The sequence below is a fragment of the Apteryx mantelli genome, chromosome 3 (genome assembly GCF_036417845.1).
Source record: "Apteryx mantelli isolate bAptMan1 chromosome 3, bAptMan1.hap1, whole genome shotgun sequence".
Classification (NCBI taxonomy): domain Eukaryota; kingdom Metazoa; phylum Chordata; class Aves; order Apterygiformes; family Apterygidae; genus Apteryx; species Apteryx mantelli.
This window is the reverse complement of record NC_089980.1, coordinates 85,419,603-85,491,691: the sequence shown is the minus strand read 5'-3', so window position 1 is coordinate 85,491,691 and position 72,089 is coordinate 85,419,603. Positions and strand designations below refer to the sequence as shown.

At 38.7% G+C, this 72,089-nt stretch overlaps 1 protein-coding gene across 1 annotated transcript; it reads right to left on the bottom strand.

Moving 5' to 3' along the window:
* Positions 1-32,107: 32,107 nt before the first annotated feature.
* Positions 32,108-57,531, bottom strand: HDAC2 (histone deacetylase 2). The gene is made up of 14 exons (XM_067293824.1): positions 57,299-57,531; positions 50,025-50,137; positions 49,378-49,495; positions 48,317-48,391; positions 47,856-47,994; positions 45,440-45,581; positions 41,682-41,774; positions 41,469-41,577; positions 39,969-40,109; positions 38,011-38,119; positions 34,858-34,988; positions 33,750-33,905; positions 32,715-32,772; positions 32,108-32,486 (listed from the first exon to the last, which is right to left on the bottom strand). The coding sequence occupies exons 1-14, from the start codon at positions 57,348-57,350 to the stop codon at positions 32,456-32,458; spliced, it is 1,467 nt and encodes a 488-aa protein (XP_067149925.1). The 5' UTR covers positions 57,351-57,531; the 3' UTR covers positions 32,108-32,455.
* Between the last annotated feature and the right edge of the window lie 14,558 nt (positions 57,532-72,089).

The following is a 72,089-nucleotide window of genomic DNA, read 5'->3' as shown; positions in this document are numbered from 1 at the left end:
TAGCACAAGAACAGTGAGTTCAGTCTACATAGATGCCTTGCACATATAGATTGCCTGAATCCTGCCTATCAGACTCATTGCTATTCCTAGAAGTGTTTTGTCCAGGAAAACTGGATGAAAATAGCCATAAATCCCAAATAGTTAGCTAGAGTTCTTAAAATCCACTACCTACTACCTGGAAAGAAATTTTCCTTTTTTTATTTTTTATTTTTTGGAAGTATAGTAGTAGTTCCATTACAGATTTTAAAACAGAAGCTTATTGAAAAGCAAAAAAGTGATCATATATACCTATTTCCAACTTTTCAGCTTATTAGTATTTTTTTCTACATTAATTTACAGTTCTGCCTAACTTGAAGACTCCTCCAAGCAACCCACTATTACAAGACTGCTTCTGTTACACCTGTTTTCTAAGTAACCATTTGGCCAGAGCTGGGGAAGGGAATTAAACCTTTAAATAATTCTTTTCAGCTGGTGAGAAGATCCTATCTTTGTGCTCCAAAATGCAGTAAAACAGCAACTAACTAAATCTGCTTTTCAAGAGAGAAGACGACTACACTCTCACGGCAACTGCTCAAAGTCTCCATGAGATATAAGAAGTCTAAGAAATAAGGTCCTGCATAAGAACATTGGTGTTCATCTGTAGTATAAAAACTCACAGGTGTGTAGCACAGTTTGTATAAAGTGTCTGTGGTCCATAGGAAGGCCTTCTCATATGAAGCTGTGTCTGAGACACATTTTAAGGGCCAGGTGTAATACTCTACAAAGAAGAAAACACACATGTAAATCTCCTAAAGCAATTTGTTAGGCCCAAGGAGATCCAGAAAATCACTTTTGTAGGGTCTGCTGCCATGTGCAGGTGAGAAATGGACTCTTCTCCTGCCTGCTTCCTCTCAGGCAGCTGGAAGAAGTCTCCTTTCCTCATGGGGATGCACTTGCTGGGCTGGTTTCCAGCTTGTCTCCTTATGAGCATAACACATCTGTTGGGTGTGAGTCTCTGTATGAGTGCTGGGAATGATGATTTGAGGTAGGCTGTCATGTATTCCCTGTGCAATTGTTATGCTAGAAGTTTTAACACAAAGCTCAGGAAAGAAGAGGGCAGCTCTCTGCTGTGTTTACTGCACAGTGTTAACATAGGTGGGAATGATGTTCTAATTAGTTTCTGTTGCTTAACTAACACCTGCAGACAGAACAAATCCTTCCTGTGTGGATACCCTGCTCTCAAGTATAGCCCATTAGTCCGTACAATTCAAATGGGTAGTTCACCTTTCCTTACTGTCACTGAGTCTGGGCTACCTAACTTTCTGTCTTTTGAAATAGTTTACTTTGTAGGCTTGGATGTTCCTCAGGAAGTATTGTTGTTGGAGCACCTAAATTCCCTTGATTTCAGTGACTGTGCCTTGCCTCTTAGGTTAGCCCTGCACAGGATTAAAGGTTATTTGTGCTATTCAATGCTAACATAAGATGCAAATACAAGCAAAAGCTTAATAAAGACTCCTGTGTGTTCAAGGTTGCCTGCTCGTAATGCTCTCTCTTTCCACTGATACTATTTTCATTTCTACAAGCGCTGCTGTTGGGTGTTTGTTTCTGCTGAAACAGATCTTTCCAAATCTGGGAGCAAAAAGGCTGAATTTGCTGATATTCATGTAACCCAGGAAGATGGTCCAGACTGAAATTATTCCTCCGCTGGCTCTGTGCTGCCAAGCCACTGCATTCCATGCCTGGGAGCCAAGAGAGCTCCAAGCCTGTGTCTTGGACAAGATTACTAAATTCTCACTGGGAACATAATATTGTTTGGTAACTCTCCATCAAGGAGAACCTGAGCCCTAAGAGCGTGAGAGAGACTAAAAGATTTCCCTCATGCTTAGCCTTAGATGTGTTTTTTAATTATTATTTCACTCGCATAACACTTATATTGAGATTGAATAGATGCAACCCAGATCAAATTTGGTTATTATATTTATGGAGCTAAGGGAGACAGAGCTTGTGGTCCCAGAGGATTGAGAGCGGATGGTCATGGAAACAAAAGAGTAAAAGCTGGGCCATAAAATAGCCCAAAGAATTTATTTATTTTTTCCTGAGTCATTCAAAGACAGGGGGATCATATACATAAAGAATAAGGGATTGAGACCTAGCTGAAAGAGGGAGGGCATTTAGTCCATCCGGCAACTTGAACCTATTATCCTGGGAGCTATCTTCATTAGAAAGGTATCTAATATAAGACTTTTGATGAAAGTGTTTTCAAAACTTGCTATGACAAATTCCATCTCTGTATAACTACAGATGAAGATTTCTCAATTTAGGCTAAATTTTCTCTACTGCAGCTTTAACCTCATTATTTCTGTTTTGTCATTAACTAATGAGAAAAATTTGCTTCTGGCCTGTTCTTTCAGCATTTTCTTAAAAAAAAAAAAAAAGGTAGAAATCCTATTCACTCTTAATGTTTATTTTGATGGGGAGACTAATTAAAAAGCAATTAAGGTTGCTCAAGCAATATACCACCATAATAACAATTAAAAGGAAAGACTTTTCCAGTTCACCCCATCCCCATTGTTTTTAGCTTATGTTCTCTGCAACACCTCATCTGCATCCACTTCTCAGACCTTGCAGGCTCTTTCTTCCTACTTCTTCAAACTTTGCATAATGACTCTGAAAAAATTATATTTTTAAACTAGCTGTAATGCTGAACTGGTAAGTTCTGAACATATGATCCATATCCAGCTTTGAATTTTACTGGATGGCTATCGTTTAAGCCTGCTGTACTAACAGATAACACCAGAGAAGTGAAATTGCTGATGAACCTGAGTAGCTGTGTTGGCTGGTAATATTCGGTGAGAATAATCTGAACAAAGAAACAGCTCTCTCTACGACAGATTCTTATATTTTAATGTAGATTACTGTAGCACTGGCGTCGTTTTATGGTGGATGAGAAACTGTCCTGCTTTTGATTCTGAGAAGGCTAAAGAATTCCTTTTGCAAAAACTTACTACGTGGGCATATTTTTAAATTTGCAGTTTCTTTGGCTGTTTGGAAAATTCAGCTGTGGAAACTGGAAATCCATGAAAAAAAAGAATTTTACAGAGAAAATCAGAATGAATATCTTGGAATTTATGTTTTAATGTATTTTATATATTAAATAGATTTATTCTTTCCTTTGTGAACGTTTGATGACTATGCCAAAAATTTAAATTCACAAAATAATGTGTTACCTGACTAAATCTTTTTTTTTGGCAGTGAAACCCCTTAGGGAGCCTATGCTTCTGCTGTTGCTTGACATCAGCTTTAGACCAAGGAACCTAAAGAAGGACCTTTCAGCAGAATAAAAGTGGTAAAGTCCTATTTTGGATCCCTTCCTGAAAAGGGTTGAGCTTAAGGCATAACCCCCTTTTGCACAATTTCTGTTGGCTTACAGATCTACTTCCCAGTCTGCAGACTGGCTTTTGTGGATCTGATTCTTAGAGATCCCAGAGACTGTATTCAGACTTCTTCAATTCTAAGCCCACGTGTCTGCTGTTCTCTCTTGGTGATGGTAATGCTAAGCTTTCAGAGGCCTCTAGCTGACAAGAAACTGCAGGCTCAGGACAAAATTGAAACTTAGGCCACCTGAACATGACTCAGATGGTTCCATGTATGAGGTTTCAAGTGCTTTGGGAAAAGAGGATACCTAGAAGTTAGGCACTGCAATGATATTCCTAAATCACCCATATCAGTTTTATTACCTTCTTTTTTTTTTCCTTTTTTCCAGATCACTATTAAATAGGCTGTGGAATGATCAGATTTAAAGTAAAAAAAAAAAAAAAAAGTCCCATGTCTGTAAAAGAAAAGATCCTGAGCTACTAGTAAGTATTGCAGAAAATAAAAAACGTGTTGTGTTATAGCTAGGCAGTATGTATGATACTGTATCAGAAGAAGTTAGTGGATTCAGCAAAAAAAAAAAAATAGGTGTTGCTGGCGACACTCTGTTTAGCACTATTATTGCTCCCTAAGAGAAACACCTCAATAATTACCCTTTATCTGAATCCTGTCATTCAGAGAAGAAGGATAACTTTCAAGGCACGGTAAAATAACAATCTGTATAAGCTGTTTCCAAATCCTTCTTGTCTCTGGGGAAGCTCAGGTAATTCACAATAATGTGCACTCTTCCATGCAGAAAGTTCAGTAGTAGATTACTAATGGAGAAAGGGAAACTAACCCAGGCTTTGAAGAGAATTACATGGAAAAACTCAGGCTAACTGAGGTACTTCCACTCTTTATACACACATTCTTTTGGAACAGTATTGTTATGAGTAGTATATTGCCATTTACCTAAATGCAGATGGTCGCATATTCCTGTCAAAATTATAATCAAACTTTATTTCTTCCATTTTCAGTCCTTGTTGTATACTTTTTTCTTTTCTTTGCTGTATACTTTGTTAGTTGAGTCTTCATTTCCTACCCTGAAATGCAAAAAATTGTTAAACAGGGGATAAAATTATATTAGTATTGATCAAATTGCCTTGTATATCTAATACAGGGCAAATATGTTATGACATCTCAGCCACTCAGATAATCAGAAGCTTATGTAAACAAAATTCTTTTCATTATAACTATCAAAACATTAATTTAGGAAAGCTGGAACTGAATTAAGTGGAGTTAACCTGTGTTTGCCCTTCTCTTTACACATACATATATTTACAGAAATTTTCTGTCTCTTCTGGTTGTGAAGATAACCTTTCAAGTATAAACTGAGGGAATGCTGGCTTGGGTCTGGAGCCAAACACATGGAAACAATAACACTAGACATAAGCTGCCTTCATTCATCTCAGTGGGATGCTAGCAATGAAGTCTGCTTTTGACAGTGTAAAAGCCAGATTTGTTAACTATTTCACTGCAAATTTTGGTAACAGAAAATCTAGTGCAGCTGGTCTATCCATGACAGCCTGATAGTCTCTTCATTTGAAAGGATACGCCACGTAATATGATTTTGTATTTCAAATATGTAAATAGCCCATCTTTATTTTTGCCTTGAGCAAATTACACTTTTTCCAACTGTTTTAATGACTGATATTCTACATGTCAAAATCTGCTCTGTACGAAATGCAGAATGAAAACCTTTCTTGCATAGGTTTTCTTTTTCAAGGATTTCTCAAAGGAGACTTGTGTTTGAGCAACTCAAGGCCTAAGCTTGAAGATATGGGGATAGATACGTCTGTCCAAATGTCTGTCTGTCCTGTGTTTTTTCCAGAAAGCAGAGTGTCAGTCTACACAGAGAGGGGATGAACATGGTGTGCTCAGCTGGCAAACAAGGGTTCAGTCAGAGGAAGTTTTCTCTGATTCCTCATAGGATTCACTAACAGCATCTGTAGGATCTGAAAGTCAGTCTGACTTAAACCTCTGCTGACTTGGGTCTCTGACTGTAGCAGAGATGAGCAAAGCGTGATAAACTTTGTGGCCAAGCAGGGTGCTTGTATGTCAGAAAAAAATGTTAGAGCAATGTACTTTTTAATCAAAAGCTATTTTCTGTTTACAACAAAAAATACCAAGAATAGTAAATAGAATAGAAATTCTACTAAGAATAAGACAGTTGCCCTGTCTCTGTGGTACCTCGGGATGCATTTGCACTCTCTTTCTTTCCGTCTCTCTCTTGAATGGTAGCAAGTGACCTGGCTGGAGATGGGAGTAGCAGTTCTTCTTATTGCCTCTCTCCAGTTTGTATTGAGATTCACAGGAAATGTATATTTACTAGTACCATCCTTTTATGTTATTCATTTAAGGGGGACAGGCCACTTGGGAGGAATATAGGAACATTGTCAGAGTATGCAGGGATGTGACAAGGAAGGCTAAGGCCTGTTTGGAATTAAATCTGGCTAGAGATGTCAAGGACAACAAGAAGGGCTTCTTCAAATATATCAGTAGCAAGAGGAAGACCAGGGAAAATGTGGGCCCTTTGCTGAATGGGGTGGGTGCCCTGGTGACGAAGGATGCAGAGAAGGCAGAGTTACTGAATGCCGCCTTTGCTTCAGTCTTTACTGCTCAGGCCAGCCCTCAGGAACCCCAGATTCTGGAAACAAGAGAGAAAGTCTGGAGAAAGGAAGACTTTCCCTTGATGGAGGAGGATTGGGTTAGAGATCATTTAAGCAAACTTGACACCCACAAATCCATGGGCCCTGATGCGATGCACCCACGAGTGCTGAGGGAGCTGGCAGATGTCATTGCTAAGCCACTCTCCATCATCTTTGAAAGGTCATGGAGGACAGGAGAGGTGCCTGAAGACTGGAAGAAAGTCAGTGTCACCCCAGTCTTCAAAAAGGGCAAGAAGGAGGAACCAGGGAACTACAGGCCAGTCAGCCTCACCTCCATTCCTGGAAAGGTGATGGAGCAGCTCATCCTGGAGGCCATCTCCAAGCATGTGGAGGACAAGAAGGTGATCAGTAGTCAGCATGGCTTCACCAAGGGGAAATCATGCTTAACCAATCTGACAGCCTTCTATGATGGAATGACTGCCTGGGTAGATGAGGGGAGAGCAGTGGATGTTGTCTACCTCGACTTCAGCAAGGCTTTTGACACTGTCTCCCATAACATCCTCATAGGTAAGCTCAGGAAGTGTGGTTTAGATGAGTGGAGAGTGAGGTGGATTGAGAACTGGCTGAATGGCAGAGCTCAGAGAGTTGTGATCAGTGGCACAGAGTCTAGTTGGAGGCCTGTAGCTAGCAGTGTCCCCCAGGGGTCAGTACTGGGTCCAGTCTTGTTCAACTTCTTCATCAATGACCTGGATGAAGGGACAGAGTGCACCCTCAGCAAGTTTGCTGACGATACAAAACTGGGAGCAGTGGCCGATACACCAGAGGGCTGTGCTGCCATTCAGAGAGACCTGGAGAGGCTGGAGAGGTGGGCGGAGAGGAACCTCATGAAGTTCAACAAAGGCAAGTGCAGGGTCCTGCACCTGGGGAGGAATAACCCCAGTCACCAGTACAGGTTGGGGGCTGACCTGCTGGAAAGCAGCTCTGCGGAGAAGGACCTGGGAGTGCTGGTGGACACCAAGTTGACCATGAGGCAGCAATGTGCCCTTGTGGCCAAGAAGGCCAATGGTATCCTGGGCTGCATCAGGAAGAGTGTTGCCAGCGGGTTGAGGGAGGTGATTCTCCCCCTCTACTCAGCCCTGGTGAGGCCCCATCTGGAGTACTGTGTCCAGTCCTGGGCTCCCCAGTACAAGAGGGATGTGGCACTACTGGAGCAAGTCCAGCGAAGGGCTACAAAGATGATTAGGGGACTGGAGCATCTCTCTTATGAGGAAAGGCTGAGAGAGCTGGGCCTGTTTAGCCTGGAGAAGAGAAGGCTGAGAGGAGATCTTATCAATGTGTACAAGTATCTGAAGGGAGGGTGTCGAGAGGATGGGACCAGACTCTTTTCAGTGGTGCCCAGTGACTGGACGCGAGGCAACAGGCACAAACTGAAACACAGACGCTTCCATCTGAACATGAGGAAAAGCTTTTTCACCGTAAGGGTGACAGAGCACTGGAACAGGCTGCCCAGAGAGGTTGTGGAGTCTCCTTCTCTGGAGATATTCAAAACCTGCCTGGATGCAATCCTGTGCAATGTGCTCTAGGTGACCCTGCTTGAGCAGGGGGGTTGGACTAGATGATCTCCAGAGGTCCCTTCCAACCTCAGCGATTCTGTGATTCTGTGATTTACTTTCTGTTATTATCACCTTCCTTTGTCCTCTGTCCCTCACAAGGGAAACAAAGCCAAAAAGAAACATGATAACATCGGAAGGTTACAAGAATACAAGAACTTGGAGTAGTTAAAGCTATAGCTGTTAAATAAATAAATAAATAAATAAATAACCCTTTACTTCATTCTTGGCCATTGTTTCCACTTGGATAAAATGTCCCAACCAACTTGGTTCTGCTGGCAAAACTGACAGGGCCAGGGAGAGGGCTCAGCTGATTCCAGTGGGTTTGCGATCAGGCTTGTAAAGAAAACTGGAGTGGCTGCGTGGACTCTCTCTATGTAATCTGACTTGTGCTGAACCCCATGAAGCTGAACAAGTTGTAACGGTAGTGAGAAAAACTTGGAATTATTTACTCTTATCAGAGACATCTGTTACATTAGATCCTGTTCCCCAAAGTTGCAAGTTCTTTCTTTAGAAATTCTTTCTTCAGGAAAACTGTACTTTCTCTTCATCATGCCATTTAACATTATTCTTCGTGATTACGCATAGAAGTCACAGCATTCTTTCACCAGCTGCAAGCTGCTGTATTTCAAAAAAAATGTTTAGGTCTACAGAAAGTGTTTCTAAAAGAAATTCACTTTCTCAGAAATATCACTTATCTGATCGGTTCTTCAAGCACGAAACATGATTCTGATCACTTTTTTTCATCTGGGTTTGCATTTTTATTAAAGATTGTTGCTTGACTTGGTTTGGATAGGAGATTTAGGTGACTCCCTGTTCTTCTCTTTTTTGGCTTTAAGTCTTTATATGCTGCCCTCTGAAGATACATCCACTAGAATCCAGTCTAGCATAGTACTTTACACAGAGTAGTATATAAATAAATGATCGGATGACTGGGTAAGATCAGGGGCTATGAATGGGGTATAATGTCTTCCCACATCCAGGCTACTTCAGCTCCTACTCATCCTGCAAACAGCTCGGCGCCTTAAATGAAGTGACAGCTCTGCAGTAAGTAGCTTATATGAAATATGTAGGACGTGCTCAGTCTAACTCCCAGGGGAAATATGTCTATCCGAGAAACACATGCTCCCTTTCACTCACTCGCTCAACACAGATGGGCAACTCCCTGGAACAGGGACTCCCTACTGCAAGCTTTTATTTCCAGCTGTGATCTCTGTGCTGGGATTTGATGGGTGGGCAATCCTCCTCAGGCTGCCTGGGGGTTGATTGCTTAGGTACAAAGACATGGAGGGAAGTGGAAGCCTTATGAAATAAACTGAAGCTGATGTTGATCCCAGTCCCTTTAAAGCAGAATTCAAGTATACCGATGGCACAATATGGATGAATTTCTGTTGTTTCTTTTAAATATCCCCTGGTGCTCTAGTCAGAGAACAGAAACTGTCCTTTTACAGACACTAAAACCACGCTGTTCTTTTAAATGGGTGTGCATGCACAACAAATATGAGTCCTAGTATCACAAACCTAATAGCCCCACACCATCTATAAATATAAATGTATAGTTTCACACTATTTGCAAGAAAGACTGTATTCTCTGAGTTCCAGCTTCACTATTATGCTTACTGTTAGTGGATAAAATGCCAGTGCTGACAATGTTGGGAAGGTTCATACCTGTTAAACTGTCAATCAGCAAGTGAATTTTTTTTGTCAGTCTGGAGCTGCTGAAAAGAGCCTGATAGACAGGGTTATAATGAGCCATTTCAGCTTTCTTTTTTTCTTTTTTTTTTCTGTTTTGCACTTTTCCCCTCAGTTCTTTTACAGGATTTATAAGAAATAAAACTCTGATCTTGTTCATCTGAAAGGCTTTCTTACAAGAATGCAATACTAGCTGAAAAAAACAATTTTACTGTGCTGGGAGAACAGTGCACACACACATACACACATTTATGTATAGATGGATGACTAAAATCTCACCCATAATACTGTACTTTTTAAATGGCTGTGATGGGAATAATAAGAACCTTAAATTTTCCTCTAGACCATTAAATATGATAAATGTAGCAGTATGGTGTTTTCCTTAAGTCTCTCCACCTTTGCCTGCAAATGTGGTTTGTCTTTGTATAAGTATTTGTGAAATATTTATTACCTTCTCTCGTTGTGTAAGGAATTAAAAACTCTGAGAATTTCAGAGCTGGTTTGTTCAGGAAGATGAATATCATTGGAGGGAAGTGGAAAAAAATGTACTTCAGCGTACATTATTATGTTTGGCTAAATTAATTTCTTCTACCTTTGTCCATCTCAACTGCTTGCAATTCCATCCTTTCTCCAGCACTGATATTAATGCTTTTACCCTGAAACCCAAGCTCTTGTTGTTGAATGACAGTTGCACAGCCATTCATGGACCATAGTCACTATTTTTTCCACAAATTAATGTACATGCAGCATAATTCTCTTCAGTGTTTCCTGATGCTCATAATTTAGGATTCTGTCACTGTGGAGCTTTCAACAATGCACTGCACAAAAACTTCAGAGGTCTGTATTCCCTCAGTCTAACAGCAATTTCTAGGGTTTACAAGTCCATCAGGTCACTGAATGCTTCTGCAGCAAAACTGAATAAAGCAAAATTGGATTGTATAAGGTTAATAATGTTTGTTAGCCCAGGGACCTGTCACTATGCAATATAATAACTGTCATTTATTCTAATAGCTGTAGGTACACGAGAGAATTTCATTAGCTGAACTACTTTGAAAAGTGATGCATCCACAAGAGCCACTACAGTGGCTGTGTTCCCATAGACAATATCTTCTTTATTGGAGTATCCATGCCTGGTGCCACCAGCCTGGTGGATTCAATTATCTCCAACCAAAAGCAGTCTGACATTGCAAAAGGCACAGGATGGTTCCCAGGGACCACCAGGAGTACTCATGGTGACGTGCCATCAACAGTATTCCTGGACTTTGTGCATATTCTGATGCAGGATGTGGTTATAGTGCACCACCCTCTGAGCAAATGCTTCTGTAATGGCATTGGTGACACTTAGGTGCTATCACAAGAATGCCCATGAGCTCACAAGGCTGCTGCAATGACATTTTGTTTTCCTCCTGTACATGAAACACTACCGAAAACTTCTTAAATGTAGAACACATGAGTTATAAAGGGAGGTATATTGCTTGCTTTTAGCCCATTTATGGTTATCTTCTCCATAATGCTCTGCTAAACTGAACCAGAAGCTACTTCAGGTCAAACCACACTTAAACATGCTTGCAAAAGTCAAAAGCTCTGCTGTGTGCTTAAAAACAAACAAACAAACAAACAAACAAACAAAAAAAACAAACTCCCTATCCCAGCAGTCAGGTTATGGCATTGCCACAGCTGAGGACAAGAGCAAGAGCAGACCTGAGCCCAGGGTGCTCTGAGGCTTCCCAACCACCCAGTTGCCTTGTTGACAGCCTGAAAATTGCCTTTGGCTGGGTTGCCTGGGTGTGTCTGAGAGCACCCTGAGGCACCTGGCAGGGTGCATGCAGGGTCCTGCACGTGCCAGGAAAAGGCTTTGGCTGTGCATGGGGCCAGCCTTACCCACGGAAAAGCTCTCGGGATGTAATGAAAACATATCCGCTCAGGTTTTTTGTTTCAGTAACAAGGCTGCTTTAGAAAGCTGATATAGATTTAGTCGTGTTCCATTCAGAGTTTTCCCTTTAAACTCCTGGCACTCTGCTACAGAGAAATCCAGCTCAGTAAAGTCACATTGCTTTGCAAAATAGAGTGCTGCCTGGAAGGTGTGTGCTTGGGAACAACCATGCTGCCACGGGAGTTTCACTGACAGCCTGAGCACCACCTGACATGGGTGGTACCAGGACCTTGGGTAGATATTATTGCTATGGCTAATAAACATCCCATTGTGAAATTAAAAGCAGAAGGACATAAAAATGGGCTGAAATATACACAACTGCAGTTTTGGATAAAAAACAATTTTCTTCCAAGACTCCTTCTGTAATGGTGATTCTTGAATAACGTCATATCTTCAAAAGATAGTGGCGGCTTTGGCCACCGCTGGTTGGGTATGGCTGGGATTAAAGGAAAAAGCCTCAGAACTTTGGAGGCTTATAAACTCTGATACGCAGTACCTGGGGCTCAGAGCAAAGAGGTTTTGATCCATGAGGACATATTTTAGGTAACATGAACTCCTTCTAGCTCCACATAAAAAATAGAATGAGGATACCACTTTTTTTTTCCCCCCTTCTAATGGAAGGAACTATAGCCTGCCTTGATTTTCTCCATTTTCAACTAAATCAGGGGCACACACAATTTGAAATGCCAAAATAAATAAATCTTAACAGTTATTAAAATCTTTAAAGTCTTACTCTGATGTCTTTGCAGAGATAGGAAACATTTTCTGTCACCTACATGCATGTAAACAGCCTTTATATCAGGTGAAAAGAAACAACAACAACAAAAAAATCCTCTGTTGGGGTATGCCTGCAACAGAGTTTGTGTATACTGTCTAAATCTTTGTTTATTTTCATATAAATATAAGGTGAACTGTGACTAGCTCTTTGAAGTGTGAATATAGTACATTCTTGGTATGTGATATAGAACTGTTGCAGCTGTAAGCTTTTTTTCCAAACTCAGTGTTACTCCATAAACATGGAGGATGACATTGTGTTCCCTGAAGGGAGGAATTAGTTATAATGATCTATTATATTTTACACTTTTGGAAAGAAAATAATGAATCAATTTTGTCACACCTTTGGGTTAATTTGACAGCCAGTGTAAATAGCCCAGTTTCCTTGCAGTTACATGGCCTGGCACATATTAATGTCAAATAATAGAGTCACTGGGTTTCCAAGTTGCTTCTTCAGATTTCAATCAGTGTAAAAAATGAATCTGGCCTATATATTTTAATATGGACTTATCTGCAACTTCTCATTCAGTGTTACACTCACAGTCTCGTTTTATAGTTAAAGGTAATGGATAATTTGATCAGCCCTTTAGCAGTTACGACATGTAAAAGTCTTTTCTTTTTAAATTTGACACATTCAGAAGTACTTTGCAAACATTAAATAACCAGCCTTCTCCCTGTATATGTCTATTATAATCCTCATTTTGCAGATGACACAATTACCATTCATGTGGCTAAATACACAGGCGAACTTCAGTAGCTCAGAGAGAGTCTTTTGGTTAGTAAACTAACCAGGGCAACTTGAATCTCGGTTTTGTTCCAAAGACAACTTTAGTACTCTATGTAGAGTAGAAGAGCATCAAAAGGAGAGAATAAGTATACAGCAGTTCTAAGAGGAGAGCCGAGTTCAGCCTCTACCATGCCCGACTTAAAGGCTCTAAGCATGTAAATATTAGGAAGATGAAAGGGATATGCTACTCATTTCTCCAGCTTCTGTGGGGAATAGCTGTACCCTAAGGGTCCCTAGGAGCTGGAAGCCAGGTAGGGTAATGGCTCACTTGAGCTATAGATGTACTGTGAACATTAAGCTACTCAGCACTGCTGAATCTTATAGGAAGTTCTGCCCCCAGCAGATATGGGTCATCTAGGATTTTTTCCTAGGAAAAATGCATAGACTTAAAACAACTGTAAATGCTCACATATGGAAATGGGTGTTACCATATCCATCCTGACCCTAACATTAAGAAGCAGATTCACACGTGGGCGTGAGAGTACTTGTCTCAAAAGTCCTAGTATAAGTGATAATCAGGTGGACAAAGGTATCTCAGCAGTAGATTTGATCCAGTGAATCAAGCAGAGGAAATGCATTCAGTATTTTGTCAAAATTTTATGTCGGTTCTGCACGATTATTATAAGTCTCATTTCCAAGGGATTGTTCCATTTGAAAATAATTTTCCAAGAACTTCAATTTTTATTCTTCAAAGTTTCCAGACCTGATTTACTTGTAAAGCAATATTACACTATTGTTTAATTTTTATTAATTTATTGTTTTCTGGCATTTAGGACATTTTTTAATTAATAAGACACATGTTCCTGTACAATTTTGTACAATGTCACATCAGTGTGTGAGAGAGAACTTATTTACAATGTCATTATTATTTTAAATGACAGAAACAGATCAGATTCAGAAAGATAACTGTTTTTTCAAATAATTGTATGCCAGCAGTTGGAATATTAATAAGAAATGTTTGCATGTCTTTTCCAAGAATAATCTTATTAATCTGTCTGCATTTCAAAGAGAAGACAGGGATATAATCAGTATACTTAGGATGGCTCTGCACCAGGAAGAAGTGAACAAGCCATTGATCAGCTAGAAAATCTCAGACCCAGCCACTGCACTTTTGCCATCCACAGGAGTCAGCCTGAAACTACAAAATCCAGGACAACTTTCATCATCTCTGGTCTCAAAAAAGCAGGTAATAATCATCCCCACAACAGCTTGTGCTACAATATCAAGCCTCATATGGGCCTCTTGACCTGCTGTGAAAGCCTGTAACTTTTTGGGACTCACTGAAGAGATATGTGGCTTGCTGATGGTCATTTCCAGTACCCAGACCTTTGCAGAGCATGCCCTGAGGAAGACTGTGACCACCACAGCTGAAGTCATTGCTTTGAAATGCCAGGGCTGTGCTCCCACAGATTCAGGGGCTAAATCTTCAGAAGATTGCTTGAAAATGTTTGTCACAGTCTTAGTTGTATGTGAAGGCTACTGCAACTATAATTGTTATTTATACCTCTCGTGGTATCTGCTCAAACATGTCTTTCTTGCTCTCTTCCTAGAAGCGGAAAATATAGGGCTGTGCTCTATTGGTATTTTCAATAGGAATGGGTGTTAAGGTTCCTGCCTGTACTATTTTGGATACTTGTCTTATTGAGGCATCTGTTACCCCTTATTGTGCTCTTCAAAAGGTAGAGTTGAACAAATTATTTCTTTCATGTTCCATGTGATGAGTAACTGTTTTCCAGACCTATGGGTTTTAATGTGCTAGAAAAGGATCAGATTTATATGCAGACTCTTCTTCTTACTTTTGCTAGAAAAGGAATGTGATCTACTTCAGCATTAATAAAACTTAAAGTCTCATTGCACTTAAAAATGTTCAATCCTAAATCCCTATCCATGAGGATAAATGAACACACTCTTAGCAGATCTCAGAGGACTATGTGGGATTCTCCCATGAAACTAATTTCAAATGAGTTTCACCCTTCCCTAGTGAGATAGTTGTCTTTTTTCTTTATGGTGGCTAATTATAAGTGTAACTGTAAAGATTATATACATATTCACACAAACATTCCTTCCCCTCTTTGTGTGTATTCCAGGAAAGATGCTATGGTAGATACTGGCACAGATTTTCAGCTGTCAAATTAACGAACTACACAGTGTATAGGAACTGTGTAGTATTTATTCATGTCTTTACCTTCCACATGAGAAGCAGGCCAGTGCAACAATGTCCACAGGCCTAGTGCATTTGCACACAGTTAACAAATCAAGTAATCTAGAACCCAGGTTTTCCTGCATAGATATTCCCACGTACCTAAACTTCACAGACTACCATATACTCACTACCTGTGTACTTGAACCTTGCATGTAATATTGTGTTATATTTACCCTTATATAAATCCCCATGTACTTAATGTCGTACAGAAAGCTGTCCTAATCTTGAATAAAAGAACAGAATGGGGAGTGACGACAGAATCGTAGGGAAAGCGGAAATAAGCCTATAGCCTCCAGCACCAGTACTGGCAGCAGAGCTGTGCAGAAAGTTGCTGTTTTTGCTTTGTTTTCTTATTCACTAATCAAAGTGAATCTTTGATTGATTTTTTTTTGCCAACCTTAAAAAACAACCAAAGAAAAATCCTTTTTCTTGACAACAGGAAGTTAAAAAGACAACACATAAAGCTATATCAGGTTTACCTATGGATTTTAACATTAAACAAAGTTAGTTAGTTTGCTAGGAAAAAAAAACACTTCAAAACAAAAGAAGGAAATATTTTTAAATGAAATATGACTACTCTGCAGAGTTTTAGCTTTTTGGAAATGCTCAAAATGGTTTCAGTCAATTCTAAGTGACATATTTTGGGAATAAGATCTGAAAAAAAATTAATCCGTTTCTAACTCTTAAATGACCTACTTTACAACTAGAGCCAGGATAAAAAATGTCTGGAAACTGCTGACACGTCTAAGAGCTTAAGTGAGAACTAAGAGACTGGGAGAGTATAGCAGGTCATGGTATCTGCAAAGAGAAAAAGGGAACCGCTGTGTTGCCTACAGAGGTCTGAAATCTTTAACTTGTTGCATGTCTAACCACTCCTGCTGAAATAGAAAGCAGAAGGTTTGCTAAGATTCTAGAAATTCTGAAAATAATTGCCTCCAATGCCGGAAGGGGCTGCAAAACATTTCTGCTTTTACAAAGGAAAATGAAAGAGAACAGAAAACTTTTTAAAATACAGAATTCTGGATACTGGCTTAAGTGGAGATTATATAGAGACGGATACCAGAAAGCTGCAGTTGCGCCATATGCTTGTCTGCCCTGCAAATAAATCAAATATCAAGCAAAAAGCTTCACTTGGAGAATACATATAAGTCACACACTTTAATATATCAAACAGTTTCACAGCACTAGTGTTTTTTGTTTCAAGAACAGACACTACACAACTGAAAGAAAGAAGCTTGTGAAGATGTTCAGCTGACTCAAAAAGCAAAGTCACCTTTTTAAGGACCATACTTGAAAATTTCATAGAATCAGCTTGCCCATGCTAATCCAGAACACAGAGGGAATGGTGTACTACCTCCACAAAATCTTTGATTTCAAGCTCCGTGAGTAAACTTGATTGAGGATATGCTGTTTCTGCAATGCCACAGCAGGATTATCATGTGTTATAAGTATGTATGAAGTTACAGAAAACTGATCTTCTAAAACATACAAATGAAAAATCCTTATTTCCCATGCAAAGCTTCAGGAGGTAATATACAGTATCTGCTAAGTCACCACGCTATAAAGAGCAATGTGTTTGGCAGAGAACAGAGAGCTTCAGATGGACTGGCAAAGCATTAAATACCAAAGGCTTAAAGAATTACAACCTCCAGCCAAATCAAAAAATAAATAAATAAATTGGAAATGGAAAATGATGTTTTTCTGGACTGTGCCAGGACCCTAGTATTTAATAATGTAAATTGGTTTTGAAGCGAGAGAAACACCTAAATTCTTCAGGAGAAGGCTAGAGGCAGAACTTTGGCATTTTCAGAGCCTTGAACTATTTTCAAAGCCTCCTTGAGTGAGACTGGAACCCATTAACAGTGCCAGTGAGAAAAAGAATGATGCTGTCCACAGACATGGTGATTTCAGTGTTACCACTAGTCCAAATATAAATGTGGATCAGTCTTCCCAACCTAAAACAGAGGGTATACTTGTTTTATAAACTGAAGAATATTTCTCCAGGACCTGCCTAGCTCAAGCTTGTACATAAACCAGAAACTGAAGATAATTGTGAGATACTTCTCATGACTAACACACACGTATGCAAACTCGTGGATGTATTCTGGCACAACAGGCAAATGTTATCTACACATATAAGCTATTGTAGGTACTCAGTGTTTCTTGGATAAAACGCGAGTCCTGTGAGAATTAAAACATCTTGAGAATATCTCAAAAGCTATTTGCATCCAAATACAGTCTTGTATTAATAAAAGGTATATTTTTTTCCAAAGATTTAATGGCCTGTTATGGGCATTACAAAGAAAAAAAAAAATTAAGAGGCCTCAATCATGCCAGAAAAAAAGCAGCCAATGTTACATTCTACTAGAACAAATCACTGGTGGATGGATTGATAAGATAACTAAAGCCCTTCTTCAGTCCTTTAAAACCCTCATCTATGCAGTCTTTCAAAGAAACAGTGAGCAGATTCACACTTGATTCAAGAAGCGTGCTCAAATAGACACACACAACTGCACACTTTTCATATGGAAGAAAAAGTCTTAATAAGATAAACCTGAGCTAATACAGGGAGACCAGAACTGATACCTAGAATCAAATGCGTTTACTGACTGATGGAGTAGAGTTAGTGCATAATGAGTCAGGGAAACAACATCAACCCAGCTTTGAAATACATGCAGCTGGATATTCTTTGCCAGCTGAAATTCTTGAACCAGACAGCCTTACTGTCTTCTTCAGAGAAGAATGCATCTGAAATCTGCTAACAAAGTCACAAAGGCCTGCATGTTTGAACGTAGCAACTGCATGCAAATAATTATTTAGCAACCGAATGCATCACTACGCTTTCTGCTTTTGTGAATGCTGTATATAGAAATAGGAAGGACTCAACAAGATTGATTTTAGTGTAGCTGAGCTTATATATATCTGCTGAGAATCTTCCCCAGTGACTTTTGTTCAATGTGCTTTTACCTTCACTTCCTGCATGAGGCAGTTCCTCATCTTCTTTGGCTGACCTTTTAAAAGATGTTTTGTTGTAGTTTCTGTACAGGCATACCTTGTTTTATTGTGCTTCACAGATATTGCGTTTTTTACAAATTGAAGGTTTGTAGCAACCCTGCATCAAGCAAGTCTGTTGGTGCCATTTTTTCAACAGCATGCATTCACTTCATGTCTGTGTGTCACATTTTGGTAATTCTCGCAATATTTCAAACTTTTTCATTATTATTATATCTGTCATGGTGATCTGTGATCAATGATCTTTGATGTTACTATTGTAATTGTTTTGGGGCATCATGAACCACACCCATATAAGACAGCAAACTTAATCAATACATTTATCAAACTTATTGATAAATCAATAAAGGATTCACCATTCTAGATGACATTAAGTACATTCATGATTCATGGAAGGAGATCAAAATATCAACATTAACAGGAGTTTAGAAGCAGTTGATTCCAACCCTCATGGATGACTTTGAGAGGTTCAAGACTTCAGTGGAGGAAGTAACTGCAGATGTGGTGGAAATAGCAAGAGAACTATAATTAGAAGTGGAACCTGAAGATGTGACTGAATTGCTGCAATCTCATGATAAAACTTGAATGGGTGAGGAGTTGCTTCTCATGGATGAGCAAAGAAAGTGGTTTCTTGAGATGGAATCTACTCCTGGTGAAGATGCTGCGAACACTGTTGAAATGACAACAAAGGACTTAGAATATTACATAAACTTAGTTGATAAAGCAGCAGCAGGGTTTGAGAGGACTGACTCCAGTTTTGAAAGAAATTCTATGGTGGGTAAAATGCTATCAAACAGCATTGCATGCTACAAAGAAATTCTTCATGAAAGGAAGAGTCAATTGATGCGGCAAACTTCATTGCTGTCTTATTTGCCAAAGCCACCCCAACCTTCAGCAACCACCACCCTGATCAGTCAGCAGCCATCAATATCGAGGCAAGACCCTCCATCAGCAAAACACTACGACTCACTGAAGGCTCAGATGATGGTTAGCATTTTTTAGCAATAAAGTATTTTTTAATTAAGGTATGTACATTGGGTTTTTTTAGACATAATGCTATTGCACACTTAATAGAGTACAGTACAGTGTAAACATAACTTTTATATGCACTGGGAAATCAAAAAAATTGTGTGACTCACTTTATTGAGATACTCGTTTTATTGTGGTGGTTTGGAATTGAACCTGCGATATCTCTGAGGTATGCCTGTATTACCAAGCTGCTTAATTTTGAATGATTTGTCATTTTTCTACGGACAGTTACCTGGAAACATGGCTGGTTAAAGCAGAATGTCCTGTATGCTAAAATAATACACACGCCCTTTGGATGGATTTAAGCTACCAAGAATTAGACTGGCACAGACAATTTTATTAACTAGTTGCTCAGTCTTGATCTCGCACTAGGTTTGGTCATTTTTAAAACCATGCCAACTAATATGTTTTAGTTAATGCATTTTTATACTGATGCATACAAGGTTTAGAATCTCCAAAAAAAAAAAAAAAGTGTTAGCTTCGTCATGGTCATTTCTGGGATGAGAAAAAGGTGATTACAGATTTTATAAACAGAACTACCAAAATAACCTTCAGAGGTTGACTTTAAAAAGTATCAGTTTAATCATGATCTACCTTTCTGGTCTAGACAGGAGCTTTCAGTTCACATCTAACTGCAAAGGAGTGCCAGCAGAGACATGCAGCTACATGGAGTGTTTTTGGAGCTAAATACACATTAGCCATATCCATATGGTTTTGCACTGAACAAGCCCTGTCCTACTGCAGAACTTAACTCAGAGGAACACCATCTAATGTGATTATGCCACATCTTGTTCCAAAGACATCTCAGGAATGTCCTTCTCCTCACTCCATTATGTGATGCTGACTTACCTTAATTTATTTCTTGAATTAGTCTTCAAAAAACTTTCATATGCTTCCAGTCCTCTTCCTTCACAACTTCTAGGCAGATCTACAGTCTGAAATAGAGCATGGCCAGCACAATTGCTTCACAGGTGACGCCTGAAGATACTGTAAGAAACCATGAGACACCTCTCCACACTCTGCATAGTCACACACTACTGCCATAGGAGCTTCATCTAGGCAGCCCTAGGATTGGATAGCTCCATTGGATAAAATGGCATGCAAATAGCTGGCGAAGGAGGGGAGTAGCAATGATATGGATTCAAATATATGGAGTCAGGTATTCTGTTGCATACTCTGTTGCTACCCTATACCCTGGAGAACAAGAATCATATCAGTGTAGGGATTTAAGTATCTTATGATCTTCAAACTCCCTGCTAACACACTGTTTAGCCTTGAAAACACTACAATGCAGAAGCATATTGGGTTTCACAATTCAAATTTGTGGGGCATATTCAGGGAGCACATTCAAGAGCCTGCTTCATGTTCTTCTGCTTATCTTATGCAAAAGCCTTGAGCGTTATGTATCCCATGAGGACACCTATAGGGTATTTCCCCTTTTATGGATCAGCAGTTAGAAAACTCACCCAGGATGCAAGAAACCTTTGCTCTTTATCATTTTTCTGAGAGAATTCAAACCCACAGCTCCCATCTCCTGGAAAAGCTATCTGTAGCCCCAAAGGAAGTATGATTTAATCATGACTCTAAAACAAAAATGACTTGTTGTAAGAAGCAGCATTAACCTTTGACCAGCTGTGATTTGCAGAAAGGAAAGAAAAAGTAAATTTTTTTGCCTTTTTTAAATTCGGGACTCAAGTACATACTTTCAGGAAGTCCAGAGTGGAGAAATCTGAGGGAAATGGAATGCCTTCCAGCATGCATCTGCCAAAGGGTGGTAGAAAAGTGGTTTAAAACATACATCAGCTTTTACTATGAGCTACTTTAAGTAGCTATCTGTTCAGCAGGCTTCCTGTGCAACTACCTCACTTACGTCACAGGAAATTTAGGCACAACACTAAAGAATCCAGATTCTGCTAATAAGTCCAGGCAATAAAATTTAGGTGCAGTAATGCTAAACTTCACAACACTTACGTCCATTTTACCCACTTAACCCCTGGCTACCACGTGTAGAGCGTGGCTACTCGGCTGCTGAGCAGAAAGGAAAGGTTTACCTGATAGAAAGTTCTATGTAGTTAAAGAACAAAATCTTTTTAATGTATTTTATAGCATCCATATGATTTTAGGGGAATTACATCTCAACAGAGCATTCCAAAAGATGAATCCAAAACACAAACAGATCATTTCATGTAAAGTTATTATGTTGCTGTTTGAATAGAACTCTTCCAGAATACTAGTGACCTGTAGGGCTTTGGGGAAGTGGGGGAGGGTTTCAGATGGTCTAAACCAGGCTTTTAAAAATCTCCAAAGCACATTCCTAACCATGTATATAACAAGGGCTTTTTCTTCCCTTTCAGGAGTGTGACACCGTGCTGTAACTGCCTGATTTGTTTTGTGAGGATGGGGTTAATAAGTGATTTATTTCTGAATATGTTGCTTTCAAGCAGCACAAGAGCATCCTGGCATTAAAGGACAAAGGTCAATATGGATGTATGAGTTGCTAATATTTCATCCTGTGCTATGCATGTTCTTTCAATATCTGGCATTTGCCATGTCCACAGCTATTTTCATTAGGCTCTTTATCCGTTGTCTGCTTCAGACCATAAAAATGGTGGTGGTATGAAAACTTAAAAAAGAGATGGGAGGGGAAAAAAGCATTAAAAGACTGACTTTAATTTGCACTGGATTAGGAATTTGTAATTGGTGCCTCCCTGATTTGATCAATAAAAGGAAAGCAATATCACTCATCTAACTCACAAGGGTTCTGTGAGAAGTATGCAAAGTGCCAGGTGTTCCCATCAAGTTTTATAAAGCAACAACTAGTCTAAGAAGGGAATTTACATTGATAAGTAAATAATTCTGCACACCCTTCATGACTTTTAAATTGAAATTCCATAACGAATAAGAAAAAAAAAGTAAATAGTGAAAGCAGGGGTGGAAAAAAAATCATAAAGCATATACAAGAAGCCTAAGACAATAGAACATTTGAAGGACACATCCAAGAATTTCTGGCAGAGAAAGAACACTGAAAAAAACCCTACAGAACTCACCAAGCTGAGAAACTCCAAAGGAATTTACAAACAAACCCTCTGTACATAACAAATCTTCAGACAGAAGTGGAACTGAAACAATAAATAGAACTACACAGAGTAACAAGACCACAACAGTGGTTTGTAACAGCTCCTCAGTGCCAAGTTCATCAATGAACATGGGTAATCTGCACCAGCATTTCACTAGCCCCACCATCTGGTCTTGGAGAATGTGGACAGAAGGAAAAATAATAGCTGAAACAGTGAAGAGATGAAACAAGGCAAAGTATTTTGTAGAAACTTCATTTTGTTTTTTAAATGTAACACATAAGGTTTTACCCTGAAAAAGTACTCAGGTTTTTAATTAATGATTTACCGAAGATGTCCTTGTCAGAGCAGCAGCATGAGATCTCAATAGGAGTTAAGCATCAAATTCTCAAGGCTTCTTTTAACTGGGAACTGTTTTCCTTTTAAAAATGAGACATCAGTGTCCTGTGTCTTATTAAGCAAGGACTACTTTACTCACTGCTTGAACTTTGATACCAAAAAATAGGGCATCTTCAATACAGAATACTTCAATAATATTAAGTAGATGCAATTTGTACCCTGAAGAACCAGCCCTAAGGTAACAAGGCAATAGGACATCAAAGAAAAAGTTTCATAAGTCCTTGTCTCAATCCTGGTATAACATTAAGTGATCTCTGCCCCTTGCTACCTATTGTCACCACTGCGCAAGCCCCTCAGCTGTGCCAGCAAGGCTGTGGACAGCACCCACACAGCAAGTCAAATTGAAGAACCTGTTTACTGGGCTATTTTAAGTGCCAGATTAGTTTCCCAATCAAAGCAGCTATGTTGCCTTGTGACTAGGTTGATAGCACAAGTGAGATGGGGTGGGAGTAAGACAAAAAAAAAAGGAGAGAGAGGTAGAGAAAGCAGTGCTTGAGTTGACACTGTTGAGAGAAACACCAGTGGGCCTTTGGTCTTATTCCACTGGGGTGGGATGGGGATGTTCTGAACACATTTTAGCTTAGTCGCCTTAAGAAATATACTCCATTTCTTTAAACAAGGCAACAGCAGCTTTAATGACCATTCAGAAGTTCAGAAAAAAGGCTGGATGAGTTCACTGGGTATTTTCTGAGCTTTCCAAAATCAGAAGCATGCTGATTAAGTACTTGCTAATGAGGCTTTTGGCACCGATATTTTGCTGAACAGTTTCTAGAGGACCTTACAAATCTTTTGTATTAGCCATGTTTAGACTAAAACAAACTGCCACTTGCAGGCAGCCCTTGTTTACAATATTTCATTGTTACAGAGTATAGGTGAGTGAGGTCATATATTTTGTGTTTGTCCTGGAGGCAGTGTCCCTGCAAGGGTGACACCATAACAAACTCTCACATAACTTCCGGGACAGGGAGAAGGGAAGAGGTGGAGTCACCCATTCCTCTTTTGTTGGCTCCCCACTCCCTCAGAACCACAGATTTTTGTTTCCTAGGACAGATTCCAAGTTCTGGCTGGGCACAGAAAACTTCTGGTGTCCATTAGCTAGTACAGCAAATAAAGCTCATGCAGAATTAAGCTGTGCCCTCCCCACAAACAGAAGCAAGAAACAGAAAAGGAACAGAGGAGCATATCCTAGAAAATCTTGTAATATCTGAAACTCTGTATCCCAGTAAACACCTTACCTAAAGCCCCTTCTCTGAGGATTCAGTACACCTGTCAATTCCCACATCCTCTTCTTGGAGATCTCAAATAGACAATGTCATGGTTAGAACTGCATAGGCAGGACCTAGAAGAGCTCTGCTTGTTTTTTAACAAACCCAGATAACACTGCCTTGGAGGAGGAGGTTTTGGTGAAGCAAGATCTCCACAACTAACAAGGAGAGTCCTAGTGTTGCACCTTCTGATGCAAACAGCAACAACAACAGATTTCCTCTCTTTGCACCTCCCTCTCAAACACCTTGGTTTCAGTCCTAAAGTTTGAGTTCAATTCCCATGAGTTGGGGTGCATTCAATCAGCACCTCCGAAGCACTGTTGCAGTTATACTCAAGCTCAGTCTAACTGCAAACTAATTTTAACTCTGTCCTAGCAAGACTGCTACTAAAAGGTGAGCAAGGTCATTTCCAGCTGGCTTGCTGTAGGAAACCAACCTTCATTTGCTGTCTGTCCCAACACTTCTCCTTGCAGGAGCTACCCTAACCTTTTGTTGAGGTTTCTATCTCTCAGGGCTTAAAGAGCCATAGTAGTCATGGCATCATGTGTTGCTGCTCTGCTGTAGTGCGCTTAAACATGCATACCACAGTGACAGTGAAAGGGACACAGGCATGCAAGAGAGCAAAGGCGTGCACTACAATTCTCCTAGCCTGCATTCATGCTTTGCAATTTGAAAAGAAAACAAAACAAACCTCATGCTTAAGAGGATTTGTAAGAGTACTGGAAATATTTTTTATAGTAAAAATAGGAGTTTATAGAGAAACTTTTCATGACTTTACAAAGCATAGAAAAAAACAAAAGAGGCTCATATACAATAGTTAATGGCTGTTGCTGTCACATGAGGGTTTAACTTATGTTCCAAAACTTTAGTCCATCTCATCATCAGAAACCACAAGACATTCAAGCTGTTTGTAGTAATTTTCCTTTGGAGGTCCTGATTTTCAGAACTGCTGTTCATCTGCCTCTGAACATCAAATCCCAAATGGGTCTTTCAGATTAGGCACCCCAAATAGTTCATCTCTTAAATTATTCCACTCTTTTCACACTGAAGACACCACTCATTTGGGAATAGGAAACATCTGGCAAGGTAAACAGAAGAGAAGAGGCTTTTGTCAAGCCTTTACAATTTTCAGATGATGGATTTTCTTCCCTCCCAGCCTACTCCTTAGCTAGCTTTCCTCCCTCCTTCCCTCTCATATGACATACAGACATAGCTTTAGGCATAGGCAGTTCCTATACGCAAAGAATGAAGAGACTTTCCAAGGAAAATCAGTGTAGGAGCTTATGGGACTCTTATAACTCTATGTCCCTTTCCTGCAGTCTAGGCTAAGAAATACCAGCTTGCCAGGCACATCACTGGTAGACAAGAGCTTTCATGAGAAGCAGTTTAAATTAGGCTAAGCAGAGACCCATATTGTTCCCACTAAATCACTACTGAAAGCTGAGCAAGCTGTTTTAAAAGGTACCATATACGTATCTTTACTAGGGCTTACAGAGCAGCGCTGACTTCCTTGTAGTAGGGCTTCTTCCTTGTCTCACAAGTCAAATGCATACAGCACAATTCTTTGCTTCTGCAAAACAAAGCTGCGCTCTTAGCACACGCTACCAATGAATGCATGTTGTGTGCATACACAGTGGTGGGCTCCTACTGTCAATGGATAGAGAGAACAGGCATTTATGTTTCCTTCCTGTGTTGCTAGTCGTTTAGATCAACACCTGGTTTGGTGAGAAAGTGAATAAGACTATTTTGTGCACTTTTACAGGTTTTGTTTTGATTTAATATTTCCATTTAGATTGAAGAAGCATGTAAGATGAGAAGAGATTCTGGAGGGCAATCCTATCTTTTTTCTTAAAAAAGGGAAGTGTCTAGGTTTTTGATGTTCAAGTGCATAGGCACATTCTTTTAGACTGGTAACATATGTATCTGCAGTTTAGCATCTGCAGTTACATCAGCACTGTCTATTCAAGGATTCCTTAGTCTGTTACCCACTCACTGACCACAGAATGAAAAAACACTGCCAAAAATAAGGGGGGGGGGGGGAGGAAGGACAAGGAGGGAGGGGAAGCAAACCGCCCTGCACAGTCATGCAGTCAGGGAGGCATGCCCCATTCATTCACATTCTGAAAAGGTTAAAATGCACACCCTTGACACTGAAAGCATTTCCATCCAAAAATCATAGGTATGTGAATCTTTTTCTTCCCATCTGAGCTGTCAGAAATCTCCCTGGTAATTTCAGTTTCCAGACAAAGGTACTAAGCAGTAACATTTTAAAAGAATGTTGCTATTGTATTTAAAAAAATCTTCCAAATGGAATTGTTTCTCAGTCTGCCACACTACCCTCATAACCCTTCTCAATAACTCTGATCATCTCTCCACTTCAAGCCATAATGCTGATTGGTCTGTCTTCAATTGCTCACTAGTCTGGAAAACAAAAACAAAAAAAACCCAACACCCTGCTCTTAAATTGAGTCAATTTTGTTGTAGGCTTAATCCAGCAGCACAACATTGGTGCAATGATATAGAATTTTTTCCTGTGCCAGCTAATTCTCTGGGGCATTTCACAGAATCAAATACTGTTAAAAGCAGCATTACACTACGGGGCAGGGTAAGAGGGGGAAGGCTTTTAAAATAGATTTAAAAAACAAAGAGCAATTCAGTATATGAATTATCCATGTGGAGCTGGTTTGGCAAGTGCAACATGGAATTACTTAAAGCTTGCCCACAGCTTTTCTTATTTTTTTCTTCTTTTTTTTTTTTTTTCCTGGCAGCACAATCATGGAAAACATTAGGGCTATACTATTATTAATACAAGTTTAAGAACTAGGAAGTTATTTTTTGTTTCTGCCTGCTGTTAACCTGCTTAGATATCTAATTTTGCCAGGTCATCTATTTACAATGACTGCCATTTCAAAAAGATATGGTATTCGCTAAAAGTAGGGTTAAAAAACAAACAGACAAACAAAACACTTTACTGAATTTAACTGATGGCTGTAGTAAATATCCTGTCTCTGCTAGCTGCATGTACTCTCACAGAGATGATATGACTAAACAGAAGACACAAACCAACAAAAAAAATACTAAAAAAATACTAAAGAATTCTACTGAGTCTTAGTAAGAATTCTTTTACTACTAAAGTAATGAAATGGTCACCTAAAAGATCACATTTTCAAATGGCATCTCTACAGTTTTACTAAGCTAAAGACTCATTTTCAAGTGTAAGACTAAGTAACTTAAATTGAAATTTTAAATGCACAGACTAAAAGAGGGCTGGTCAAGTCAAGATACAGCCATGGAGGAGGAGCTTGCAGCTACTCCCTTGCCATGGGATGGGGAAAAATTAGACACACATTTGGTGGTGCTGAGGGAAAAGTAGCGGAGGGAACAAGGGAGATGGCTGTAGCATACTTAATCCCCTCCCTCTGTAATCTGTCATTGTGGGTTGTGGTTCAGCCATACCCAAGAACAGATGTTTACATTTGCATTTACGATTATATTTGTTGAAGTCAACTGTCAATCTCTTAAAGTGAATTACAATATGACCAAATATGGTCACACACGTTCATCTCCATTTCTGATGTCTTAATAGGTAACTATTAAAAATTTTTGGAATCCAATAGCTTGCTTAAAAACATGGTTGATAACTGTACTGCCAATATGTTTATTTCTGCTGCCACAGTTAAGTAGTATCTTACATTTTTTACAGCATCTATTAATGATATATAATAATCCTTTGTAACATGGTTCAATTTACAGATTTCTAAATCCCATTGAAAATTTATGGCTAAAGAGATCCACATTATCCATAGACACCTTGAACCACTAGCATATATGTGAACATAGGTAGTAGATTCTACTGGGCAAAAGAAATTCTGGAATCAAAGTTCCCTTCTTTTTTTTTTTCATGCATAAATTCATGTTCCCAGAACATCACTTACTCACAGAATTGTAAGGCACAAGTAGGTGAAAAATATTTGAAGTGGGGCTTGCAAATATATGAATGCAAACCACATTAAAAATTCAACTCTTTGGCCACAACTTCACATCTGTTTTGAAGCAGCACTACTGCTAACAGGAAAGGGCTACTGTCCTCTCTGGTTACTTCTGTCCTTCATGAGCCTCCTGCCTTTGGGCAAGCCAAACACTTGCATAGTCACTTGGGGAACAGAAACAAAGAAGTAATCCAGATCAAAAATAATCCCCAAACCCTCCAAAACTAAGATGTGGCTTTTATGTTTTAACTTGGATCGTGTCTCTGATCCAGGCTATCACGTAGCCCAATATTTCTATTGACACCAATAAACAGGAATGTGCAGCTGAGGGCTTTTTTTTTTTTTTTTTTTTTTTTTTTTTTTTAAACAAGACTGCCAGCTTAATTTGTTATGTGAAATTATAGTCTTAGTGTAGCATATTTAATAACAAAATAAGTTTATGACACTACACAATGCTTCTAGTTTAAATATTATCTCCGCATTATCATTCCAATGATGACAGAAATTCTGCCTTAGACCATTTAAACAGATCTGTTTGAGAAAATGTCTTAAATTCTGATTTACTGTTTTTTCCCCTCAAATACAGATATTGTCAGAATGCATTAGCTATAAAGTACCTCTAAAAATAACTGCTCACCCTATAGATGAACTGGGTTTCATTTTCCTTGCTGTTCTTTCACTGTCTTAAGCTAGATTCATATATGCAACAGCTGAAGAGGCAACATTTGAGTCCTGCAAAACAACAACAACAGAAAAACAGAAGTGTGATACAGTTTAGTCCTGATGATATTCATTGATGTTTATATTGTTGCGGAACTACGAGAAATTAGCAATACAAAAATCCATTTCTAGTCCTTAAGCAGACCTACAACAAAAGAGAGTTCCCAAGAATGTCTTTGTGCAAGATCTGCAGCTCATGAGATAGGAATATCTCGTATTTCTACCCAAGCAGAAAGTAGTTGTTTACACTAAGTAACAGCTTGCAAAATATCAGAGTATTCTTGGAAGGACTCTGTGCATCCTCAGCTCCTACCAAGACCAACCAGTCACAAACACATTAGTCCTCCTAACAAAGTGACAGCAAAAACATTAAACTCTACAAGGTCCTTCATAAAAGGGAGATGGTAGTAGTGAATGAAGCAATAGGAAAAAAAAAAGCCTTCAGCACCAACAGTCAGCATAAGCATAAAAAAAGTTATTCTTATTTTTCAAATCTTTAAAAATTTGGAAGGTGACCATCACTGTTTAGAATGAGCAAAAATTATTTCTCAGATAGGTGAAGCTAAAGGCTAAATATGACTGAATTATTGATCAGCTCTTTTAAAAATAAGGGAAAGAAGAAACTTTTCTCCTCCAGGCACAAACAGTAAGCATCATATTAAACCTTTGAGAAGGGACTTTACACAATGCACTAGAGATAGTCAAGTATTGATGAATAAGTCTGCAAAAACTGTAGAAATGTGAGCAACAGCATGCCTTAAAGGAGAGGGAAGGAAGAAAACAAACAAACAAAAAACCAAATGCTTATGTCCAGAGAACTTGCAAAGTTAATACAAAGTACGTTCCCTAAATTATATCGCCACATAAAGTTGTATATTTTATTATTACACTTCCCTATAATAGCAGAAGAGATATTCATCAATACTCAGAAAGATATTAGTAGCATTGTCATTTTTAATAAATAATAGAGGATGAAGCAAAAAGGTTAACCCTCTTACTAAAGATAAGAAAAAGAGCTAATATTAATTACAGTTCAAGTATTCTTCAATTTCATTCACATATTAAGGTTATGCTGCTTTGTGCTGAAGTGAGCCAAAGCAAAAATCTTGGATCTCTTCAATAGCTGTGCTTGGGAAATCCAGCTAATGATTCTTGATCTATTCGTAATGTTGTCAGGGATTAGAGGTTACTTGAATACAAACACTGTAATAAACATAAGGCAGCATATATCAAATAACTTAAAAATATGCTCTGAGAAGATGTATATACAAACATAGATGTATGCAAGTTACTTTCAATTCTATAAAGTTAAAACTGCTCTAACAAAATGTAGAGTGCCAAAGTTCTTAAAAATACCAGTGGATGCTTATGTTGCCACTCATCTCATCCCACCCTCTTGGAACAAACCTACTACATTTCTATCAGTCCTCCAATTCCAGTTTTTATCCTCCTCACACTAGAGAGCTAGCAGGCATTAGATGACATGGGAGACTGCACATCTGCTCCTAGATGTTGTGCCCAAATCCAGGGCTCAAAGAATAGAAAAATGCAGCAAGCTCTCCCCAAACATTTTCAGGCTATGAAAAGCATCTCTGAAGGTCCAGATGGTTTAAATGTCTACAGAGTATGTACTAGCTATGGAAAGCTCAGGTAAGTTAATCTTCAAAAGCCACACACCCTTGCCTCCATACCCTTTCCTCACCCTCAAAAAAAAAAAAAAAAAAAAAAAAAAAAAAAAGAGTCAGCTGAGGACCAAGTCCTTCTTCTAATACACAAGCTGCAGAGGGGCTGGCTTTTTAAACAACTGTTGTAAAAGATATCGGTGAATCAGCTTTCTTCTTCTGGGGGAGGGGCAGGGTGGAAGTGAACTGACCCAATTTTGAGAGCAACAACATGAGACTAGAGGAAGGCAAACAGACCATTTGGCAGAAGTATGGTCCTAGAGTGTTTGTACCTTATCTATTGTTACTTGAAACAAACAAACAAAAAGCTACACTTCACTACATGGGTACTGCTGTAGTGAAGAGGTTCTCAGTCTAGCAAAAAATATTGAGATATCAGAAAATCTACTAACAACAAAAGTTTTCATGCAAAAATATTTTCTCCCCTAAAATACTGTATTTCAGTCCATTAATTCTACTTGCAAGTTCAATCTCCATTCCCAGTAGGACTAGCAATTAATACACACACTACTTCAAATTAACAGCACTTTAAACTACAGTGAGTGAGTCAGGACTTGATACACGCAAGTAATGTGAGTTAGGAAGGCAATGGTCATCTTGACTGAACTGCAGCAACAAAATAAACCCCACTTTGCAAGATACAGCCAGACAGGAACCCTAACAGCAGTCTTGGGAGTACTTAACTTCCACTGAAAACAACAGCATAGCACCGGTACAAGTACTAGATCTCAAATCTTTAAGCCGTTATAAAGTTTAGCAAGGAGTTTAAATACTCAAATGGAAGTGAGAATGGCTCCAATAAAAAATGTTTCAGAAGCTTAAAATAAGATTATGCCTTTTTATTAATCCTTCCCCCCCTTTTATAAAAACAAAAAAAAAAGGTGGAAGTATTTCTTTCCTACATATTCAGGTAGTCCTAATTTTAGTGAAAGTTACTCTAGTTGGTTAAAAAAAAAGTCAAATTACTGGACATGTAACACATGCCTTCCAAAGATCCTTCAATGAATACCATTTGGACAGAACAAATGAAGAAATACTTTCAATTAGTGCACTAAAACTTTACCATAAATCAATGAATTAGGCCAAGGAGCACAATTCCAGAATTTTATGGAGAGGAGAGAGAACAGATAAAGGGAGAGACCAACAATGAGATTAATTATTCTTAGTTCCTATTCTTAAAAAAAAAAAAAAAAAAAAAAAAAAAAAAAAAGATTGGGTAACAATGCAATTCTGCAAACTTTTGTGTTCACTACTGAAATGTGGACGTCAAAGCTTACAGCTTGACATTTAATGAAATGCACAAAACCAGCTGTGCTGTAGATTGAGAGAGAAAAAGGAACAAGTGCTCAGGTCTCAGTTTTAACTGAGGCACCAGAACTAATCAAAGAAGAAGAAAACGAAATAAAAACCTCTCCTTTTTTTTTTTTTTTGGGGGGGGGGGGGACAAAGCTTCATGCTGCTCAGAATTGCAAACAACGGAATGGGTTACAAATTACATTCAAACCTTTGCTTCTTATCTTGCGAGCCTTGAAAGATGCCATACAAATCTCATGAACAGCAAATGAATCCATCAGTATTTTGGATTGACTTCTATGGTGAGAAAGATTCATGGACAATACAGAGAATGTGACTGCAGAGCTTTAAATCTTTACATTAAAATGCAAGTTCATACAACCACCTAGTCCCAACATCTCTTTGCCCATTTAGTCAACTTGTTCCAACCTCACATACTCGCATCATCGTGCATTTGCTTGCACTCCATTACAGAAGCCACTGAAGTGTGTGGAGTGAATAAAAGCAGCACAGTTCAACCTGTGTTTACACCAGCTGTCCTCTTAAATTTACTAACTACTCAAAAATTAATAGATGTATCTCAATCTGCTTGATTTATATGGAACTTTTCTCTTTGTAGTTCAATGATAGACAAAAGACAACCAAGTACAATTTTTTTTTTAATAAAGATAAAATTACAAAAAAGGTAAAATCAGCTCAGGAAAGGCAAATTACTTTAATAGATCAGTTTAGACATTTAACATAATAACTCACATCCATTTTTAAATACTATTACATAAAGCATGGTGAAGAAAGAAATTTCTGCCTCATAATTAGAAAACTCACAATACAACTTGCCAAAAACCAGAACAAAGCCGTTTGAAAATAAATACGGTCCATGCCAAATAGTACAAAATGAAATCAGCAGTCTCTCTCGATACAAAAACTTTTCTTCTTTTAGGTATTCTCCAACTCTAGTATTATGTTCTGCAACTGATGCAAGGCTATCTTTTATTCAAGGATTGCTGAGCTGTTCTGATTTTGCTCTGTTCAAAGGCAAAAATAAACAGTTAAGTTGTTTCATTTTTTAGATTAACTGTTCTAAAGACGCAATTTGGAGTTACTATTGTCATACATGTAAAAACATGTGATAATGAGAATGATTTAAAATGATCTGTACATAAATCTGTATTTATTTAATACTTGAGATTAATATTTATTAATCTCTCTCTTCAAAGAGGCAACATAATCAGTATTAATTAACTAAGGTTTACCCTTTGGTGTCTGTCTTTTCACCACTGCTGTCCTTGGATTTATCCTCCTCCTTAACATCTAAAAATAAAAATAAGATTTGAAATATATAGAAAAATGCAAGAGAAAACTTCTAAGACTTCAGAAGAAAAAAGTATGACTGAGTTATTTTGTTAAATATACTACCAGCCCGTAGAACATATGTCTGGAAAAAAACATTGGTCACATACTCATTGTTAAACTCATCTGTCCAAGGGAGTGATCTGGGCACAATGACAAGTGATTCAAACTACCTCAGGGCAAGTCTCTCTTGACTGGCCATAACAATGGTACATAGTAAGGAGACCTGGGTTTCCTCTAAGCTCCGTGTGATAGTCTTACAGCCCTAAGACATAGCCTATTTTTAAAATAGTCCTTGGAGCATACTACCCCAAAACACTATCCAGCTTCTCCTTCAGACGGGAGCAAAAGTTTCTCTGTTGTGGAATCCCCATCCATGGAGATCTTCAAAATCCAACTGGGCAAGGTCCTGGGCAATCTGCTCTAGCTGATCTTGCTTGAACAGGGGGGTTGAACTGGATGATCTCCAGAGGTACCTTCCAATCTCAACTATTCTGGGATTCTGTTAGAACTAGTTGGCTCCCCCCATTAAAACAAACAGGAACAAACTCTTTACGTCTAATATATCTAAAGCACTCAAGAACAAACCAGGAGACCTACCATATTTGACAATACAGATGTAGTCATTGATTCAAATTCCCTCTAAGAACCCTTTTTAATCGCGGTTTTTGTTTGAGCTATACAAATCCTTGACTAAGATTTCAAACCTGGGGGGAAGTTAAGTTTGTTTAGCATAATAATAATCCTAAAAAAATACTGTTTTGGTATGAATAGTTATACCTTGAACTGATGAAAAGTAAAGTAGATGGTTTAAATACAATGGGAAAAGATAAATCATCTCAACAGTCAGTTAACGGTTAACGTAGAATGCATCTTTCTCCTGGCAGGGCTGAAATTTGCAATCCTAAATGTAGGATGAAATCACACCAAAGTCCTACCTGCTTTTTTGTCCTCTGTCTCTTTCTTGTCTTCTTCTATTCTGGCTTTCTTTGCTCCTTTCTTATGATCTGCAACATTTCGTCGTCCACCTTCCCCTTCATCTTCAGAATCAGAAAACTCTTCATCACAGGCTATGCGCTTATCAGATGCTCGAACTAGGATTCAGAGTTATAAAATTAACCGAACATAAAGGCCAGAAGAAAATCAACTACAATAGGTCTAACAAAAAAGAACTACCATATTAACAGCCAGTAGTGATGTACTATAATCACTGAATGCTGATGAACTAAATAATGGATAAAAACAGTCTTCAGTACCTTTCAAAATACTCTGGAACTCTCCAGAATGACTTCAGAAAGTAACTTTATGGAGACCCAGGAAAAAAAAATTTTGTAACATGTACCAAATTAATTTCAAACAAGGGAAACTAAGTCATAGGAGGAAAAAAATTATGGTTTCAACCGTTCAGAAAATGGACAAGTTACCAAGAAGTTACTCCAATCACTGTCATAAAAGGATCACTCCAATTATTGTCATGAAAGGTTAAATGAAGCATGAAGCTCTTAGCTATAACTAAAGAATAACTCATTATCCATACAAAGGTAATGGTAAAGTAAATTAAGGCTAGTGTTACAAGTACAAAAAAACCTCTCATGCACATGAGACAGACACCCTTTTAAAAAGTCATAAGCAAATAAATTTTTTATTTTTGAAAACACAGTACCTCAGTTTACATCATATCTCACTTTACATCAGTGGGAACTTCACTTTTTTTTTTTTTTTTTTTTTAAGATCCAAAATTAAAAGCTAAGTCTCATATTCCTTTTGTTACAGTTCATCCAAGACTTCTGGAATATCCATTTTAGATCTGTTTTGTAAGACGTAAAAACACCTCCTTTCAGTACTTCTTTGGACCCTTTCTACATGCTCAGATTTGGGCACAAATGTCCTTTAAAAACTGCAACACTGGCAGACCAGCAGCAAAACCTGGAGCCAAAAAGTTCTCCAACTGCCTATATTTCTCTATTAGGATTGGAGTTCTGAACAATTACATCTAAAAAAAAATTACTTTGAACACATTCTTTTATAAATAAAGATATTTCTTACTAGAAATGCGTTTGTCTGGATCTTCTCCATCCTCATCTCCACTATCTTCATGAACAGCATCTTCAGGAATGGCCTGCATCTGGACACCGGGTGCATGAGGTAACATGCGCAAGTTTTCAAATAAGCGTTGCCTGCAAGTAACAGATGAGAGAAGTTATCACTATACAGAGGTAGCATTTCCTTTGATTTTGTATTTAATTTTGAGAACTCTGAATTCAAAGTTAACCTGCTTTGGCTTTAATTCACAGTTTCACTTTTCTAAATAAATGTTTGAGCAAGCTAAGTCCTTCTTAAAAAAGAAAGCAAAACTAACAAGGAAACAAGGTTTTTTTTTGTTTCAGGCTGGACAAGACAAGCAGTAAATCCACATGTTCAAGCTTGCTTTAAAGAGAACACTTTTTATAAAACAGAATCTAGCACTGAAAGACCATAACCAGCAATACAGTATATTATATTGGAAGTCAGTCTGTGACAAAGTAATAGCCTCAAGGCCATCAGAATCACAAGCAGCTTTTCAAAATGTAAAATACTTACTGAACATACTCACACAGACCAAAAGTAACTTCTGCCATTTTGGTCTTAATCCAGCAGTATCTCACAATAACAATTTAGAATCCCAGGAAATATTTCCAATTTTACAAGTGATACAAAAGTACATTTCTACAGATTAACATAAAAAGTTTTTCCAAGAACAGAAATAAAACCCAGCTTTGTTATATAACTACCCAAGGAGCTCTAAAATCACCAAGATTCTACCTTTAAAGACGATTTAGAGTACAAGTCGATTTACCAATACAAATGTATTTAAAAATAAAATATGAAAACAGCCCTCCTATTCCCTGAGTAAAGCATTCTGCAACTTTTTTTCCTGACAGGCTGTGACAAATTCCTAAAGCAGTCTTTTACATTGTTTTGGGGTAGTTTTCATCAGAAACAGAATCAGACTCAATACAGGTCACAATAAAGAGGTTTTTACAAAATACAGGAACAAACACCACTAAACAGTCTATAAAACAAAATCCTGGCTTAAGACGTCCAAACATAGATCATATCATAACCAAAGTACAACAGCTTTACAACAGAGAAAAAAGATTTCAAGTTTTGAAGGCAGCTTACCTAAGCATATCTTCTTACAAGAAAGGACTTCAGTGACAATAAACAGAAAGCTTTCCATTCCTAACAGATCATTAGTATCCACGGTGTACTTTAACATTATTTTCCTTTTTTAACATATATTACATTCAACTTCAAGCTTTAGTTCTCCGCTGGGTCAGTACATGCTGTCCACTTAAGCTGAACCGAGTGACGTTATTACTTTGTTTATAATAGACTAGAATATCAATTTGGATGACAAACTAGCCTCTAATGAAAGACAGACACTTAAAACATGAAGACTTCCACATTGTGTGCAGCACTGAATCTGGGTCAAAAGTGATCAGTCTGGATAAGATTCTTTAATTGGTTGTTTCAGAGAGAACAGAGAGAAATTCTCTCCTGTCTAAGCAACCAGATGCAATAGACCCCCATGCTCCAAAGCACCACGTGCAGGAACAGGAAGGTCTCTGGGGACTCAAAACTAACATTTCAGAGAGGTTCAAGTAGAGAGAAGAGCGTAGCAGGATGTAGCAGCATTTGCAATACTTAGGTTGGTACTCTTCTGCACAATTTGAAAAGGTACATGGCAACTGGGGCTTTTTGGAATCCTTAGTCTCTGCCTCTGCTCAAATCACATGACCAAGCAGAACTGTTCTGCCAATCCAGGGAGTCCTCTAAAGCTATATCTCTGGGAAAGCATGCAATTAACTGAAGAAGGATTCTCAGTAACGACAGGTCATTGCTCTTCCTGTGGGTGCTACTACAAGGATGTGAGACTGTATCTTTGTCAACAGAAAACAAGCAATCTGTGCCCAGGGATGTGCTAAAGAAAAATAAGTTTTGCAGCCTACTCTTACCAAAAAGCTCAACAATACTCTGTGGGAGTCAAATGCAGCAGCCTGGCAAACGATCAGCTGGAGCACTATATTACTATAGAGAAATTTTACAGTATTGCATCAATTAAAAGGTTTATTTTTTTGCCTTGCATATTAAAAATTAAAACCTCTTCATTTGATTGTGATTTGTATTCACAGCACGAATATAGAAATCACAAACTATAGGCCAACCACTTCGAATATTGTTAATAATTTAACTGTTCTTTTGAGTTTTGCAATTTGAGAGTTTTACAGGTCATTGCAGTGCTGGCAAACTTCTACAGCCAGTTTCACATTTTTATTCAGCTATTTTTGGTAACCAAAAGAACTTCCATGCACTGTTAACAGACGGTTACAAAACTCAGGATGGTTTACTGTGCTCCTTCTTTTAAATCCAAAGTAGGGACAAACAATGGGACAGCAGAGTACTGCAGGTTAGCCGATTATCTTTCACAGAACTGGTTACACATATGCATTACCCCTTCTTTGAAGTAATATATTAGCTTATAATCAAACCTTCATGGTCTGAAGAGAAATAAACGGAATGTGTTTTACTTCAGAAGTGGCACAGGCCAACAACAACAACAAAATGGAAACAAAAACAACCCTCCCCCCACACCCTCTATAGCTTGGCAATGAGAAATGTCTTGTCGAGCCACAATAACTCCATAGCTTGCACATATATCACTATCTTTTTACAGTTTTGGATGCCCAAGCTCACATGTGACTACTTATTTTTACAGCTGACAAAGAATGATAATCTCAGTTTATGTTTAGATGAGGGAGCTGAGAATTAGAAATCCTAATCATCAGAACATACCAGTCTGTTTCCTGACAGGATAAGCCTTCTACAGAATTAGAACAGGAAATCAAGTAAAACAGACATCTCTCTTGATGTTGGGAGAAAAAAAAAAAAAAAGTGAAAAAAAAGTTGTTGGGTCTCAAATTTTCATATTTATAGTATTTCATAAGCATAAGCTTATGGGGCACACACACTGCTGTAGGGGCAGACGTGTTTAAAAGTCCCTCTTTTGAGAGAAGGAAGTGATCTCTTTTCTGTACTTATTTTTAGTGTTCAACTGAAAGAGCAAGGCATATAATTTTCAAAAGTGGCTGACAATTAAAACTCTGCAGAAACGTCACCCACATGACCTACTTGTCAGATAAGGCAACGATTACTTACTTGATCTTCTCCATATATTCTGGTGTATTCTGGTTAGTCATATTTGATGGACTAATGTGAAGTTTGAAATCTGGTCCAAAATACTCAAAGTAGTCATTGTACGGCAACTCTACAACCAAAGCACAAAAGAGAATTCTGTGACCCAAAAGAGATTTTAAACACTTTTTATACATCAGTATTTATGACAGGACTTTAATTAGAGAACTGTCAAAGCATTCAGACACCTGAAAAATCCACTTAGGCAATAATGCTTTTAAGTATTTATTGAACTGTTCAGTGTTTTTCCTCTAAACTATTCAATAGGTGAATTTAATTTTTTTGGCAAAATATAAAGAACAAAAAAAAATTCTACTGAAACCATACAAGAACACATGCTAGAACAACATAAGTAACAAATTTGGTAAAATTCCTAAAAATGCTCTTTCTGGAGAAAACAAAAAAAAAAAAAGGAGATCAATTGATGAGTCCTCATGGATACTTTCAAAGTTAGTCCAGCCTGAAAAGTTTAAATCGGACATTCAGAATATCCTCTTAGTAAAACATGTATGTTTAGTAGGTCAAAGATCACAGCTAGGACAACACTCATGTTAATCCACTATGCGGCACTTCAGGGAAGGGTTCTCTCCCACAGCCTGCCATCATCTTGTTTCTGCATTTTCACAGATAAAAGACCCCTGAATAGAACATCCACTCCCCAAAATGAAGTAGATAAAGCCTTCATATCAGAAAGTTGGTGGCATTTTCTATATAATATGACCATATCTTTGCAGGTAAGGTAACAGAAAACAAAAAAAAACCCCAGAATCCTCAAGAATTAAATGACACTGAAATCCACTTCTTGCTGAACCCTTTGCCTTGTTTCTTTAGTCATGATTATCACCGAAAAGGAGATTTAGTTAGGTGGATATAAAGAAGACAGAAAGATTAATTTGCTATTACAAGATTTAGAAAAGCACTGTTCTTTCTCAGAACAGATTAGAGACCCACACAGTTGAGAGCAATGTAAAAAAAAAAAAGAAACCAACAACAAAAAAAAACACAACCAAAAAAACCATACTTCATATATACTGGATGAAGGGGACATTCTAACACGGGAAAAAAAAAAAAAAAAAACTCAAGATAAGGAAATACTACTGTCTCTTCAAATGGTTTGGCTAACAAAGAATATATATTATGAGGTAGGATGTAAAATATGCTTCTTGAAAGGCAGTGTCCAAATATTCTGCTGTCACTGACAAGCAGAATTCCACTGCAGTCAGACAGCAATGACCTGTATCTAGCAAGAGATACATGAAAAGCAAAAGGTTGTTATCAGTAAATGTTGCAGTCCAAGATGAAAACCACCAATGACTGATGCAACAAACTAGTCCAAATACCAGTTTTATAGCAAAGCATTCCAAAAATACAGCTAGAAGTACATTTGGCCAGAAATAAAGGAGTGCAGAATCTTCAGGGATCTTCCTCAGAGAAATCACTTCACTATTTAAATATTTGAAAGAACTTTACTATTATTTTTTTGGCTTTAAGTTTTTTAGGAGAGCCTGCATAGCCAAAACTGAGAAGAATGGAAGAGTTGAAATCAGTATATTTTCAGGGTTACTTTTAGATCAAAGATGGCATGAAGAAACAGTTATGTTTTACTATGTGAAATGGACACTTGCATACTCACTCATTTCTTATGAATACCAAGTCTGCGGTACCTGACTTACACAGGTCAACTCCATGATTTCAAGTAACAAGGAAAACACAGTATATATTCCACAGTATTGATAGTATTCATATTAAAATCAGTTATTAACAAGATTCTGTAAATTTTACATGCTTTGAATTTTACAAAAAGTGTTCCAATCATTTAAAACTTTGCTAAGGCTTAAATAAAAACTATTTGCTGCCAGTTGACTTAAATCCTCCCATGACTATTTCTTAATAAAAACATCAATTTGAGGATTAGTGTTTACCATTAGGAATTTCACAGTCTAAGGCAACAGCAGTTTCGTATGTCCAACATCGAGCAACGTTACGAATAGTATATCCTCCTCCTCCTAACATCAGCAATGGCAAGTTAAAAGTCTTGACAACTTCCACACACTTAGCATGACCTGTCACAAACAAAAAGATTTGAAAACATATGTAAAATATTTAAGAGGAAAATGTGATTTCTATATAATGAAAATGTTTTCTGTATAATGAAATACTTCATCAGTCATATATAGTCATACTTAAATCAAGGGAGAAACAAATGAATTCAAGCAAAACAGAATCATTTCCCCTTAAAGTTAAGCACTACTCACAAGAAGTCAAGATCTACAAATAAGAAATGTAGAAAATACACAGAACATTATCTGCCACAGAAGTCTTCAGAGATTTTGTATGATAGTCTCCCATAATAGTAGTTCTGAAATTCTCTTACAGTGTTTAGCTTTTTGTCTTTTTATAACAGATATCAATATACAGTAACAAATCTAGGGACAGTTTATCAGTTAAATGCAAAGTGGGAAGAAGCAAAAATAGCTCATCAGTAGTTGATCCTTCCTGCTTCCACATTTGAACCTATATTAGAGGTTGTTAAGCCCTGCTTAAAGCGTGCCAAGATAGCACATAGTTCAGGGAGATACAGCATACTGAAAGACATTTGTAGGAGGCAGAAGCTCTCCATTTCCAAAATATGTAAGACAAAAAAAAAACCTGAACTGTATCCTGAAGTAGCTTTGCCACCTGAAGTAGCTTTGCAAAACAGGAAAAGAACCCTGAAACACCTAACAGATACCATACTTCATCTCTTTGCCTACAAAACTCTTAATTGCCTCATTAAAAAAAAAAAAAAAAGCACAAAACAAAACAGAAAAATGAATGATTCAGACAAATTGGATTCATGGTTTAGCAACAGTCCAACATACATTGTTTGCTGAATTAACACCTCTTCCCAATTTTGAGAATCATCCTTTTGCGTAAAAATGTGATTAAAAGTAAAATCAATCAACTTCTACAAAAGTTAATAAAAATGAATATTAACATAAGGCTCAGTTTAACAAACACCAGTACAAATTTAACAATGCAATCAGTATTCTCATTTCAGTACTAGCTGTTTATGCCCAACAAGGTGTCTGATATTTACATATCTGTGGTCCCACTAAGTGGCCCCTTAATTTTACTATTTATCCATCACAGTAAATGCTGCAGCAGGACTACTGTTGTCATCCTGACATTCCAGAACATTGCTTAAAACTATGGAAAACCTGAGCATACAAGAAAGCAAGTCATCTGAGTGGCTATGAAGAACATGGAAAAGCAAACTCCTTAATTTTTTAGATGACAGAAAGAAAAGAAGCAACCTCTGAATTTCTTTTGGCTATCCCTGTACAGCAAAAAAAGAGGTGATTAATCATAGCAATGATCAGAGGTTTTTCCTCAAATAAAAAGTTACAGATAAAAAGCATAAATGTATTTTTTCTGCTTACCTTTAACAGTAAGATTAAAGCATCCCAGTCTGTCACCAGATAATGAATCTGCTCCACACTGTAATACCACAGCACTAGGCTGGTACATCTCCATTACTTTGGATATAATCTATAATCAATATAAAACAGCAAGTCATTAATTCAGCCACAAAATGAAACCAGTATTTTTCCAGAGAGGGGGAAAAAAAAAAAAAAAACCACCAAAACACTCACTGGTTTAAATATCTGTCCATATGATTCATCATCTATACCATCCCTCATTGGAAAATTGACAGCATAGTATTTGCCTTTTCCAGCACCAATGTCCTGTAAGCAAAGATGACAAATGCATTATTACAAATGTAGACATACATAACAATATCATGGAAAAGAGTCTATAAAATTCTGCTGAGCTATTCTGCATCATTATTCATGTCCATGAGGGGAAAGGATGGAAAGTACCTTACTTGATTTCCATTCTCCCATAAAATCATTTTGAAGTATAATTGTATGCCAACACTAATTTGCAGAAAGTACATTTGATTTTTGAATTCAAAGATTTAAGACAAAACACAATTAAATCGGTTTAGCCCAAAAAGTAGGTGAGCAAAACCAAGCAGAAACTGATAAGAGCAAGGTGAGATGTATGTTTTCGATACTGTACAGAAGACTTAGATTTATGAGGGTCTTTAAAACTATTCTCCCCTCCAAATACTAGATGAAGGACTGGTTGCAGCAAAAGGGAGAGAAGAAACAATCAAACAGAGGTCACTTCCAGATGCCCTTAGAGAAACTGAGACTTTTAAAACAGAAAACTGAACTTGCAGATTATTCCCAGATCCGTCAGGTGACAAGGCAGGAACCATAGCAGTCTATCTTACTGGCTTTCCTGGACAACATATGCATTAGAAGAAAAAAATCTTTGTAAATTACTGAATTAACCCTGACTTCCTCCACTTCTGTTTTAATGCCACACCTTCCCACTTCCTCCCTTTGGCTCATCACCAAGCGAGAAAAAGAAACTGATCCAGTTCACAGTGCAGTTGTCTGCCACTAATAAAGGAGCAGTGGGGAAGACCCAATCCGTTCAGTTTGGCTTTAACCTACTATCAAACAGCAACTCTGCAGAAAGGGCACACTTCAGGCCCAACATCCTTGAAAAAGTACAAGTTCCCAGCAGGATGACCCAGCAATACAAATACTAAACTTCTTGCACTAGCTATTGAAATAGTCATAGACTTTTCCCCCTTTTTTAAAAAAAAGCCTCTTCAGCAGTGAATGAAGCAGTAATTTATCATTTCCAGCAACAATCTTTCTTTTCTTTCCTTTTTTTTGGGGGGAAGGGAAGCAGGGTGGAGTGCCCCAATGCAGTATGGGCACAGTATTAAAGGCTGACATTTTTCTCTTTCAGCAAAGTGTTAATATTTTACAGGATAGTAGAATTAGCGACACTGAAGACCTCTGCTAAACTCCCATCTCTGTCTGATTTGGAGCATGACAATAATCCAGAATCTCCCAGCCTCCCAAACTGAACTATCTGTGCTTTCAGACACTGGTTATTCTGAGGTAACAGTGCCTTGTTTTCCAAATGCAAAACCTGCTAAGCCCATCTCAGCCTGATACATTACAAAGCCAAATGTTCATATGATTTTCCATTAAACAGAATACTTGCTCCTCAGCTAGAGCTACTCAGTGTATGCTTTTTGTAACCGATATTTGTATGGGTTCTAAACACTAAAGAAACAGTATAGCATCCTGGTAGTTGCCAGTTCTTCAAAGGTCACAGAACCTGTGTCTCTGTATCTAGCACTAGAGTCTCAACTGACCTATGTAGGTGTAAAGAAGAAAAGATCAGTGCTGTCATTGTCCGAGATGCATAGAAAGTCAAATACCTTACTAAGGATACTGGAAATGTTCAGGCTGCACAATACATTCAGCAGAAAATGGACAAATGCAGCTGAACTAGACAAACTCCCTGGAAATCAGATGAGGTGATGGAGCTGCAATCACAAAATTACCAACCAAGAAATGATTTCTTCCTGCATCAAGCAAATATGATCATAATCTGAACAGCAAACTAGACTAACTACATAAAGAATTACAGAAAGAAGCTTGAGTGGAGCCCACCGACAATAACAAAAATTTGACTGTTAAAGTTGATGTAAATAACTAGGGAGAGCAGATCAAGTTGAGCAGAAACAAGCAGCATGACACTGGACTCCAGCACAAACACCAGCTCTTTCTAGAGCATTAGATCTCCTTTAGTTCAATTAGCTTTGTAAGCTCTGAACATAAGAGAAAGCCAATGTTATCTTTCTGCAGGAATGCAAGTGTCACAATAAAACCTGCTGAAGTCTGTACACAAAGTTCCTTTCAAAATACTAGCTAGGAGCAAACACAGCAGCATGAAATAAATGTTACCATGTCTGAGGTACTGTTTGTCACTGACACTATGCTAAAAAAAAAAATCCCAATAACATGCAATATTCTTCTATTTATTTCAACTGTGTATCTTTAAATTTCTTTGTCCTGGGTGTGGCGAGGTGAAGAGTCCATAAACTTCTCTGTCAACGGGAAGTGCTGTTTCTAAAAAGCCAAGATATCTAACTCAAAAAAAAAAAAAGAAGAAAAAAAAAGAATCTAGCCAAATTCAACAACTGCTTGTCATTATAAACATCCTGGTTTAAGCTGTTGGTTTTTGTTTGAAAAAACAGTACCACCTTGTGGCCAGTAAAGTTAAATCACTCACATATAAAAACCACCCCCAATCCAATTTTTACCTAAACCAATTTAGAAAGGAATTTAACAAAATGTAGCAAACAAAATAATATTCAGCTTCAATAACCAAACTGAAATAAACACTTAGCACCCCACTGACTTAGAGTTCAACTTTCATTTACTGCAGTATCCTCTGGGTATCACAAGCACAAATTTCTGAGGAAATTGGTAGAAACAAATATTTACATCTCTTAAATCAATTTAAAGAGAGCTGGAAAGCAGTGAATTCCTTCCCAACACATTTAGTAGGTCTTCAGCTTTTTAGAAGTGTTTAATAATTTTTCAAAAAATTAACTAATCGTAACGTACAAAGTTGCTAACACGATCAGGGGAGTGACTTATCTTGGGAGTGCCTGTGATCAAAGGGATTACATGTCAGAGTTTGAAGCTAAGAATGTATTAATCTTAACACTTGAAATATTCTGTAAAGTTGTGAAGTGGGACAATTTTCTGTTCTAATGGACTAAAATCTAACATGAGGAATGACTAACTTACTTAAAATAAACATGAAGAGCCAGGAAAACTGGTTTCCGTTCTCAGCTTTGCCAGAGATTCTATGACATCTCGAATGGTAATTCTTCATAGCCCATTGTTCCCTGTCTCAAGTTAGCTACACAGGTTAGTACATCATCATCTGAGGGGCACACTGACACCCTTCAGGGGGGAGCATCATAAAAATGCAATCATTAACATTACAATATAAGAAATATTCCAAGAAGGGGCCAACTGTATTACTAGGGAAATATAACAGAACAAATTCAAGTTGTAAGTGAATCTTTGCTACCACTAAATCTCTAGCATATAAAGTTATTCCAAGATTTGAAATAAATCATATCATCTCCAAACACCTACTCTTCACCATACATGCAGAGCTCAAACACAGGGACTTTTATTATATAGTATAACATCTTCCTAGAGAAGTTTCCAAAAATCTGAGTAAACTAAATTAATTATATATTTGAACTAAACTTTCAGATAATCTAACCAGAAGGCAGGGGGTTGATTAAACTCATGTAGAAGTGAATAATTTACTTCCAAGTGTCCTAAGGTTTCTCAATAAATCTACCACTCCAGATTAACACATCATTTTCTGAAAATTTACTGGGATATATTATTACTGGATGTAACTATTGTAACAAGTACTAAAACAACATCTGCAAGGAAGAGAATAAAAGGGAATTTATTACCTAATGAAATTTCACATTTAACCTTACCCTAAGGTCCCCTGTGCCTGGAAAATATTCACCGTACTTATGGAATGATACTGTCATGACACGATCTGTGGTATAAAATGCTTCTTCAACACCATCACCATGATGGATATCAATATCAATATATAACACTCTTTGGTGATACCTAAAAAGAAAATCATGTAAGAGAAATCACCATTATCTTCTATGATCCTAATACGCTGACATCTAACAAGAAAAAAAATTAACAGAAAGAAGCAAAATCTCAGATTACAATCACTTTGATAAATTTGGTTAAGGTTCCCATATTCTCTTAGAATTCTCAGTACAGTTTGGATAATGGAGAAAATAAATTTATCATCAAAATCAAGTAATTTAAATACTTAATGTATTCTATACTTAACCCAGTTGTCTCACTGATTAGTAGTTATACCTTGTTTTTCTGTTCACATCACTTTGTTCTTCAGATCTGCTGAATTTAGCCCCTGCACAGGGCATTTCTTTCTGCCTCCTCAGTAATTACTGAGGCATTCTACACCAAAACACCTCTTACAATGCACGCTTCTCAAGAATTTTTCAACTACCATAGTGCCAGTAGCAGACATAACCCATATTCCATAAGCCCACAAAGAACTACCACTTTAATACCTAACTTTCTAACAACTTACTTTCTTTATCTCTGCAACTTGTAAAGATATCATATTCTTATTTCTGTGTGTATCACATTTTCTAATAGTATGAAATTATTATGCTACTGCTTAATACCTTCTTAAATACTACAACTTTCAGATAATTTTCTATTTGAGAGGTATTAAAAAAGTAGTTGTCTGAAACTCCGGAGAACCGGGAACAGTGATATCCCTTAGATCCTATGCTGTTAGGCAAAGAATGAAGTCACATTTTCATCATGTTGTTACATTATACTGTAGAATATGAAGTCTGAGCAGCCATAAACTTCAAGTGTGCTGCTAAGATTTTTCTCTTGACCAGAACTCAACAAGATATTTTCCGACGGTTACATAATCTGGAGCTATTTGCAAGTTTCCCTCCTTCACCCACAAGCAGCTCACAAAATTCAAGACTGGATCACACAAAACCATATTGCTTTGGTTAGACCGCAGGGACAGACCCTGAATATATTCAGTAGATTAAATGGGATGTTTCAATATTATCATATACGTGTCCTTAGCAATTTTCTATCTTAAAAAACAAACAAACAAACAAACAAAACCACTTCCAGATTAGAGATGCTTTCTCCTCTCGCCAGCAAAGACTGAGGTATTTCATTCAAAAACAATCAAATACTTAAAAGTATTTTTTATAAAAACAGCTAGATGTGTTATTAGAAGGTATATAATCCCCTTAAACAGTACAAGTAATACTCATGATTTGAAATTTTACTGATGCAGTACTGCTTGAAATTAATTATACTTTTTCATTACTTCTTCCCTCATCATTTTTTACTTTGCAGGCACAAGAGCACATCTTATTTTGTTACAAGGTGCATTGTTCATATAACAATCCAGGGAAGCTCAATGTGTCATCTTCCCTAAATATTCCTATCTTTTGAGCCACTGTTACTAGACCAAAGAGGAAGCAAACTGGCTTACTGAGACAAATGGGTCTACAGTTTTGAGCAGTGATAATATCCTTAATTGTGAAAGTGGGAGCATATGAAGTTTGCATATAATACGCTCACAATTTTTAAATTTTTATTTGACAGAGCACATTCTAATGTTGAACCAATCTCACATTGAGATTCCACTAAAACAGACAGGTGTCCTAGCAAAATTCTCAGTTTCACCTTGCAGTATGCATAAAGCTAAAGAACATGACGACTGTCCTCAGGGGTCAAACTAGCAATCCAACCAACCCAGAATTCTGTCCCCGTCGTAGCAGCATGAGATGCTGTTTACAGAAAGCATGAAAGCCTGTCTACTTTCTGAAGTTCTTTATCCCTGTGCTCCCCCACCTTCTACAATTACTGCATCAGGGGTTTTATAGGGTGCATCTCTGCTTCATCCTTTTAATATCCATTTATGGACCTCTTGTCCATGATTAGATATAATCTCTTTTTTGAACCTGTTGTTGCTGCCTCCCTCAGCCTCCTGTAGTAGCAAGATGCAGAAGTTTACTGCCCTCTATGTGACGACATACTTAAAAAAAAAAAAAAAAAAAAAAAAAAAAACCACACACAAAACACACACTCTTTCAAACCTGTCTCCTCTTAGTTATTTTTCCAGCTTGCCTGTATTTTAGCTTAGGCTTTTTCCTGATGCCAAACTTGGCAGAACACGGGTTTTATTAACTGGCATGCTACAAGTTAACCATGGGCTATGAAAACTCTGAAGTATTTAATTACAATCCATATCTTCAAACATTTAAATACTCGAGTTTGACACTTTCTACAATTTTTATCTTGTTCCCATTATGAACTTACTTCAGTAACTCAAGGATAGCAAGCACAATATCATTGACATAACAGAAACCAGATGCCTCTGACTTCTTGGCATGATGAAGTCCTCCAGCCCAGTTAACAGCCATGTCAGTCTGTTGCCTGTTTAATTTTACCGCCCCAGCTGTAAGAAAGATAAACACACATACAAATTGAAAGAAAATGCAGTTAGAAACCTCTGAAAGGCTTTAAATTTGTAACAGGAAGTGGTGTCTTATATTTTAAAACGATTAAAACTCCCACTTGATCAAAGAGCTGATCTCATACGAGTTCAGAGATACTTACCAATATCTGGTATTCAGCAATCTGTAACTGATGAGCTTCATGTTTCTTTAAAAAAAAAATCTCAATGTTTGCTTCACTTTTAAATACCACTATCAACATTTTAAGTTGCTGATATAAACATAATAAAGCTACTAAATATCTGGCAGACAACTTATACTTACCAACAGAGCCTCCAGTTGACAGCTGACAAAACTCAAACAGGCCATCAAATACAGGACAATCTTCTCCAACATTAACTGAGAAAGAAAGGTATGACTTCTCAAAAACACCATACCAATAGTATTGTTATACACATGGATAACTCATACTGATGCATAACTCATTTGGTATTTTCATTACTTTTTTCATTTTTATCAGGCTAAATTTTAAACGCTGAAACTAATGTAAACATGCCTACACTCGTAATGACAAAACTCAATTGCTGGTGAAAGCTTATCATCTACAAAGACCTCAAAGTATACACATGTATTTTTAAAGTTTCCACAGGAAGCCTTATTTCCTCATTAACAGAGAGTTAACTAGATCATTTTTTAAACTTCGGAATATGTGCTGACTAACATAGGCTGTGTTAAAAGCACAATTGCTTGGAAAAACAATTTTTTGAGAATAAAGCATCACAAAGAGGATAGAATAGTGCATTTTAAATGTATGTAATAGCTGTTAAACCATATTCCTAATGGTACATTGAAATTATTCCTAAAATTAAAGAAAGAAATTAATGGAAAAGGCGAGCAGTGAATGATGTACTTACTGTCTTTTCCTATCTCTCTCCAACAGAAATGAGTAAACTCCATTTCTCAAGTTGAACACATTTTCACATACTGACATTCCTGTTTTTTAAAAAGACTCTCTCTTTTCCAGAAAGATTTTTGCACTGGAAAAGATTTTTAAGACTTTTGCAAACAGTTCACAACTGAAGTTTAATCTGGTGCATTAAGCCTTGAGCAAGTATTATTTCACCTCCAACATACACCCTCTGAAAGGCAGATGAAAAATCCTTCTACAAGGCTAAAGAGTATTTCTACCAATATGGATTCTTTTAATGGAAAAGCTCACAGGTTAGTGCAGCTAAAGAAAGGCACACGTAACTCTTGCTACAATATTTCCTACTCCAGCATCATCGTTACTCCACTGTTCATACCTTTACACTGCTGAATATTTAACCAATGTTACCATGGAAGCACATACACAAATGTAGATTTAGTCTAATATGGACACTTACATCTCTGCATCTGCTTGCTGTACTCAGACATGTTGTCAGGCCTTATTGATCGGAGAAATTTGATGTATTCATCACTATGGTACTTGGTCATTTCTTCAGCAGTAGCTTTGTGGGGTCGCTGATAACAAGAGCAAGTTATAAAAATAATCAGAGTGCTGCTGCAAAAACAGCTAACAGTTGGCTAAAACAGATACAGAAGTTAAAAGAAATGTAATCTGCTTCAAAGAGGGAAAAATGAAACCACTAGTACTGTTTTGCATAAAGCAAGGGCTACTCTCTCGTTAGTATAAAACAGGTTAAATTCTTTGTGCAGTTACCATAAGGTTTTTCCCCACTCCCTCTTATCATAAATATACTGGTTTAAAGTCTCTGTTAGGGCTCTACCTCACTTCAAGATATGGACAACAATCTGTAGCTCTCATCAGTTAAAAAATACTGTTTCACTTTTAAGTAAGAGCTCTCTGTAAAAATATTAAGTTCTAAATGGAGGAGGGTCAGGGAGGGAAAAAGCAGAGGCTGTATTTCTTAATACTATGCAAGTACTTCCCATTTCTGCCCACATTTCTCCACTTATTTGTGTGAGAATAGTTGAAGCTTTTAAAAATGATACAGAATGTTTCAGTGGAGATTCTATTATTTATACTCACATAAATTTCCATTTTTCTGTACAAGCCATAATTTAGCAGCAAGTTGTGAGTCATTCGGATCCTATGAGGTTTCATTGGATGCCCTTGTCCATAGTAATAGTTTCCAATATCACCTGTAAATATTATACAAATGAATAGCTACTCATAATATGAAACAACTTTTCATCACTATTTCAAAGAATCATCCCCAGAAGACTAGCAAGTAGGTATGATGATTCCAGAAAGAGCTAATGGACTACTGTCTATCTCAAAAAAAGCCACAAGGAAAAGCAAGATGCCCATAAAAAGGCTGTACATCAGAAACAGAAGGAAAAAAAAAAAAAAGAGGCCAAAGGTAAGACCTTTAAGTCACAAGCAGAGAGCAGTGGAGGAGCAAAGATGCCCACAAGATGAAGAATGAAGAAAATAGCGTACCAGAACCAAAGGATAAAATAACAGGAAAAAAAACCTGGAATGAAGCGGGGAGCAGAAACTACTGATGACATAACTGTTCCATTATACCACAACAGAGGCTGTAGTAAAATCTGCTGTTTTGTAAGAGATGATTTTAAGAAAATGCCATCCTCAGTCTGTCCCTAACTACTGATCCTAGCAGTTAGGCTCCTAAGTCCATAAGTCTTCAGACCCATCGCTGTAACCACTTGTACAAACATTCCTTAGCCACCTGCTGTTAGGGATCCACATTGGTTTACAGAGCCTTGTAATCCAGTTTATTACACACACAACAGTGACAAATTTGACACTGATTTTCAAGAAAAGAAGAATGGCTACTATCTTGGGCTACTAAGTTTTTTCCTCAACTCAGGTACTGCTAGAAGGCACCTGCCCTCTACTTTGATCGCTGACATTCCCAAAACACAAAATCATTTTTAATCAAACAAGCAGGTCACATGTTTCTGGAAATATGAAGAAGCCTAAAAAGTATTCTCAGCTGTCAATGGGTTTCCTTTTGAGAATTCCAAAGTTCACATCTGCTCTTGTTGCTCTTTTCTATTTGACCAACTTTCCTGATAGGATTAATGAACTTTGGTTTCCTGAAATTTTTACTTTTGTTTCATTTGTGTTATTACAACCTGGTACTATTTTACAAATTTTAGTAGTAAAAGGTAAGAAGGAGCAATGCTGCAGAACAGCTTTACTTTCACCTCTGCAAATGAGCTCTAGCTCAGGAAGAAGGAGGGAACGAACCAGGCTGCTGTAGCATCATCAACTACCAAGAAAAGCAAGCAGCATTACAGTGGGATTAGACATCTCAAAGCATTCCAAAATCTAAATTTTAATCTTTGAAGTGACAGGGAGAGTAAGGATACTTGGGAAAGCAGATATAACCTAACATGATAAGAAATGAAGATATCTAAAAAAAATCAAATTCTCCACACCTAGCTCTTAGCTATCCCATCACAACAGGGTGTGGGGGAGGGGAAGGGCGAGTTTTAGCATTGTTTTATTACATTAAGAACTTTGGAGAACCTGGACCTTCTCTTAACTTAGGCATTTAAATGGAAGTTTAGCACTTCATGTCAGTTATTAAGGAGTCTTGCAAATATTTATTTTAACACTGATCAACCCTGCACTTTTGTCACATCCAGGCTAAGAGCAAAAGGATCAAGAGAGTACAAAATGCATTTTTGATGTTAGGCTTAACACCACCACCACAACCAGAAGTCTATGCATTTATCATATATATTTTTTTAAAACACATCATTTCAGTATTAACCACTACACCATGTATAGTCAATATCACTGACATTTTACTCAAAATGTTAATAATAAAAAATAAATAAAACCAGAAAATTCAAAATAATTTTTTATCTTGAAAAAACAGAAAGATTTGTTATTTGCCCTTACGTTAAAAATAATAATAATAAAAAACACTCTTAACAGGCTTCCCAAGTATATTTGCAACATTTCTTTTAAGAGCAATTAAACAGATTCAAAATATATTAAAAAATAAAAATCATTTACATTATATCATAGACTGCAGAATGCCTAATCGCAACACTAAGTTTGTACTAAAATAAAACAAACAAAAAAAAATCATCAATAGATTTAACATATTGTTTAACTTCCATAATTTCTACCAGAAAGGAGAACTTTTAAAAGAATAGGCAGTTTGGTTAAATTAACGGGAGCTTATTTATCAGACAACATCTGTGGGCGAATAGCTGGCAGGAGCATATTGATCGTTCCCTGTTAGAAGTCAACTGTAATTACCAACAACAGATATCAGTATTATACACTTTAGTGACAGGGAATACCATTTTCATCTTTCAGGTCTTAGTATCACAAGCAAACAAAAGGTTTTGTCATTAGTTTCAAAACGTTCAAATTTGTGGACAAATAGCCCATTGAGTTTCAACGGACTGTTGTGATGTGTGTGTGAAGGGCAGGGGCAGAGGGGGAAGGCATGCAAGAAGTTCCTCTTTCTTCATTAGCCCCTTGATTTCCAGCCAATGTCACATCATGAGGGGGACCCATCTCGGAGACATCATCCTGCGACAAAAGTAGAGGTGTGCTCAGGAGTCTCTCCTTCTCCTTTACCCTGGAAGGGAGAAAGTGCCCTTCCTGGTACAACCACTTCTTCATTCACTGATCCTGAATCTACAGACCTCTTCTTCATATACTTAACATTAATTACAGCCTTACTTCAGTACTTTGGGAAAAAAAGCAAAGTGGATCTAGAGCCTGCACTTGCAGGTGTGTGTATATGTGTGTGTGTGTGCATATATGCATGTATGTATGCAGCGGTATGAAAGAACACCTCCCCCACTGCCGGAGCAAAAAAACCTCTGCAGCCATTGACAGATTAACTCCAGCTAGACTGTGTGTATATATGAGAAATGGATACAGCAGGGCCAAGTGCACAAGTATTGCAGTTATCATGAGAGAACTGACAATTTTGGTATCAAGTACCAGGGTAAAAATCAAAAGTGTTATGAGCATACCTCACATCACTCACCAGTGTGAGTGCACATAAGCAGTACAAAAGAAAAGAATGTAACTGAAACAGGAAGAGGAGGGAACAAATGCAAAAAGTAGTACATGCAAAAAGCAGGCAAATCTATTAATCTTTCACAGCAGGACTTCAAAGGCCAAAATTTTCTATTTTATACCAGTGAAAATATCAGCTAAATGGTTCCCATTAAGAAGTAACAGTATAATCTCTGAGAAGCTGGGAAACCTTAACTAAAGACGACAAAGCACGCATCTGTTCAACTCTTGAGCTAATTTACTGCCCTGCACTGATCACAATGCGTTGTAAAACATTACAATGGCAAATGACCAGAATGGTAAGTCACATTAACTTGTTATGCATACTGTCATGTACGGATTCAAATACATTAAAAAAATAATAATAAAAAAAATACTTTTCAATTGTAAATTCTATTCAGGGCAGCTACTCTCCTAAACTCTGAAGGGAGTTATCTAGTATTAGCAAGTATTAATAAAAATAAATTCACACAATTCATTTCTTGAAGATAAGTGCTAGACACTTGCTTCTCCATTAGAGAATTCAGCAAGGTCTGTGGATGTTCAATATCCTAAAACACAGAAAAATAGGAGAAGGTACATGTTTGAAGAAACTTCAGCTACCTGCTTTATAGATGTAAGACAGACTAACAAAAGCAGCTTTGTCCCTGAAAAGCATGTCAGTCTCTCTCTCTTCATTAAGATTTATACAGAAATGAAAACACCTTTACATCAACTGGTTACAAAACAAGTCTTGTACTTGTAGGGTTTGAGCAAAGATGTGTGATATGACACTAAGTATCATTTTTATTTTGTAACTTTGGTACAGATAAAATAAACTGCATGTAACTGCAGAAACTTGACAACTAGAATGGAAACCATATTAAAAAAAAAGAAAAACTTAGTAGTGATACTTACACTTGGATTGACTTCTGCAATACTAATGGATGAATTCATTTAAAACATTCAGTCTAGAAAAAGGTCATCAATGCCTGATCAGTTCAACCAAAAGCTATCTAAATGGGCCTAATTCTAGTGCATGGGCCTCCGAGGGCTTGGGGGAGGGGGGGGTTGTTTTGTTTTTAAAATTAAGCAGGCTATTGAGGACAAGCAAAGTTCTGACACTTGAATCCCAAGTGGGAGGTTAACACCACTACAGTGTTTGGAAGTCACTGCACAAATCATTAGCAAATTTCTATGAAATACTCTTCACTTATAAAGTTTACATCTGCAGATAAACTGAACTTAAACTAGAAGTACTTAAAGAGTGTCTGAAAATAGTAGCGCACTACCCTACTAATACAGGTTTAGTCTCGTCTTTATGGGTGGAACCAACCACATTCTGATGCAGATCTCTTGAAATTTTTATGAAGGTAGAGCCTTTTGAACACCCACATTAAATTATGCAAGACACAAGTAATCTAAACAATACTGCTTAGTGCATTGGCACTGAATATACTCATTAACTGTAACCATGCTAGCTACTGCACAATTCTATAAAACTGTGCTTTGCTGTACAGGACCATAGGCTTGGAAACAACTTTGGGATCCTGTCTTCATAACTACAGGCAGCTGTACAATAGATGCCTATTTTGGAAGGGTCCACAGAACTACCCAAGTCACATACTGGGAGACCATAGGAACAAACTGAAGACACATGGTAGAAGCCTAAAATAAAAGCTACAATATCTTGCCAGTTCTTTTCAGTGTGAGAAACACTCATTACTAAGCTATGACCATACATATTAAGATGACCAGAACATTTATTCAAAACTTTTTAGATGACAGAACTAAAATATCTTAGTTTGCATGTTTTTAGTTCTTCCCATAGCATATTGGCTCAAATTTAAATAAAATTCCTGACCTGAAAATGATCACCAACAACAGAAATTCTGCAAACTGGATGTGGCTGACCAGTCTATTACAAACTACAGAAAGTGAAGTCAAGCTCCTTCTACCATAAGTTTACTGGTTCTGGGTACAAAGTAAAGGCTATTAAAACTATTGATAATCAGCAAATGTTAATTGCAGTACACACTGAGAAGACCTGATAAGTAACAAGACAATTTGAAAAAGTAATTTAGGTGACAACCATACTGAGTTACCACAAAAAGCATGTAAGGCAATTTATTGCATCTCAAATTATACATATATATACTTTCAGGACTTTTCAATATTTCTTGGTGAATACTTTGGATGAAACAGGGTGAAAGTCTGCAAGAAGGGACAGCTATGACAAAAAAAAAGTGGTCATTTATTTCAGTTATGACATCCTTAAATATACACCGCCACATGAATTGCATATTCGTTGTATATTTGTACTTTTAGTTTTGGGTTATTTAAGGCTTTAAACACTCCCCCCATTTTGATTCAAGACTTTGCCGGTAAAGCACACTACAAAATTCTCAGGATTATCAAATGCAAAATACTTAGAATTATCAAATGAACCACAAATTAGCATTAGAAACATTTACCAGATGTATTAAGTCTAAACTGTTCACTTGGAAACAGAGTTACTAGAAAGAAATTTAGAAAGAAGCATAAAGTAACTATGGGTTTTGGTAGGGGGAAAAAAAAAACCCTCAGAAACATTCCAACGCTGTTAATTTCTCTGTTACAGAGAAAGCATTTTCTAAATCACTCTTACTACAGATATTCCTTTCTCTAGCTTATTAGTAATTGCTTTTATTGTAGTCTACATATTCAAGCAAGATATTAATTACAACTGCTTAGAAGTCATCATCATCCTGTCACCTCAAAACTTCTCCCTTCCCCAGTTTCTTCCCTCTCTTCACTAGTATAGTTTTACGGCTGTTTAGGGACTCAGTTAACAGAGGTTGACACTAGCACTGAGTACCAAAATCAAGGGATCATAGCGAAATTGGGGGTGCAGATATCTAGTAAACTATAATTACCTGACATTAAAAAAAATACATATTGATAAAAAGCAAACATGCAATCATTTGCAGGGAGAAAACTTCCAAAGTATCAGTGCAATCTTCCTTTCAACAATGCAAAAAGCAAGCCCTCTTCCCTGGGAGAAGTAAGATCCCAGCTTCACCAAAATTCTCCCTGACTGGGGCCTCCTTTCCCCTTTAGGCTGAACAAAGAACGAGAGCTAGCAACAAAGAGAAGGGGGCGGCAACCACCACTCTGCCTCCTTTAGTGTAGTTAAAAAAAAAAAAAAAAACTGGACAGGACCCACAAGATCTGCCATTTCTGAACAGCAGCAGATTTGCTACAGCAACAGACACCTTTGATATGCTGCTTGGTTTAGCCATTCTTCTCCATTTCCCAAATGGTGAAAACACATCACAAGCAAAACAGTCTCAGTTTCTGTTTCCTGACTACTGTACAGACACCAGGCTCAGACACCAACTTAAAGGATTCTCAGGTCAGGAGAAAATTTTAAGAATGAAATTTGTAACTAATCCAACCAATGAGTTTACCCTCCCAGTACCAAAAATAAAACCAGAACCAAGTCTAGGAACAAAAAAAAAAAAAAAAAAAAAAAAGTTTTCTCTGATGTAGCCAGAAAGAACCACAAACAAGTTACTGCAAATACCAGAAACTAAAGTGTGAGCTTTATATAATTCTTAGATGTGACTGACAAGGCAAATCACAAGTCACTAGGTTCTCATCAGGCAAGTGTACAAACTTAGAAGGCCTAAAAGCAACTCAAATTTCCCTATTATTAAACACCTACACATGCGGCTCTGGTGTTTTGCTAGAACAGAGGTTCATGACAGCCAGATTTCCACCGTGATGCGTGTCGGGGGGAGGAGGGAAATACGACTGTCCCCCTCCACAGACAAAAAACCTCTGCATAAGCTAGACGAAAGGCCGTAGCTGCAAGAATCACCAGGTGCCGAACCTACACATGGCCTAGGCTTTTTGCAGGGGAGGAGCTAGACACGGCAGCGACTCCAACGCCTTTATGGTTAGCGGATGAAGGGGAGTGTCCCAACTTTTTTGTTTGGTTGGTTTTTTTGGGGGGGTCGGGTGGGGGGTAACAATAAACACAGTATTCCCCGCCCGGCCCTCGGCTCCGCCGCAAGCCGGGCAGCCTCCCGCCCAGCACGCTGTGCGACTCCAACACCCCTTCTCCCCGCGCCGGCCTCGGCCCCGGCCCCGCAGGTGGATGGCGATGGGGCCCGGCCGGCGCTGCGCGCCGCGGGGCAGCGCGGCCGGGGGAGGGGGCGCGCGCGCGATGGCGGCCGGGGGGGGGGAGGCCGCCTCCGGCGACAGTTGGAGGGGCTTCCCCCGCCGCCCCCCACACGCGCTCACGCGTCGGCCGCGCTCACCGTCATAGTAGTAGCAGACTTTCTTCTTGCCGCCGCCCTGACTGTACGCCATGGGGCCGCCGCCGCCGCGCCGGGGCCGAACCGGGGGAAGGGGGAGGGCGCGGGAGGGCGAGGCGAGCGCGGAGCCGGCGAGGGAGGGAGAAAGGGAAGGAGGGGACGGGCGAAGGCGGACACGGGAGAGCGGGAACTCGCGACGCTGGGCCACGGGCAGCGCGAGCGGACCCGACCATCAACAGCAGGCGGGGGGGCGGGGGGCGGGCAACCAGGGCGCGCCCAATCCGCGGGCGCCGGGGGAGGGAAAGAGAAAAGTAGGCGGAGAAGGCGGGCGCAAGTGAGCGCGGGTTCTCCTCTACTCGTCCCTAGGGCTGCTGCTCAGCTACGTATGCCGCAGCGTAGCAGCTGCCAGCGGGGAGTCCTCATAAGCAGAACTCTTCGAGGCGCCGCCTGGCACGCCCACCCCGCGCAGTGGTACGGTCCACCGGCGCGAGGGACCAGGGCGTCGCGCCCTCCCCTCGCAGGAGGGCACGGCGCATGCGTGTGGTGCCAGCCCCCCCACCTCCCTTCTTTCACTGCCGCCCCCCCCCCCCCTTCAGCGCCCCCGGCGCCTCGCATCACATGGCGGCCGCGGAGAGGGGCCGGGCGGGAGAGCCGGCCACACACCGCTGTCCGAAGAAGAGCGGGCTGCTCCCCGCCTCTGCGCGGGAATAGGTCTCTCCAACTCCCCTCAGCATCCCCCCCCCCCCATCGGGGAGCAGGGAAGGGTCCCGCCCGGCCCTGCGGGACCGCCCGGGCCTGCCCCGAGCGCGCGCGGCCCGACCGCCTCCCCCCCCCGGCCGTTACGCGCCTCCCGGCCCCTCTCCCCTGAAGAGGGGCATCGCGCATGTACAAATACTTGGCGTTTCGGATTCCTGCCCGCCGCCCCCAGCCGCCTTTTTCACTCCCTGCTCTGTCTGTTCTCCCACCAGAGGTAGTTCTGGTGCTCCAGCTTTAGCCTTACGTACTTTTTTTAACTACTGAAAAAACACCTTTTTACTCTTCTAGAAGAGCTCAGCACACACCTTCCTTCTCACACACACACACACCACAGCACCCAAGACAACAGGTGGGTCTGTATCTAGCTGCGGCTAAGAGTACTTCTGGAAGCATGCACTGTATCGGCGTTGTTGTTGCTCGCCAAAACAAGCATCCCTACTCTAGAAGGGGTTCAAAGCATACTTTACCATGTGCATAGCAATTACGTTTTCCAAAATTAAAGCATGCTACAAGATTAAAGTAGTTGTGGTTTTATATATAGGGCTTGACATCTGGATCAAGTTTCAGATTGAGATCTACCAGCAATTTTCTCTGCCTTGAGTTTAGTTACAGACCCAGGAGGAAGAAATACATAGCTAAGTTGGTTATGTTTAGGCTTAGCCAATAACTATAGCATTTTTATATTTGCATCCATTCAGGGGTTCACAGTTCTTAGAATTTGAGGTCAGATGTATCCAAGCCTGAGGGTGTCTATTCAGTCACAAACAGTCAGTAACAGAAGATTCTTCAGCCAACATGAAAATCTCATATCCTAGCTTTAGGAACTTGCATTAGTTTTAGAAGTCTTGAGCAAGGTTCCTTGATTTATTAAAGATTCTAGGAGTACCTTTAAACCCTGATTCACATGCACCTTTATATCAGATTATGCAAATGCAGCGTCACTCACCAAAATCAGTACATGCCCAAACAGAAGTTAGATCTCTGCTCCCAGAATCAGGTTATTTTCACTCCTAGAGATATCTAGCACAAAGTTCGGTCCCCTTGGCTGATAAGTTGTCTTCGTATTGTTACAGAGAACCAACTGTAAAATACACTTATGTTAAATACAGGTATACATACCACATACATTGAAGATAAACCTAGAACACACTGAAATAAAAGTGCATTCTTGATCCCCCCCCTTAATGTTGTAACAAAAGGAGACTATTCCATCATGTAGCCAAGTGTTGTAGCATATGTAGAAAGCATTTGCCATCTTATATTTGGAATTCTTTAATCTTAGAAGTAACACACAAAAAAATAATTATTCTAGCAAGAAGTCGGCTGCATGACAAGCTACAAACTACAGCAAAATACCTGCATGACCTTATGATCCACAATAGGCATGATACTGTTCACTCAACAGTAACTTTCTTCTAGCCTCAGCCTGCTTAATACAATCACTGGTTGAACAGAATTAGACTGGATACCAGAAGCTCCATACATTATTGGCTACCTAATATAAAATATTAACATAGTCTTCCCACAAGCATACAGAATTTCAATGGTCAGCTACTTGGTTTTGTAGTAGCCTGATAAATAAGGAATATTTTTACTTGCACTGTGCAGGGAATTCAGTACAAGCAATAATATAGTGCCAAAGTTCTCCTTGGAGGCTTTATATAAAGAAAAGAATTCTTAATTAATGTTATGTAATTAGTTTCAGATGGGTACTCAACCTGATATGGAAACAGCTTATTTTCATTTAATTTAAACCAGTGACATTAGCTAAATGAAGAGAAGCCACTTTGTTTTCAAAGTAAAAATGACTACGTATATCTTCTAATATTTGAATTTATATTTTTTTTTTTCCATTTAGAAAAGTTCCTAGAATAGCAGCTCACATCTGAATGAGGCAAATGTAGACAAGCTTACAAAGTTACCCTTTAATCTGAGAGATGTGAATTAGCTCATTAAGTTGCAATAATCCAGTATTACACTAGAGACACAATTAGATTCAACAGGTCAGAAAAGTTTAAATATCAAGTTTCAAATATGTATGTACAAGAATGGTGATTTAGCCCAGTCTCACTTCTAAAGATGTAAGTTCTCCAGACAAATTCAAACTAATTTGCTAAGGAAATGGTATGGCAGGTGTGCTACATAAAAGCCAATGACACTGAAGAAACTCAGGAGTATTCACTCCAGATAGTGAATGCACATGAAGATCAGCTGTTAGAATCCTGGGCTGGTTTTGAGGAAGAGAAGTGTATAGCAAAGCATTAGCGGAAAAAAGGTCAATATTCTATTTGAATATGTAACTACAGATAGACATAAATTTACAACATAATGAAGATGTGTTTATATGTTCTTATAATTAGTTGTTGTTGCTATTGGACAGTTTTCAGCTTTATTTCGCCATTTCTCTTTGTCACTATACCAGCTGTAGGCTGCTCTTTCACACAGTACTTGCGTAGTAAGCAATGCAGAAAAAAGGAGCAAAGAGATTTAAATAGAAGAATAGCTTTCAGTTTCAGTATTTGCAGCAATTTTCATAATATGAAGTATTACTACTTCTTAAACATGTTTCTCCTAAAGCACATCCACTGTGAAAGTTCAGTGAATGTTTATGAAAGTTCAGTGAATGTTCATGCAAACAGAGAAGGAAAGAGTCACTAAAGGTGGAAATTTAAACCTTTGTTTACCCATCATCAAAAAGCAGTCAAGACAACATTCTCAAATCCAGAGGTGCCCTATAGTGATAACCAAGAAGACTAAGATATTTAAAAATATGGGTTTAAATAAAGCACCTTTAGCAGCTGCTGAGGCAGGGGGGGGGAAGGTAGAAAAGAAGAAGTGAGAGAAATGAGAGAAGTGAGAGAAATAGCATAGGCCGTATACCACAGACATCATGACCAGATCACCTTCCTTCTCTCTCCTTGTATACCCTAAAAGCAGAAGGATACAGCTAGAAAGCTAGCCATTAACTAGCTTATTACTTACCTAAACTGCACAATCCCATGCACAAACACTGATCTATATACAGCTGCCTCAGTTCACTTCAGCAGAACTCAATAACTAATCAAGTTAAACAACGACAACAAAAAAATCAGTATAAACTTTCCTTCCAACAGCAAGGAAAATTGCTGACCCAAAAGTTAAAGTGTCCTCACATTATCAAGCACCAGAAAGAGCCCTTTAACCCATCTCAAGCCAGGCAGCACACTCAGAAAAAAGAAACTAATTTAACCTAGAGGTACTACATACAAAACCTTTTCCTCAATTAGCCTCCACATAAAATTATCCCTTACACAATTAGCTACACTGAGGAAAGAAAACTTTTTAACAAACAAACACCTCTTCCTTCCCTTCCTCCCTCCCCCCCATCAGTGGAAAATGTATCTTCAGGTGCTACCTCTTAGCAGCGTTCTCAGCCACAAACTTGTAATCACACATACATAAATATAAGTAAAAAGATGCAGATAAACAAATAGTATTGACCTAATCCATTGTCCAGTAGTGCTAACAATCTCTTGACAGAACAAAAGACAGTTAACAAAACAAAAAAAAAAAATCAAACTTTCCTCAAGGTGTTCAGTAGACCTTAGTAGAGTTCCAGAAAGCATAAAACTCAAAAGGGTTTTGGGGCTGCTTTCCTGAAAAGGAAGCATAGGTTTCATCATACAGATACCTTGCTAAAGGTATGGGTATAGCTGTCCAAAGCAAAATATACTAATGATTTGTTGTGTTTCCATACATCACAGAGATCATTTTATAATCTTGCTTTATGTGGAATGTCAAACCATTAAAGAACAAAGAGAACTAAACAGAAAACTGACTGCTAGGTTCTGCAGGTCTTCTATCTTAGTTATTTGTGCAGTAAGCACTGGTAAAGTAGATATCTACTGCTATCAAATTTCAAGGGCCTAGGCTGCAAAGCATTCTTCCTTAATTGTTGCTGGAAAGTACCAGGACTCACAGTCCTCTTATGTTAATGCCATACAACAGTTACAATAGTCTTCAAGCTAAGAAAACTTTCACTGCTTCTGAATTCTCATGCTAATAGTGAAGAATGACAGTGATACCAGTTTTAGTGGTAAGCCAGTATTTTCCCTTATACACCTAGCATTTCTCTGTGTAGTTTCTTCATCTCTGTGATGTATGGAAAAATAAATCATTAGTATATTTTGCTTTGGACAGCTATACCTGTCCATTGGATCTTTTGTATAATTGCCTGAAATTGTAAGAAAAGTCTGTTCTCAGTGTACAGCACACTTGAGAGTTGCAGTGTTTATGTAAAGCAGCATGATATAATGCGATAATCCTAATGTTTGTCTTTTTTGTTTTTGTTTGGCTATATGATGATTTAAAGAACACAATCACCAATATTCAAGTATCTACTTTTTAAAATTTACTTTTTTAAGTTGATAGCAGAAGCGTAGAGCAAAAAAAATATGCAATGATAGATACAGTAAATTAGAGTAATGTAATTACAGTTAAAATACTGTCTCTTGGTGACTGTTAGAGTGTCTTGTATTTACAGTCTTCCAAGATTCTTTGTTTGCAAAGAGAGACCAATTTAAATTATGCTAGCTTTCAGAGAGATGAATGAATAATACTGTCTGTATTTCCTGAGGCATTACATAGTTATGATATTCCAAAAAAACTAAAAAAGAAGTAACTGTCCATCAGATAACATCTTTCCCAGAGCCGCAGACTTCCATATCAAGCACAGTACTTGTGACTTCCTTTGCTTTGTTCCAACTACTTCAAGTCTGGTGGAACCTAAACTTGTGTGAAGTAGCCAGACAGACCTTCTCAAACTATAAATGACGTTTTGATAGAACTGTACGCTCACAGATTCCTGTGGTTAAATGTTTCTGTTCTTAGCAGCCATCTGAGTTGTAGAAATTAGTATGGACAAACTATTGTCCATACTTACAAGCAGGTAAGTCTTTATATTTTTGATAAGTGGTGGTGATTAATTAGAAACATGACTAACTCCACAGAGTTTGTCTAGGGCGTATTTGGGGATAAAATCCATGAGAAAGTGATATACAGGTTTTAACACTTCATTGTTAGCCATCATGAAGGAAAAGTCCACTGAACTAGGAAAATCCTTTCATTGCTTTCACATCCTTCTTCTAAATCCCCATCTAGCTGACACATTACTTAGCCTTTGCTCTAACTACAGTAAAACGAGACAAGAAAGACACCCTAACCAAGTACCACCTCTATATCTACCCTTCTCAGATATGCAGTACTTGCACATCATTTAGTGGAAAGACTAATGGTGTGGCACTTCCAGCAACTCTCATCACCCTGTGATGGGCTGAGTAAAATGTACACACCAATGATTTGGGGGAAAACAGAGCTCAAAACCATTTTTCCATATATCTTGATGGTACCACAAAACCCATCCAAATTTTTGTTTTCTTCTTTCTCATTTTAATTGTAATGACAGTTGTGAAAAGATCCAAGAGTACTGACTTAAACCTGGGAATGGAAAAGAGGAAATTAACTTTTCAAATCTTAACGTCTTGCCCTGTTCAGGTAGCTCAAAGCTGCCAAAAGTTTTATGGCTAATAGCTCCTTCAAGGTATGTTTATATGATAAAACTAAGCTAGCTTTATCTATAACAATAGCCAGCTAACTTTGAGAGGGCTAGTTCATGGAACTAAATTGGCAGAAAACTATGTTGCTTTTTTTTTCTCTCTCTGTGGTGGATTTTTTTTGGTTCGTGTTTTTGTTTTGATAGTACAGATGCCTTAGTCAGTTGGTCATGGAGGCAGAGAAATGCTAGTGCCAGAACAAGGTAAGCAGTGGGACCATGAAGCTGGAAGTAGGAGAGAGGACAGATCAATTGTACTGTACAGCAGAACCTCACCCCTAGTAGTAGGCAACAGTCTGCTGGTATAAAATCCTGAGATAGGGACATATTGACACAAAAGAGCAATGTGCAGAGTACCACTGTTCTCCAGCAACTCTTGAAAAGTAAGTCCTGAGCTATTACAACCTTTAAATCACTTCCTTACTTCTCTCCCTCAGGGACTGAACAGGTCACAGCTGATAAGATATTCTCATCTCTGCATGATTCACTCTTCCTCCTGATTCCTTGATTAACCCTTGATATCTCAAACAAACAAAAACTAGTGAGCCACTGGCCATCTGTGCAAACACCTTGTTAGTGCTAATTTTTGCATGTCTGGCCTGCCGTATGAAGTGTTAATAAAATAAAGCTATATCTGTATAAGGAAAATGCACCAATTCAACTTAAATCAATTTTAAAACAAATTTAAACTGTTGTGAAGCACTGTGTGAACACTATTTTGATTCAACAGTGACAGGCTAGCTTCAATTTAAATTGATTCCAATCTTCAGAAACTGATCTGTTATAAAGCAATGTCCATGTAGTCATTTGTATCAGTTACCCCCCCCCCCAAAAAAAAACAAACAAAAAGTAAACAGGTGCAAACTTCTCATACAATCCAAGCCTCTCAGTTTGAATTTCCTGTTTGATTGAGTCTTGGCAATGGATAAGTTGGCAGCAAATAAAAATAGACAGAATAAATGGAATTCTGGAGTCTGTAGACAGTTCAGTGCTAGGCAGGCAAGACTGCTAGCTACTCAGTTAACCATACCAGTGCAAGGTTAAAAAAAAAAAAAAAGGACTGGGTTGAAGATGGGTGTGTCTGAGGAGACAGGCAGTTATGAGCATGCAGATGAGATCCTTGGCTATTCTCTTTATTTCTGCTGTGCAGGAATTATTAGCAAGCTGTGGATCAGCAATGTTATTATTGCTAAGTCATGAATGTTCCTTCTCTCCTCATCTGTTTTTAGTGTGAATATATCACAGGTGCAATGTACTGCAGCATTTCTTTGAAGCACAGCAAACCTGAGTGTGAAAGGATAGAAGCAAAGGGGTATGAACAGTATTTTTACAAAACAAGTCCTGAAGAAAGATTTTCTTGTTATTTCTTGTAAATCCAGTCACAAAGTTGGTCATTTAGAAGTTTGTAAACAACCAGGATTTTTTTCAGGAAGCTCATTGGAAAAAAAAAAATCATTAGCTCTCCCAAATACCAAAATACCCATTCTATCCCAGGTTAATGTTACATTAGAAACATGCTAATGTTATGTTTCAGGGACTGTAATTTACTGGTAGCTGCCTGCAATCATATTGTATGCAGATGAAAATATTGTATTGTATATACAGTGTACGTATTGGCATTTTACTAGCAACACTGCCAAGAAATACACTTTAGAAAAGGAAGTAAGTTCTTCTTACCCCTTTCTGTCATCATTTTGCCTGGAGCCACTGATGTTGATGCGCTGGCTATACACTCACTTCTCTGCCAAGATTCCTGTTTTCTCACCCCACTCTGCTTGATAAGCAGATTTCTTCAGGAAATCACATTCCTGCAGGTGGTGACCGGGAGATCAAAGCATTTGAAGGGCAAGCTGAAGCAAGTTTCTTGGCATTGAAATGGCCAAGGAGCAAACTAAAACAGAGTTCTTGTTTTGTGCAGAAGAAAAAGAGAAAAAAGTCTCCATTAAATTTTTATAACCTGTGCCCATGCAATTTTATTTGCTGTATAGTCAGTTTTAGCCCATGATACATCTGATTTGAGGGTTAAATGACATCATGGCCACGTCTGTTTTGTTGGACCCTACAGTACTTTTCTGTTTCCAAATTTGGCTCTGCACCCCAACAGCAGGCAGACTGTACTGAGAAAAGTCTCTCTTTCATGCAGCTCCCTAATCTCCTCGGTCCCTTTCTTGGTTTCTCTGCAGGTCAGCAGGTACCTTGACACTTTCCATCACAATGCTGTTCTGGGCACACAGACAGGCAGGGGAATGGTAAGTGCCACTGGGTACATCTGTATGCTGCAGTCACCAATGTGAGGAGTGTGGGGACCAGCATTCTCCAAAGGGAAGAGCAATGAGGTGAGTAAGTTGAGTCAGATCTTCTAAGCAGTCATTTGGCATCACAATAATATCTAGTGTCCATTAGCCTAAAGCTAAGAAGGAGAGAAACATGAAATTTAATTGCATAGGACAGTGTAATAGCTGGGTCATCCTCTAAACTGACAAGAAGGAATGACAGGGATATCACCTGCTTTAGCAGGGTCATAGGCAAGAAACAGTCTGTGACTAGCTGCATCCTGCATGTATCCTGATTATATCTAGCCTGATTCTTTCATACTTCCAGCTTCAAATGGCCCTCTCTCTCAATCTCTTCCCAGTATTACTAATTCCAAAGTCTCATGGTAGCCAATCACTTCTGTATTTTAGATTTTCCTTGATACTTTGTGTTTGAAGAGGTGAGGGGAGAAAGAAGCAGGTCAAAAAGGTTCAGGGTTGATCTGATGGGGACATGGGAAGAAAACTGAAACAGAGCCTGAAACTGAATTCTTTAATTCTAAGCTTTAACTAGCTTATATTGAGCAAGTGTTTTTCTCCTTTTCTTCAAACATGGCTTACTTAAGCCTAAATGTCTATGCAAACAAATAATATAGCATGTAAGCTAATTATACCAATTAAGGATCTGGACAAGTAACATTCCAAGTGATTCCCAGAATAGTTACTTTCACTTCAGTTTTCTTAAATAACCAAACCTGTTTTGAGAGCAATGAGTACTTATTTCCACTACTGTACTCATGTCAAAAATTTTAACAATTCTAAATATGTCTTCAATCTCACAAGAGACCTGGGGCTTAAAAACAGAGTACCGCAGATAGCAAAGGCTCTACTTCTGACATGAAAAGCAAATAACAGAACTAAATCTCATATCTTTTTCAACTCAGATATCTAATACTTTTTCATGAACAGTATGAAAAGTTCAGGTTTGTATGTCATACATAACTTGATGGTCTAATTCTCCACTAATTTACTTTCTGTTGGGTCTCAAATTAAAGCATAATTTAATACTATTCATGAAGTGTCCCCTGATTCAGATTTTCAGGTGATAACAGTTGAACATCCTGAGGTATTGATGTGCAGTCTTCATAGTATTGCGAGCCATATTTTTGAACTGTAGGATAAACGAAAATGAAGCTGCATCTGCCTACCATCTATTCCGGTGTGGGAAAGGAATACATACAGATTTGTTTAACAAACAGTTACGGAAACAAATGTTTTCATGACTCTCAACTTAAAAAGAGTAGATAGTGAATTTATCAGTTAGGAGAATCCAATCGATGCAGTTATCACATTTCAAGCAACTGGCAGATTCTCTACATTGTCTAGTGTTCACTAGTTTCCAAAGACTAATAAAGACTTATGCCAAAAGAGAAGAAAAGAGAAGAAAAACACAGCAAGTCACATTTCTTGGCACTTTTTTAAAGGAAAATTATTGATTTCCTTTGCATCTGAAGACAAGTTCCGTCTCATTTTAAGCTGTTATTCTAAGCTTTGAAGTGACTCCCTCAGGGAGATATATTCCACATCAAGTGGATATATACAACAGAAATTTAAATGGTGGGAAGGGTTGTTTTTCAGTTATTGTGCTGTTTTTAGCCATGGCTAACTCTGTTTTAGTGTTCCATGAGTATTCTGGAATACAGAAAGAACTCTGTGTACTTCTATCCCTGACAATTCTTGAAGCAGTACAGACAACTGGCTGAGTCATCTTCTGAAAAAGAGAAAATGCAGTCAGCCAGTACCAGTAGATGCTACTAACCTAGTTCAATAGCTCAGTCCTTCCTCCCAACCTAATGTTCTCCTCCAAATCTGCAGCTGAAAATGCAGAGAGAACTGTTTCCATATTGTGCTATTCCTTTTAATCTTTTGAAACCACTTGTAGAGACTGTTATCGTTTCTCAGACTTGGAAGATGAGATGACAACCTAGTAGGTTTCCTGAAGATTATCCCCTCCACTAACCTTCTTCCTTCTGTTTAGGGAGATCTGGAAATTTATATTTTGTGTTAGAATTTGCCCAAGGAGTCATGTGAACTAATTTATTCATTTTTCAAATCCCTGCATTGCTACTCTGATGAGTAAAAAATGGTGGTTGTGACATGGACTCTATAAATTATGTTTCCTTTTTGTTTAATATCATAGCATTGTAAGCAGATAAAATACTGACATATTTAAAATGTTTTGCTTGATTGCTCCCAGGGTGTGTTCAGGTGAGAGAGCTACAGGCTACAAAACCTTGTTTGTATCCACACTCCAGCCCCAAGGGGGTATCTAAAACATTTCAGTTATAACTGGGTAACTTAGTGTGCAGGGTATCCTGAGAGAGGGATGTTATCCCTTAAGCTTACCTATGTGTCTGGCAAGACTTCCCTCGGCCTGTCTTTACCATGCATTTGCTGGGACACGTCTACTCAGTGCTGCACAAGGGTGTCCTTCCCACTGCAGCTCCTCAGCACCTACTCTGACCTCAATGCATCAGTGTTTTGTAGCGCACTGATATGATGATACATGTAGTATCACATGAGGCTGGGAAAGATGAGAGAGGAATGGAAAGCTTCAAAAACCTAAAAGGAGTGAGCAGCATACTCGCTTCCTAACTATTCAGCTTATTTCAAGGATCATGCCACCCTGTCAAGTGCCAGACACAATCTCAGGTCAACTGTTCAGGCAAAACAAGAGTATAATCAAGTCCCTGCTATCAAGATCTGGTTCACCATCTTTGATTTTTATGAAAGTATCTATTGTGTGATAACCAACAACAGAAATTGGTTTCCAGATGTCCTTGACTCACTGTTAAGTGAAGGAGCTGTGGCTAATAAATTAGGAGGGAGAAGATTGTGGAGGTCACCTGGCAGCAGGAGACACAGTGTTGCCTTATGACTCTCACAGAGAAGAGCTTGGAGGATGAGCTGCTACTGGGGAGGGGGATCTCCCTGAACCCAGTTGTGATCTTTAGGGTTTCTGGCCATGGCTAGGATAGGTTCCTGCTGCAAAAGTTTACTGTCCCAGCCACTGCTTTGTGGATGTGCTAAATGATTTTTCTGCCACCTAGTCCAGAGACTATCACCAATGGTTTTCCATCTTTTTTTCTCCTCCCATGTTCACTCAGAGGTTGCACAAGTTGCCTCCTGCTGTAGATCTCCTGAAACACTGTCTGAATTAGGAAAGCCGCCTTGCCCTTGCCTTGTCCTTAGTCTTATTACAGCCTTTTTCTCCTTCTGTGAGCACTGCCTCTGTGTTTTGTATGCCCAGCTGGGACATCTAGACATCAGTATGCTCAGAAATGAACCAAAACTCAGGTCTGTCTTGACAAAGCTAGAGTTTTACACAAATCTCCTTCAGAAAGAGGATCTTGTTAATGCATTTTGTTCTGAGCAACAGTTTCAAGGTTTCCAGCACATGTGGTGCGATCCCATGCAGGCTGTGGAGTTTTTAAAGAGGGATGTCTTTGCTCACAGTGGAGCCTGGTGTGAGGATGAAGTGTCCACATTATAGTGCCTTGTGAGAGATTTGGGACCTTTCCAGAGAGGGAGACTAGACTTCCAGAACATATCTAGGGGTTTCTGGAAGAACTGTGAAGACTAAGCAGCCATGAAGTTTGTCCTGCAGTATGTAAAGGGGAACCAGCCTATGATGTCCCCCAAAAGTTTTCCAAAAGTTAGATAGTTAGTCTTGAAGGCCTCATAAGGGAGTTTTTACAAAGTTATATTCATTCACAGAATCACAGAATCACAGAATCGCTGAGGTTGGAAGGGACCTCTGGAGATCATCTAGTCCAACCCCCCTGCTCAAGCAGGGTCACCTAGAGCACGTTGCACAGGATCGCATCCAGGCGTGTTTTGAATATCTCCAGAGAAGGAGACTCCACAGCCTCTCTGGGCAGCCTGTTCCAGTGCTCTGTCACCCTTACGGTGAAAAAGCTTTTCCTCATGTTCAGATGGAAGCGTCTGTGTTTCAGTTTGTGCCCGTTGCCTCCCGTCCTGTCGCTCGGCACCACTGAAAAGAGTCTGGCTCCATCCTCTCGACACCCTCCCTTCAGATACTTGTACACGTTGATAAGATCTCCTCTCAGCCTTCTCTTCTCCAGGCTAAACAGGCCCAGCTCTCTCAGCCTTTCCTCATAAGAGAGATGCTCCAGTCCCCTAATCATCTTTGTAGCCCTTCGCTGGACTCTCTCCAGTAGTGCCACTTCCCTCTTGTACTGGGGAGCCCAGGACTGGACACAGCACTCCAGGTGTGGCCTCACCGGGGCTGAGTAGAGGGGGAGAATCACCTCCCTCAACCCGCTGGCAACACTCTTCCTGATGCAGCCCAGGATACCATTGGCCTTCTTGGCCACAAGGGCACATTGCTGCCTCATGCTTAACTTGGTGTCCACCAGCACTCCCAGGTCCTTCTCCGCAGAGCTGCTTTCCAGCAGGTCAGCCCCCAACCTGTACTGGTGACTGGGGTTATTCCTCCCCAGGTGCAGGACCCTGCACTTGCCTTTGTTGAACTTCATGAGGTTCCTCTCCGCCCACCTCTCCAGCCTCTCCAGGTCTCTCTGAATGGCAGCACAGCCCTCTGGTGTATCGGCCACTGCTCCCAGTTTTGTATCGTCAGCAAACTTGCTGAGGATGCACTCTGTCCCTTCATCCAGGTCATTGATGAAGAAGTTGAACAAGACTGGACCCAGTACTGACCCCTGGGGGACACCGCTAGCTACAGGCCTCCAACTAGATTCTGTGCCACTGATCACAACTCTCTGAGCTCTGCCATTCAGCCAGTTCTCAATCCACCTCACTCTCCACTCATCTAAACCACACTTCCTGAGCTTACCTATAAGGATGTTATGGGAGACAGTGTCAAAAGCCTTGCTGAAGTCGAGGTAGACAACATCCACTGCTCTCCCCTCATCTACCCAGGCAGTCATTCCATCATAGAAGGCTGTCAGATTGGTTAAGCATGATTTCCCCTTGGTGAAGCCATGCTGACTACTGATCACCTTCTTGTCCTCCACATGCTTGGAGATGGCCTCCAGGATGAGCTGCTCCATCACCTTTCCAGGAATGGAGGTGAGGCTGACTGGCCTGTAGTTCCCTGGTTCCTCCTTCTTGCCCTTTTTGAAGACTGGGGTGACACTGACTTTCTTCCAGTCTTCAGGCACCTCTCCTGTCCTCCATGACCTTTCAAAGATGATGGAGAGTGGCTTAGCAATGACATCTGCCAGCTCCCTCAGCACTCGTGGGTGCATCGCATCAGGGCCCATGGATTTGTGGGTGTCAAGTTTGCTTAAATGATCTCTAACCCAATCCTCCTCCACCAAGGGAAAGTCTTCCTTCCTCCAGACTTTCTCTCTTGCCTCCAGGATCTGGGGTTCCTGAGGGCTGGCCGGAGCAGTAAAGACTGAAGCAAAGGCGGCATTCAGTAACTCTGCCTTCTCTGCATCCTTCGTCACCAGGGCACCCACCCCATTCAGCAAAGGTCCCACATTTTCCCTAGTCTTCCTCTTGCTACTGATGTATTTGAAGAAGCCCTTCTTGCTGTCCTTGACGTCTCTCGCCAGATTTAATTCCAAACGGGCCTTAGCCTTCCTCGTCGCACCCCTGCATACTCTGACAACGTTCCTATATTCAACTCTCACAACTCTCCAGGACTGCAGTCTAATATAATGTCTTGATAATGATACATCGTATATATGTATATGATGATTATATGATGGGACAATGATTATATAATGGGATGATGTCCTTGGAGTAGGAAGGAGATGTTCTGAAAGAAACTATTACAAGAGAGTCTTTGAAATATACTTCTGGCAGCAGTCTTGCTGTTAACAGACATCTAGAATAGAGAGAGAGGGGAAAAAAAAGACTTCTGATTGTGTTTCATATGAATCCTGAGGTTTCAAGTTAATGGGATTTCTAGTTATTCTAAAAGGGAATGAAAAAAAAAAGAAGGGAGTAGAAAATTCCCCCAAATTAAAAAAAAAAAAAAAAAAGTCAGGCTTTCTTCTCCTGTCTTTAACAAAATTTCTAAATATTTGCTCCCAAAGCTCTGCTTGAGAAAATATTGAAGAATTTATCCTTATATGACAAGTGACTGTCTTAATAATTGATAGCATTTGTTTTTTATTATATTAAAAAAAAAAAAAACTTTCAT

Excerpts from the sequence above, each read along its gene's own strand:
- HDAC2 (XM_067293824.1), bottom strand. The coding sequence starts at position 57,350 with ATGGCGTACAGTCAGGGCGGCGGCAAGAAGAAAGTCTGCTACTACTAT. Across the intron at positions 45,582-47,855 it reads GCTATCCTTGAGTTACTGAA|GTATCACCAAAGAGTGTTAT; the intron begins GTAAGTTCATAA and ends TTTTCTTTTTAG. Across the intron at positions 41,775-45,439 it reads CAGGCACAGGGGACCTTAGG|GACATTGGTGCTGGAAAAGG; the intron begins GTAAGGTTAAAT and ends CTTTGCTTACAG.